This window comes from Apium graveolens, chromosome 5 (genome assembly GCF_009905375.1).
Source record: "Apium graveolens cultivar Ventura chromosome 5, ASM990537v1, whole genome shotgun sequence".
NCBI classification, from domain to species: Eukaryota; Viridiplantae; Streptophyta; class Magnoliopsida; order Apiales; family Apiaceae; genus Apium; species Apium graveolens.
In genome coordinates this window covers 266,806,929-266,879,017 of record NC_133651.1, presented here as the reverse complement: position 1 = coordinate 266,879,017, position 72,089 = coordinate 266,806,929, and positions in this window count along the sequence as shown.

Genomic DNA, 72,089 nt, shown 5'->3' with positions numbered 1-72,089 from the left:
CAGTTAGAAAGAATGGTACAGTTTTCCAAGGGTGAGGAAAATGAGTTAGTAGCAGAATATGATCCTCCTACTACAAATCAATCAAGTGATGATTTTTATTCCTTGGAAGAGCTGGAGCAATTGGAAGATGAATCAATGGCCCAAATTGTCAAGAGATTCTCCCATGTCAGATTCAGGAGGAATCCCAAGCTTAAGTACAAGTCCAACTACAACAAATTCCAGAAAGGTGGATCTTCATCCTCTAACACCAGCAGTGGTGGGTACAAAACAGGGATGGTTGATCGAAGCACCATTAGATGCTATAACTACAATGAGTTGGGACACTTTGCCACAGAATGTAGGAAGCCAAAGCAAGTAAGAAAGAACTCTGAAAGGGCTTATCTGGCAAAGGGAAGAAGCTGGGATGATACTGACAGTGAAGATGAAGATGAAGGAAATCTTGCTCTGATGGCTATTGATGGAAAAGCTTCATCGTCAAGAATAGAGGTAAAACTTTCTGATGCTGAAATGGTTTATCATCTAAGAGGTAACTTAGATTGTGCACGTCGTGATAATGAACTGTTAAGTTTACAGATCACAGACCTTGAGAAAGAGGTCAATGAATTAAGACTTGTGCACATTAATCAAGACAAATTAAAAGAACAAGTATCTTTTCTAGAGAATAGAGTTGACTGTTATAGAAAACTCGAAACTATTCTCAAAGACAAGATCACCGGTCTTGAGACTAAGGTTAGAGCCTACTTCAATTCTTGTTCGAAGGCTAAAGAGTTCTACAGTAAGCAAGCTGTTAATCAAACATCTGGAATAGGATATGATTACAATGCTGCTATTAGAGAATTAGGCATAAACTCCCCTCCTCGTGTATGTGCTAAAGGGAGGGAAGTACCACATGTGCTTAAGGGTGTTGATGAACCCCTCTATAAAGCATCAATTGCTGAACCATTTGATGCGACCTCTTCTGTTATTCAAGAGGAAATACGTGCTGAGGATCATGCTAATGAGAAGATTGTTTCCAAGTCAAGTGAGTCGAAAGTTCCAGTCAAAGTTGTGAAAGCAACTGAGACTAACTCAGACACACATGAGTTGGATAACAATAATGCCATGTCTACCATGCATAAATTGCCTGCTGTTAATCACTCTCATAAAGCATGTGGTGTTGCTAATTGTATGTCTTGTGCTTTTAATATGATGTATGCTTATTTTAATGGTAAGCATGTGTCTAATGATAAGACTACTCCTCGTTAGCATGTGAATAACAAGAAGCATGATAGGTCTAAGACTGCTAGTCCTTCTAAGGCTAGAAAGGAGACATTTGTGCCTAAGCTTAAACAGAAATTTGTTAACGCTGTTTACAAGGTCAAATGTTCAGTCATTGAGAAAGTTGAGGCAATTAAAATTAAAAATGTTGTTTTGCCTGACAAAGGACAGTTCTACAAGTATGCCGGGCCCAACCAAGTTTGGGTTCCGAAGAAGGTCTAATCCATTTGTAGTGCAGGGCATTAAACAAGTATAACCGGTAGTGTGGATTCTTGACAGTGGATCATCAAGACATATGACCGGAGATAGAGCCCTGCTATCAAATGTGGTTGAGAAAGCTGGCCCCATGGTTACCTTTGGAGATAACAGCAAAGGTGTATCCGAGGGATATGGCTGTTTACAAGCTGGGAATGTTATCATTGTAATTTTGTATATTGTGCTAGGTTATTATCAGGAAGCAGTATCTAACATATAGCACCAGTGACGAGACTTGAGAATATTACGACATATCAGGCACCTGCTGCACATTACACTTGGAATTGTACTCTAGTAAGATGTGTACAAGTGTACTCCTGATTGGTGAGTTAAAAGAGGAATCAGTGCACCACAGTTCATGGACTTTGAAGCTGCAGATCTATTGGACTATGCAATCTCTTCTTCACAATCTCACTTCAGGTTGGTATGAACTAGTATACTGCTCAAGCAATCGTCAAGGACATGGTATGACACTCTAACAGAAGTTATAATTTTATATGAATAAGTAGAGTCGTCATATTAATAACTATCTTATCACTAAGCACAATCATATTGTTTTATATGTGCAGTGGTATATTGTTTATGCAACATAACAATTAGTATCTAAAGTACTTGACAAGTATCGGTCAATGATATGTTGTTAACATTATGTTGCAGATATTTTTAAGCTTTTGACATGAATGAGAATTACTTAGACTTTACCCTAAGTGATCAATGTTTTATCAAAAACTCATTCATATTGAAAAACAAAATCAAACTTCTTTCTACATTAGTGATTTCTTATTTCATGTAAAATCTTTTAAAATCACTATTTTAAATCATTTTCTCTCTATTACCATATGTTCTATGATACAGGTTCAGTCTCCAATGACTTTCTTTCATTGACAGTCATGAGGTTGAAAACCCACAACGTCTATCCCAGACTGTAAAGACAAACACAAAAACAGAACCAACCAACACTCTTTTACCACTAAAAGTAGTATGAATGAGCGTGAGGGAGATAGTGCCTTAGTGCACCACATAAGGAAGGTTCTGTAGTCAACCCAGTAGCTCTGTCTCCTACATAGATGAGTAGTATTTAAACCGAGGCAACTGCTAGCCCCCATACATCTTCTCAAAAAGATGTAATGGCTGAAAAGGCACAAAAACAGTTACTAGATTCATTCTCTCAACAGGGTGAGTCTATTGAATTTTGCCTGTCGGCCAAGGTATCCGATGTAGTGTCACCACTTCAAACATAATCAATTCTTGATGCACAAGGAGAGGTTACACACACAAAGGATGAGTTGACGGAAATAAGAGTTTCGACCATTTTAAGGTCAGATTCGATTGTTCAAGGTTCGTTAGTGGACCAATTGCCTTTACAGGTGTTAGGAGAGGATACTGATCCAAAAGCCATATGTCAGTGGTCAGTGTCTACCTCCCCAGGCTTAAATCCCCTGGATGCATCTGCGGATAGTGGATCTGACATAGGTGCAGATCGGCAACTTGTTGACAATGATTCAGATATTACCTGATAAGTCACAAGGAAGTGTCTTCACAGACATTAGAAGGGAACTTTGATCTTTATGCTAAAATCGTTGGATCATTGTTTACCTTCCCAGAATTCAAATCTGGAACCCTAAAAGGAAAACTAGCAACTTGTAGATTATGACTCAGATTTATCTGACGAGTTTAACAAGGATGGGGATTTGTGAACTCCCATTGCACCACCTGTGACCTCCTTTAAGGATGGCTAAGGTGACTTTCCTTGCAGGTACAGCTGGATTATGGAGCTATGAGAGAAGAGTGATACACTTGTGAGAATGAGTGTAAACACGAGTGGAGAGAAGAGTGAAACACATGTGAGGTACACTAAACAGAATCACACACTCACAGTGAGGTAGAAAGAGAAACTACTTGTTATTTCTTTTCCAACAAAGTGAAATATGAGAACTCCTTCAGACGACGGCATACATTCCTTCTTTAAGGGGGAGATAAAAGCTTAAGAAATAGTTTGGAGGATTCCTCAACAAAGGGGGAGAAATAGCAGGGAGGAAGAAAAAGATCCTAAAAATGTACACTACACCACACCATTGTTGTTTCTAACTACGGATCCTATTGTACGGGAGAGGTGGTAAACACAAGGTGATTTCCTAGTAAGGGAAGAAGCTGTTAGGGGAGTACCATTGGTTTTTATCTGCGGATCCTATTGTACGGGAGAGGTGGTAAAACGAAGGTGATCTTCTTTAATCAGTTGATTCTCATAGGGGGAGAAGCAAGAGATATGGGCTTCTCAACAGGAAATGTGGTTGTACAAATGAAGATGGAACTACTTGGAATCTGGAAAATGTTAAATCTCATCCAGAACTTTTCTGCTATTTACTTTGCATGTATGTTTATATCTTTTTCTTATTTGTTAGTTGAGTTATCCTCTAGGTATTTGTGTGTTATTGTCTAACAAACAAATAGGGGGAGATTGTAAGTCATATGTCATAGCCTATTTGTATATTCGAGGATTCAACTCAACTCAAATAAGAATGTAATAAGTAAATAGTGGATCGACCGTCAGAGAGATCTCGCAAAGTAATATCTGTCAAAGGATTCAGAAACAAGGTTCATCTACAGACTTGAGGAGTTAATTCACTGGAAGAAGTTCAAGAAGTTGATCATGCCTCAGTGATATAAATCAAGATCGTGGATTTAATCAAATGACAGAGATCTCGTCAGAGTATCATTAATTACAAGGATTTAATCTGAAGAAAATCAAAGCGTCAAAGTCAAGACATGGAGAAACGTCACGGAAGTTAGTCACTCATGAACCAGACAGTACATCGAGTGTCAACATTGAAGTGATGGAATTGATTCATAATTTCAATCATTTTCAGAAGATATTCAGAAGATTGGTTGCTGCTCAGGATTAGTATTAATTATCTATTAATTAATTAAGTCATATAATTTAATTAAGAAAATAAATTATATCTGCAAAAATTAATTTATTGATTAATTAAATTAATTGATTAATTAATTCTGAATTAATATTTAGAATTTTCAGAATTTTTAATTGGTTAAAATCTGTTTTAATTCCAAAAAGACAACTGATTGTATTAGTATGACAATCGGTAAGACAATCAATAGTCATACCGAAAGTCATGCTAATTCAGTTGATTGTCTTACCAGAATTATTATTAGATTAAAATCACTTATTAATTCAGCAAAAACAATTTGCTTGAACTACTATGACAATCGGTATGACAATTGATTGTCATACCGAAAGTCTTGCTAGTTCATTCTGATTGTCTTGCTAGTTCTAAGGATAGTCCTACCGATTGTCTTGCTGAGCTCAGGATTGTCTTGCCAGGTCAATTCTATTCTGTTGATTAAAAAGAAGCAGACAAGCAGCAGTCAGTACACTACAACTCAATCATCCAACAAACAAAAAAAAACAAGAACACAGCAGCCGCAGCAAATATTTCATTTTTCATCTGCTTATTTCAAAGATCAATTTCTAGATTGCAAAGTTAAATCCAATCAACTAGAAATCTTTATCTTGTTCTTGTGTAACAATCTAGCGGATCAAAATCCCTAGAACTTAATCTCAAATCGCGTTTAGCATTTGATTCTAATTATTGCAAAAATAGAAAAAGTTCATGTCGAATTTATTCTAGATTTGTGATAATTGATTTGAGATTAATACCTTGTAATCGATACAGTTGTTGTAACACCTTTCAAATTAATAATATTTTTATTTAACTTGAATTTTGTTTCACATTTTTTATTCCGCATTTATTCGATTATTTGGTACTGTTTGTATTCAACCCCCCCTTCTACAAACAAATTGGGACCTAACAAACACATATTTCTTCTTTGCAATAGACATGACATTCACTGGACCAAATAGATCAACATGTAGTAGATGATAAGGCTCAAGAATTGATGATTCAGTCTTGCTCTTAAATGAAGATTTTCTTTGTTTGGCCTTCTGACAAGAATCACAAAGGCCATTAGGAGCAAATACTGACTTTGGCAGTCCTCTCACAAGATCTTTCTTGACCAGCTCATTTATATTGTTGAAATTTAAATGAGAGAGTTTATTGTGCCAATTCCAGCTTTCTTCAATTGATGCTCTACTCATCAGACAGATTGCAGAACCATCAGTACTAGTTGAAAGCTTAGCTTCATAAATGTTACCACGCCTGTATCCTTTCAGAACAGCTTTGCCTTTAGATTTACTCACAACTTCATAGTGTTCTTCATAGAAATCAACATGATAACCTCTGTCACAGATTTGACTTATACTCAGCAGATTGTGTTTAAGTCCTGAGACCAGAGCTACTTCTTTAATGATGACATTCCCAAGATTGATATTGCCATATCCCAATGTTTTTCCATTGTTGTCATCTCCATAAGAAACACTTGGGCCAGCTTTCTCCACAAAGTCTGATAGCAGGGCCTTATTTCCAGTCATATGTCCTGAACATCCACTGTCCAGAACTAGAATATTTTTCATGTTGCCCTGCAATCATAAAGACCACTAATGATTAGTTTTAAGGACCCAGACTTGCTTGGATCCTTTGGCCTTATCAAGTTTGTTAACATTTGCAGCGGATTTAGCATCAGAGTTTATGTTAACATTTTTCTTATCAGAACTTACACTATCAGACTTTGAATCAGAATTTACACTAGAAGGAACAATGAAAACTTTCTTCAAAGAAGGTTTTATTTGATAATAATCATAGTACAAACTATGATATTCCTTATAAGTATAAATGGAATGCCATAGACTACCACAATGAAAACAAGGATTTTGTGGTTTATATCTAACAGACTGACTCTTAACTCCTGATTTTGAAGGTAAGGAGTTTATGTTCTTATTCTTCCTGTAAAAAGAAGCCGGATGGTTAGAACTTCCACAGTTATGACACGTTTTCCTAGGAGCATCAGGAACAGGCTTATAATCATTGCTTTTATTCACACCTTCCTTTCCATTCCTATTTTTCCTAGGTGATTTTACCTTGTTTGCATTCTTAACATCTTTCAGCTTATGCTTAAGCTACTTCTTAGTCATTAAGCCTATGTTTACTTCAGCTGTCTTTTCCTGTTTTAGTTTGTCAGAAGTTAATTCCTCTTTAACTTCTGATTTCTCATTATTAGACTTTATAGTTACAAACTTAACAGGTTTTAACTTTGGCTTTTGCTTAACAACAGGCTTAATTTCTACAGTACCTTTATCATTCATATCCTCTCCATAACCTAAGCCCTCTTTCCAATTTTCACTACTTAGCAAATTTTGAGTTGTTCTGCCAGAGTTAGTTCAAGTCCTGATAATCTCTCTTTCCTTTTCTAACTCAGTTTTTAGAGATTCATTCATTTTTAGCACTTCATCATTAACATAAAAAGCATCATCTCTATCCTTCTGAGTTTGATGGAACATAACTAACTCTTTTTCTAAGAAATCATTTCTTTTCTTAAAAGCAAGATTTTCAGAAGTTAATCTTTCACATGTTAAAGTTTGATCTCTATAGCTAACAAACATGGTTTTAAGATATCTTCTCAACTCATTAATATCATCAGTATGAAAAGCATAAGTAGTCTGAGGTACCTTTGTTTCAGCAGCTTCAGAACTGCTCTCAGCACTTTCTTTATCAGCATTTGCCATTAAAGCATAGTTCTCCTCACTTTCAGAGTGTGAGGTGTCTGTCCAGCTTTTCTTCTTTGTGACAAGAGCCTTGCCTTTGTCACCCTTCACTTTCTTACAATCAGGAGATATGTGGCCTTTCTCACCACAGTTATAGCATTTGACATTGGTATAATCTCCTCTATCAGACTTTCCTCCTCTGCCCTCAGATCTTCTGAAATTCTTCTTATCAGAACTTGTGCCTTTCCTGGAAAACTTTTTTCCCTTCCTGAACTTCCTGTATGCAATCTTTGTGATCCCTTTTATCATAAGAGCACACAGCTTCATCATCTCCTCATCAGCATCAGTCTCAGGCAAGGTTTCAGAATCTGAGTCATCATCACTTTCAGAACTTGATGACTCGATATCAGACTTTGTGAAAAGAGTTGTACCCTTGTCTTTCCTTGAGGTAGCTGCCTTGGGGGATTCTTCTTCAGCCTTAAGAGCAACTGTCCTTGACTTTCCTCCTTTCCTCTTACTTCTTTGTTCCATCTCAAGTTCATGAGTCTTGAGCATTCCATAAATTTCATCAAGAGTTGTTTCATCAAGATTGTAATTGTCTCTTATTGTTGTTGCCTTCAAATCCCAACATTCAGGAAGAGCTAACAGGAATTTAAGGTTTGAATCTTCAAGATCATACTCCTTATCAACCAATGACAAATCATTCAAGAGTTTGACAAATCTATCATATAAATCAGTCAATGACTCATTTGCCTTTGAGTCAAAGTGTTCATACTCTTGAGTGAGTATTATCTTCCTGTTCTTCTTAATTATATCAGTTCCCTGACACCTTGTTTCCAGAGCATCCCATATCTCCTTAGCAGTCTTGCAGTTAATTACCCTGTTTGACATTACATTATCAATGGCACTATGCAGTAAGTGTCGTACCTTAGCATCCTTAGCAATTGATGCGATATCTTCAGCAGTATAATCACTCTTCTCCTTTGGTACGGTCTTTGCTGCTTCACCTGCAACTATAACAGCGAGCTTGGTTGGTTTGTGAGGCCCTTCCTTGATTCTATCAAGATATTCTGGATCTGTTGCTTCCAGGAACATGGTCATCCTTACCTTCCATATGGGATATTCAGATGGTCTCAGTATGGGAACTCTGATGGTCTCATACCGACTTTGAATTTGTGTCTTTGGTGGTTCTTCAGTTTTGGTTGGCTTAGTTGGAGTTTCTGTGCCAGACATGATTGTGTTTGGATCTTAAACTGTATGTGCGTTAACAGATAGGCTCTGATACCACTTGTTAGGTCACACACACTGTAGAGGGGGTGAATATAGTGTAAAGTACAATCAAATCGAACTTTAATATCTTAAGTAACAGAAAACAAACTTTATTGAAACAATAAACTCTGTTACAGTATGGAACTGTTACCTCTCAGTGATGAACAAATATCACGAGAGCTGCTAGGGTTAAAATATATAATCTTCTCGAATATAATAACACTTATAGTGTAAACCCTATGTCTGTGTTTATATACTACACAGTTACAAGATAATCGCTAATTGATATGGAATATAATTTTGCTTTCTAAAATATATCAATCAGATATCTTTTCTTCCAAGTATTCTATTCTTCATAGAATTCCTTCTTCATGCATATCTCTTCTTATGTTTATCTCGATCTTCTTTCCTTTAATCAGCTACTGTCCTTATCTGAACATCCTTCAGCACTTAAGTTCTGATATCCATCTTCTGATGATTATCTCCTGATAATATAAGTACTGATATCCTTAAGTCCTGACTTCCAGTAAGTACTGATTTATCCTGTTTAAGTAAGATCTGAAAACTAAACATAAATCATATTAACCATGAAATTATCAAATATATCTAACACTAAGCATAAGCAATAGATTAACCTAAAAAATTATCAAATCATGACAACAATCTAGTCCTTAAGCATACTCTAAGACTTAGTGAAATTACAAGTGTTTCTAGCATGCATGCCAACCTAACAAGATTCAACATTACTCTAATGCTATCACTACGCTCGCATCAATATCACATATTAATCGGTAAATCAACACAAAAGGGACCATGGTATGTACATGAGCTATATGACATGATAAATAAAGCTATAAAATAAAAAAAACTATAAAAAAACTATATGGCAAAAATATGCAACTATATGAATTAAACTAACATGAAAATGCAACTACATGACACACACACAAATATGTTCCTTAACTACCACCCCCAAACTTAAAATCTTCACTGTCCCCAGTGAAGGTAATAGAAAGGAACACAGGGTATACCTACTCAGAAGAATCATCATCATCATCACCCTCAGAGGGTGGAGTGTCAGGAGGTGGATAAGCAGAATCCTCACCATAAACGGGCCACTGGATGTCAGCTCCAAGGCCTCTAAATGCAGTCCCAAGTGCTTGGGTGAGCTCATGTGCAAACCTACTCTGCGACTCATACATCGAATCCATCCTCCTGGAAAGCCTCATGTACTGGACATCAGCCAATCCCGAACCATCTTCTCCCTGGGCTTTCAAAGGACCTGCCTCTCCCTGAGCCTGACTGGGCCTAGCCATGGTAGCACCAGCTGCTGGAACCCCTCCTGGAAGGTGATAACCTAAACCATGTGACTCGGGCTCTCCACCCGTCCACTCATGCATCGCATTCAACATCGATGAATCAATAGAAGCGGCCGACATATGCAACTGCTCATAAGAAAGCCATTGGACTCCACATGCCTTGCAAAGCTTCGTGACAATAGAGGCATACGGGATAGAGTAATGCGACTTCCCCCTCAAAAACTTTAAAATCCCTTGGTAGATGTACTCACCAAGGTCCACATAATACTCATCATTCAAAATCCCCCACAACAACCTCGCCCTCTCCACTATAACCTCATGTGCATGTACAGAAGGAAGAATATTAGCACGAGCATACCTGTTCATCGCGACAGCATGGAAATTATGATACCCGTTGGTTCCCCTTTTGAACTTCCATACTGTGCCCGGCCTACAGAAAGTAGCAATAATCAAGTCCATATCAAAATCCTCAGGGGCCTTTTCATTCCAATTCTCCTCCTGTGCTTTCTTTTATCACTGTCTAATTACCCGGCAAATCACCTCGGGCTGATAATCAACAGTAAGCCCACGAACAACAGAAAACCCATTCTTGTCAGCCTTGGCATTCACATAGAACTCGCGAACAATACTCATCAGAACCGCCTCAGGTGACTCGCAAAATATAATCCATCCCTTCTCAGCAATCATTGGTAACAAATCCCCATCCCTCCCTGATGGAAAGAACCCCCTCTCCCTCAAAATAGGCTTAGTCAGAAGCTTGGTGTACTCTTCTTCAGTAGCCCCATCCAACAATCGGGGCCTCGCAACAGTGTTCCTCGAAGAACCAGAAGTTAGAATGGTGCTGCTGCTCCCTATAATTCGTGATCTCTTTGGGGCCATGGAATCTGAGAATAAGGGTTAGAGAGTTGTGTTTGGTGTGTAGGAGAGATTTTGTAGAGTTGAAAGTGTGTGTGATGTATATGTAGAGGTTGTATGTATATATAGGGCAAATTTGGGTTAGAATTCGATTAGGAATGGGGATTGTGGTTAATTATGGGGAAGAAATTATGGGTTAATGGGGATTGTGGGCTGTGGTTTTTGTTTTTTGTTTTTCTGTTTTTTTATATAGGTTGAAAACTATTTTTTCAAAAATCAGGTCCGCAGGCGGTCGCCTGGCACCAGCAGGCGAGCGCCTGCTAGCGCGCGACCGCCTGGTCCTAGCAGGCGGGCGCCTGCAAGGTTTCTGGAAAAAAAATTCTGCCAACATTTTTCTGATTTTACTGGGTTTTTGGATAAAGTACTAAATTCTAAGGGTTCCTATGCTCTCATATCTTGGGTTGCCTCCCAAGAAGCGCTTCTTTTACGTCATTAGCTTGACGTAGAGCAATGCGATCAAGTTGACAATAAAACGGCACTAACCACTTGACAGTTTGCCGTATCCCCATAATAGTGCTTCAATTTATGACCATTTACTTTGAATGCTTGGCCCAAATCGTTCTCAAAAATCTCCACCGCTCCATGTGGAAACACAGTTTTGACGATAAATGGTCCAGACCACCTTATTTTCAACTTTCCAGGAAAAATTCGGAGACGGGAGTTGAATAGAAGAACTTGTTGCCCCAGCACGAATGACTTAGGCGATAGCTTCCTGTCATGCCACCTTTTTACCTTTTCCTTGTACATTTTGTTGTTTTCGTACGCTTGAAGTCGAAATTCATCATGTTCATTTAACTGTAGCATTCGCTTCTTCCCAGCTGCATCTAGATCAAGGTTTAACTTCTTCAATGCCCAATAAACCTTATGCTCAAGCTCCACAGGTAAATGACATCCCTTACCATAAACAAGTTGAAATAGGGACATCCCAAGTGGAGTCTTGTATGTTATTCTATAAGCCCAAACAGCTTCATCGAGCCCAAACAGGAACATCCCAAGTGGAGTCTTGTATGCTCAAGCTCCGCAGGTAAATGAGATCCCTTACCATAGACAAGTTGAAACAGGGACATCCCAAGTAGAGTCTTGTATGCTGTTCTATAAGCCCAAACAGCTTCATCGAGCTTCAAAGACCAATCTTTTCTTGACGGACAAACGAATTTCTCTAGAATGCGCTTGATCTCTCTATTAGAAACTTCAGCTTGACCATTAGTCTTTGGATGATAGGCAGTAGCGATGCGACGATTTATATTGTAGCGTTGTATCATAGAAGTGAACTTACGATTGCAGAAATGCGACCCTTCATCACTTATGATAACTCGTGGCATTCCAAACCTTGTGAATATCTGCTTATGAAGAAAACTCAACACTACCTTTGCATAGTCGGTAGAGCCTTGACTTCTACCCATTTCAAGACATAATCGACTGCCAGCAAGATGTACTGATTATTGCATGACGAGATAAATGGTCTCATGAAATTGATTCCCCAAACATCGAAGACCTCAACTTCAAGCATCACATCCTTTCTGGTAAGATTCCCAACTCTTTGGCAACGATCACACCTTAAAATGAACTGAGAAAGTGCATCTTTAAACAATATAGGCCAGAAAAAACCTGCTTGAAAAATATGAGTTGCTGTCTTTTCACCACCATAATGTCCACCATAAACTGTGGAATGACAGTCTCGTAATATCCCCTCCGTCTCACAGAATGGGATACATCTCCTAATGATCTGGTCAGCTCCTTGTCTCAACAAATATGGTTCATCCCATATGTACCACTTCACCTCATGCAGAAACTTCTTCTTTTGAGCCGAATTCATATTAGGAGGCATTATATTGCTAAAAAGATAGTTCACAATGTCTGCGAACCATGGCTCTTCCTCTTGAATTGCGAACAACTGCTCATCCGAAAAAAATTCGTTGATCAATGTCTTATCATGTGAAGTAGAATTGGGATTATCCAATCTAGAGAGATGGTCAGCTACTTGATTTTCAGTACCTTTTCGATCCTTGATCTCTAACTCAAATTCTTATAGCAAGAGAACCCAACGAAAAAGTCTAGGCTTCGAATCCTTCTTTGAGACCAGATAGCGGATGGCAGTGTGATCAGTGAAGACTGTCACCTTTGTCCCAAGTAGATAATATCAAAAATTTTTGAAACCAAAAACTATTGCCAAGAGCTCCTTCTCAGTAGTGGTGTAGTTCAGTTGGGCTCCATTAAGCGTCTTACTAGCATAGTAGACCACATAAAAGATATTAGACTTTCGCTGCCCAAGAACTGCTCCTACTGCATAATCACTTACATCACACATCATCTCAAAAGGTTCTCTCCAATCAGGTGCCGTAATAACTGGTGCGGTGATTAAACTCTTCTTGAGAGTATCGAATGCTGCCAAGCATTCATCATCAAATTTGAAAGGCATATCCTTTTCGAGCAAGTTGCACAACGGCTTAGATATCTTAGAGAAGTCCTTAATGAAATGCCGATAAAAACCCGCATGACCAAGAAAGCTACGGATTCCTTTCACAGAAATAGGTGACGGAAGATTTTCAATAACGCCCACCTTGGCTTTATCCACCTCAAGACCTTTATTGAAGACCTTGTGCCCAAGAATGATGCCTTGCTGTACCAAAAAGTGACATTTTTCCCAATTGAGCACTAGATTGGTTTCCACACACCTTTTGAGCACCAAACAGAGATTATTCAATCATTCATCATACGAATGTCCAAAGACGGAGAAGTCGTCCATGAACACTTCGACATTATTTCCAATCATATTAGAGAATATGGCCATGATGCATCTCTGAAAAGTGGCAGGTGCACCACTTAAGCCAAAAGAAACTCTGCGAAAAGCAAACGTGCGGAATGGACAAGTGAAAGTAGTCTTCTCTTGATCTTCTGGTACAATGCAAATCTGATTGTAGCCTGAATAGCCATCCAGAAGACAATAGTACTCATGACCAGCCAACCTGTCAAGCATCTGATCAATAAATGGAAGAGGGAAGTGATCCTTCCTTGTGGCTTTATTCAACTTTCTATAGTCCATGCATACCCTCCATCCTGTGACTGTTCGAGTGGGGATGAGCTCGTTCTTCTCATTTGCTACCACAGTAATACCTCATTTCTTAGGTACATATTGCACGGGGCTCACCCAAGAACTGTTAGAAATAGGATATATGATTCCTGAATCAGCCACTTTAGAATTTCTTTCTTCACCACTTCTTTCATGATAGGATTAAGCCTTCGCTATTGCTCAACCGTTGGTTTGCTACCTTCCTCTAGCAGAATTTTATGCATGCAGTACGAAGGGCTGATCCCTTTTATATCGGCTATAGTCCATCTGATGGCCGATTTGACTTCTCTCAGAATCCTCAAGAGCTTGTCCTCATCACTACCTGAAAGGTCAGATGCAATAATAATAGTAAAAGTAGATGCATCACCTAAAAAAGCATACCTCAAGTGTTCAGTAGAGGTTTAAGCTCCAAAGTAGGTGCTTCCTCAATAGATGGTTTGAGCTTTCCCTCAGCATTCTTGAGATCAGTATTACCAAGAGATTCAAATGGCATGTCTAGCTTTCATTTCCAAGGAGAAGCATTCAGATATTGTAATTGTTCATTGCCTTCCTAGTCATCACTATCAAATTCCCCCAATAAGGCTTTTTCTAAGGCATCAAACCTTAGCACATGATCAAGTTCTGAAGTAACTACAGAATCAATCAAATCCACCTTGAAGTACTCATCATCTTCCGTAGGGAATTTTATCGCATTGAACACATTGAACGTTACATCTTGATCCTGCACCCTCATAGTGAGTTCACCTTTTTGCACATCTATCAAGGTACGACATGTAGCCAAGAAGGGTCTTCCCAAGATTATGAGAATCTTCTTATCTTCCTCGAAATCCAGAATGACAAAATCTGCAGGAAAGATGAGCTTGTCCACCCTTACTAGCACGTCCTCCATGATGCCTCGTGGGTATGTAATCGAACGATCAGCCAATTGTAGAGACATGTAGGTGGGCTTTGGATTAGGCAAATTCAAATTTTTGAAGATAGAGAACGGCATCAAATTAATGCTTGCTCCCAAATCGTAAAGGCACTTGTCGAATGAAAACTTGCCAATGGTGCAAGGAATGGTGAAGCTACCTGGATCCTTAAGCTTTGGAGGTAACTTTTGTTGTGGCACGGAACTGCACTCTTCCATCAGAGCAACGGTATCAAGATCATCCAGTTTCACCTTCCTTGAAAGAATACCTTTCATGAAATTCACATAACTAGGCATTTTCTCCAGAGCCTCAGCGAAAGGTATGTTGATGTGAAGTTTCTTGTGAAGAAATTTACGGACGAGCGGAAGCATGAGATAATAATTATTCCGTAAAAACCATATACCGCACATATAGAAAAACATATAAAAGGGAAAAACTGAGGAATCGAAACCATACCTCGTGAATCGAAGCTTTATAAAATTGGAGTGCTAGCAGTTGCTCCTTAGTGTGTGAAGCACTCTACCGGTATCCACCAAGAACGATCCGCTTCGATGAACCTTTTTATAAAACTAAGCTTTTATAAAATGGATTTTTTGGGGGAGAGAGAGAGAGAGGAAGAAGATGGAGGCTAGGGTTTTCACAAAACCAAAGTTGTGTGTCTTATTTTTTTTGAGCCATCCATCTCATTCTATTTATAGGACTCTCCTAGGGTTTTATAATATATCTTTATATATATTAACCCACACATTTTATCTTCATAAAATGCTTTAATAATAATTAAAACTATTTTAATCATTATTTCTTTTTCTTAACTATTTAGAAAAATAATTCTCTCTCTCATTATTCATCAAAGGAAACATTCTTTTATGGTGTGACCCTGTAGGTTCAATATTATGCCGGTAGTAGAAATAAATAATAATAAACTTTTTATTAATTATTTATATGAATATTAAAATTCACTAAATATAATTAACTGATTAATTATATTTAATCTACATCGTGAGTGATGTTTCTCAACATATCGCGACTATCCGGATAATATGAATTCACTGCTTAGAATACCAAGAACCTGTCAGTGAATAGTTACCGTACAATTAACTCCTTCTACCCTCCAATGTCCTGATTAAATACAAGGCATGGAACTTGTGTCAAGCCTATCTAATTTAATCATTTGCTTTTCCATTCACTATGCTCAGTTCTATGTAAATTAGAAACTTCTTTCTAATTTCATTCACTCTGGCCAGAGATTCCTGAACTAGCATAAGTGGATCAACTTAGAACATTCTCTTCCTTCACTGGAAGGGGTAGATCCTTTATTAATCATACACTATCTTCGTGTACAAATTCCTATACCCAGTAGAGCCCTAATAATTGTCCCAGGAGACTAAGAACTAAACCAAAGCATAGTTCAGTGTACAAAAGATGACTATGATGACCTCAAGTCTAAGGATACTTGTACAACTATCACTATGTGAACAACTGCTGACACGTGAGTGAACTCCATCAGTTGTTCAGCTGTGCGAGTCATGTTCAGTGAACTTCTTCTATAATAAGCACCTACATACTAGCTATAGTGTCACCACACAAATACCTATGAGAACAGACATCCTCCTGAAGGGAGCAAGCATAGTATGTACCAATCTTTGCGGATTATTAATTACCAGTTAGTAATCCTATGACCAGGAACTATTTAAGTTTAGAGTTATCATCTTTTAGGTCTCACTATTATGATCTCATCATAATCCATAAAAAGCTTTACTCTAAACTATGGTATATCTTATTTAAACACTTAAATAGATAGAGCCCGTAATAAAAACAAAACAAGTCTTTTATTAATATAAATGAAATCAAAACAGATTACATAATAGTTATTCTAAATCCTCATACGTGATTGGACTTAGGACATATCGCTTTCAATCTCCCACTTGTACTAAAGCCAATCACTCTGGTATCTAATACCCATCTTATCTTTATGACGATCAAAGTGACTTTCAGAAAGTGGCTTTGTGAGTGGGTCTGCTATGTTGTTATGTGTGTCAACTCTCTTTTAATACAATACAAGAAATGTTACCGCGCTCCCACTAACCCTTTTGTAGACACATGGTTCATCTACGTTTTTGATAAAACCAAACTCTTTGATTGTCTCATCAAAACGGATGTTCCATCTACGAGAAGCTTGCTTTAAACCACATATGGTTCACAGCAGCTTACACACACTAGGTTTTCATTTCCCTTGGAAAGAAAACCATCTGGCAATCTGCCAGATCTCATAGTCGTAGTAAGCAGCAATCGCAAGCAAAATCCGAACTGATTTTAACAGGGCTACAGGTAAAAGGTTTCATTAAAGTCAATCCATTGCCTTTATTTGAATCCTTTTGCCACAAGCCTGGCTTTAAAGGTCTCCACCTGGCCATCTGCTCTAATCTTTCTTTTGTATACCGTATACATATATTCCATTTCGGATTTCATGGCACTTTGCCATTTCTCTGAGTCAACACTACTCATAGCCTCATTATATGTCATAGGGTTATCATCATCAATGATTGAAAACTCATTGTCATTCTCAATGACAAGGCCATAATACCTCTCAGATTGGCGAGACACTCTCTCTGACCTACAAACGGGCTGTTCCACAGAAGGTTGTTCAGTCTAAACAGGTGTTTCCACTTGATCCGTAGTAGTTTGTGCTTCTTGAACTTCATCAAGTTCAATTTTTCTCCCACTGTTTCCTTCAGGGATAAACTCCTTTTCCAAGAAGGTAGCATGTCTGGAGACAAACACCCAATGATCGGTGTAAAAGTAATACCCTAAAGTCTCTTTAGGATATCCCACAAAACTACATTTTACGGATCGAGATTCCAGCTTATCTGGGTCAACTTTCTTGACATAAGCTGGACATCCCCAAATCTTAACGTGTTTAAGACTCGGTTTCCTTTCTTTCTATATCTCATATAGAGTTTAAGGAACAGATTTGGAAGGCACCTTATTCAGTAAATATGATGAGGTTTCCAATGCATAACCCCATAAGAATACTGGAAGATTCGCATAGCTCATCATGGACCGAACCATGTCTAACAAAGTTCGATTTCTCCTTTCAGATACCAATCTGGAGGAGTCCACTGGGTGACTATACCCTTTTCTTTGAGATAATCCAGAAACTCTCCATTCAAGTATTCACCACCTCGATCTGATCGAAGAGTTATAATACCATTTTTGGTTTGTTTCTCCACTTCATACTTATACTCTTTGAACTTTTCAAAGCCTTCAGACTTGTGTTTCATCAAATATACATATCTGAATCTAGATCTATCATCTATGAAAGTAATGAAGTACGAAAATCCACCCATGGCTTGCGTAGACATTGGTCCACATACATCTGTGTGTACCAATCCTAGCAAATATGCAGCCCTCTCTCCATGTCCACTAAATGGAGATTTAGTCATTTTACCCAATAGACAAGACTCGCATGTAGGATATGATTCAAAATCAAAAGGGGTCAAGTAACCCTTCCTTATGCAATGTCCGCAGTCTATTTTCACTAATATGACCAAGTCTGCAGTGCCAAAAGAAAGTGAGATTTTCATCATCCCTTTTCTTTTATTAGTTTGTTCAATCTGAAGTAAATTATGTCACAAACATATAGACCATTATTTTAAAATACCACGTCAATAAAGAATATTATCTCTAAGGATAGAACATTCATTATTCTTAATAATAAAATGAAAAACCATCCAAATCCAACATAGGAATTGAAACAATATTCCTTACAATCGAGGAAACAAAATAACAATTATTTCAAACAATAGTCTTGCCCATAGGCATATGTAAATGAAATGATCCTACATCTTCAGTAGCAAGTCTTGCTCCATTTCCCATCAGTAGAATCACCTCCTCTTCCTCAAGAGTCCTACTTCTCCTTAGTCCCTGCAACGAATTGCAGATGTAAGAACCACAGGCGGTATCTAATACCCAAGTAGAAATTTAACTTAATGACATATTCATTTATATCATGAACATACCTGAATCAGAAGCGGTAGTCTCACTCCCCTTCTTCTTCTTCAACTCTGCAAGGTAAACCTTGCAGTTCCTCTTCCAGTGCCCCACCTTGTTACAGTGAAAGCAAACAACTTTGCTCTTGGGGTCTTCAGCTTTTGGTGGAACCGGCTTTTCTTCACCTACTTTCTTCTTCTTGGAAGAGTTCCTCTTCCTTTTCTTAGGATTGGAACCTTCACCAATTAGAAAAAAAGAACTCTTCTTAGGGGGAAAATTCAATTCCGCAGTCTTCAACATGTTGTGGAGTTCAGCCAGGCTGACATCCAGCTTATTCATGTGAAAGTTCACAATAAACTGTGAAAACGAACCCGGAAGTGATTGCAAGACCAAGTCTTGGCTCAGCTCCCCATCCATGGCAAAACCAAGTTGTCCAAGATGTTCAATCAAATTGATCATCTTAAGTACATGGTCATTCACGGATGATCCCTCAGACATCCTACAACCGAACAGTTCCTTCTATATCTCATATCGAGCTGTCCTCCCTGCCACATCATACAACTCTTGTAGATGCATAAGGATAGTGTGAGCATCCATATGCTCATGCTGCTTCGGTAGCTCAATGTTCATGGAAGCTAGCATGATGCATTGAGCAACATTTGCATCATCTCTCCACTTACGATACACAACATGTTCATCATTATGTGAATCGTTAGCAGGTTCAGTAGGCTTAGGTGAGTCAAGCACATATTCCAGCATCTCCACCCTGAGAACAATTCTCAAGTTTCGAAGCCAGTCAGCAAAATTAGGACCAGTCAACTTGTGAGCATCTAGTATACTCCGGAGTGATAGTGCAGAAGACATAACGAATATAGTAAATCTGTAAATGATAAACACATAACAACACTTAGCAAATATTCAATTTCATTTCAAAACACTATATGAATCGGGTCTTTATTCATAAGTGGCTCCCACTAGTTTATCTAATTTATTCAACCCCCTACGTGAACAATAAGCATTCATAATGCTAGTGGGAATAGGGATCCTATATTCCATCACACAACCTCGGCTGTGGCACGAACCGCCATGTAATGTTCAATAGGCAGACAACTCTTGTCAATTACATCTTATGTTATTCCCTAATCAAACTTTAGCCTCTTGAATACTTGAGTCACGGCTGTGGCATGACAAACTCAATATTCTAAGTCAAGTCTAACCCAACATTCCGTACAATTGAATCAGTCTCCAACGGCCCACGGCTGTGGCACGTAACGACCTTTAGATTCTAATTCAATGTACACATCTCTATGTAATAGATAAGTATTTCTTATTTCGAAATCAAAGCCCTCGGCTGTAGCACGAAACGACAATGATTTAAAATATAAGAACCACTTTCTATCATGTTGGAAGGCTATGACCGACACAAGCCCGTTGTGTCATTGGCCAATTACTACTTGATATTATTTAATTTTAGAGGGATTATATTACGTTATAATCATAATCATATTATAAAGAGATTTTTCCTTTTAAATTAAATATTTCAAATCAATAATCGATAATCAGATGATTCCCAGATCGAGTGGAGCATTGTCAAGAGGCGTCACTTAATAACCCTTTCTTATAGATAGAAATTTGTTGTTGACAGAATCATCCTTTCTCTCAAAATTGAAAATTAATATTTAATTACGTGTTTCATAAACATAAGAATCTCATGATTGTATTCATAATATTATTGTCAAGGCAAGAAACGATTCATATTCTAGATTTTCTAGAGCACGCCTTATATTGATTTAAGTTCACCTAAATCTATCATCGCATGGTAAATACAGGCATATATCTCATATATAAAATTAAATAAACAAGTAAGCATGCAAGTAATATCATGTCACACATTGATATAATGATGTATGGATTTATTATAGCATTTAAAAGCAATTAAAATAATTAAAACGTGCTTTAAAACACTTTCAGGAATATAAACAGTTCAAAACTTTTATATAAAAAATATTTGACCACTCCATTAGATCCGTCTCGGAAAAACGAATCCAACGATATATTGCACGCCCAAAACGGAGTTACGAAACTCCCAAAAAATTAAATTTAATGTGGACATACAGGTTGTAACACATGTACGTAATGCGTTACAACACTGTTGAGCCATTTACGTGTGTAACGCATTCTGTAAATGCGCAACAGTGTGTAACGCATTCACGGAATGCGCAACACACCCTGCGCGTGCGACTCACGCGCCCGCATAGCCGCAGCAGGTTTTTGCCTCCTTTTTTTTTCTGCCTGCTACCAGCCATGTCTGTTTGCTTCCATCCGGCTGTTACAAAAAAAAATTGTAACCCCTTTCCTTTTACTCCCTCCCTTAATAACTCCTTATTAATTTATTGTTTTAATTTTATTATTAATAAATTAATTAACATTTAATTAATAAATTAACAAAAATCAAAATAATATGATTTCTCAAATCAGGGAGTAGCAGAAAAATACCAGATCAGCCATGGGTCCTTGTGCAAATTTTAATCATAATTATTCACATGCATAATTATTTCATGAATTTTAATTAAAACGATTTTAAAAAATTCATAACAAATAATCTACACATCACAAAATTATGAAAAAAATACCTAGATGATCTACAACACTTGTAGAACCCAGATCAGTAGTCAAAATCTCATGCAAAAATTATTTCGCATTAATTCATAATTAAATCCAAATAAACTTGCAAAAATCATAACAAATCCATACATGCATTAAAAAATCTAAAATTTTTTATATAAATCTCTATATGCAGAACCTAGCTCCGATGCCAATGAAGGAATTTACGGATGAGCGGAAGCGTGAGATAACAATAACTCCGTAAAAACCATATACCGCACATATAGAAAAACATATAAAAGGGAAAAACTGAGGAATCAAAACCATACCTCGTGAATCGAAGCTTTATAAAATTAGAGTGCTAGCAGTTGCTCCTCAGTGTGTGAAGCACTCTACCGGTATCCACCAAGAACGATCCGCTTCGATGAACCTTTTTATAAAACTAAGCTTTTATAAAATGGAGTTTTTGGGAGAGAGAGAGAGGAAGAAGATGGAGGCTAGGGTTTTCACAAAACCAAAGTTGTGTGTCTTATTTTTTTTTTAGCCATCCATCTCATTCTATTTATAGGACTCTTCTAGGGTTTTATAATATATCTTTATATATATTAACCCCCACATTTTATCTTCATAAAATGCTTTAATAATAATTAAAACTATTTTAATCATTATTTCTTTTTCTTAACTATTTAGAAAAATAATTCTCTCTCTCATTATTCATCAAAGGAAACATTCTTTTATGGTGTGACCCTGTAGGTTCAATATTATGCCGGTAGTAGAAATAAATAATAATAAACTTTTTATTAATTATTTATATGAATATTAAAATTCACTAAATATAATTAACTGATTAATTATATTTAATCTACATCGTGAGTGATGCTTCTCAACATATCGCGATTATCCGGATAATATGAATTCACTGCTTAGAATACCAAGAACCTGTCAGTGAATAGTTACCGTACAATTAACTCCTTCTACCCTCCAATGTCCTGATTAAATACAAGGCATGGAACTTGTGTCAAGCCTATCTAATTTAATCATTTGCTTTTCCATTCACTATGCTCAGTTCTATGTAAATTAGAAACTCATTTCTAATTTCATTCACTCTGGCCAGAGATTCCTGAACTAGCATAAGTGGATCAACTTAGAACATTCTCTTCCTTCACTGGAAGGGGTAGATCCTTTATTGATCATACACTATCTTCGTGTACAAATTCTTATACCCAGTAGAGCCCTAATAAATGTCCCTGGAGACTAAGAACTAAACCAAAGCATAGTTCAGTGTACAAAAGATGACTATGATGACCTCAAGTCTAAGGATACTTGTACAACTATCACTATGTGAACAACTGCTGACACGTGAGTGAACTCCATCAGTTGTTCAGCTGTGCGAGTCATGTTCAGTGAACTTATTCTATAATAAGCACCTACATACTAGCTATAGTGTCACCACACAAATGCCTATGAGAACAGACATCCTCCTGAAGGGAGCAAGCATAGTATGTACCAATCTTTGCGGATTATTAATTACCAGTTAGTAATCCTATGACCAGGAACTATTTAAGTTTAGAGTTATCATCTTTTAGGTCTCACTATTATGATCTCATCATAATCCATAAAAAGCTTTACTCTAAACTATGGTATATCTTATTTAAACACTTAAATAGATAGAGCCCGTAATAAAAACAAAATAAGTCTTTTATTAATATCAATGAAATCAAAATAGATTACATAAAAGTTATTCCTAAATCCTCATACGTGATTGGACTTAGGACATATCTCTTTCATCTTGAACACCTCCAGAAACTTACCAAATTGCTTGTCCAGCTTTTGTTTTTGCAATCGCTTAGGAAAAGGTGGTGGAGGATAGAGCTGTTTCTCCCCTATATTACCCTCAGATAGAGTGTGTTCAACAGTAGTCTTCCTTGGTTCCCCCTCTTTCTCCTTTTGCTTTTCTTCTTCATCTACAACTTCAACTTCTCCATCTTTTGCTTTTTAAGCATCACCAACTTTTCCAGACCTTAAGGTGACAGCTTTGACTTGCTCTTTAGCTTCCTTCCTACCTGGCACTTCAGTATCGCTTGGAAGTGTGCCAGGTTGATGATTGAGCAAGGCATTGGCTATTTGTCCAATTTGATTTTCCAAGGTCTTGATAGAAACAGCCTGACTTTTGCACAACAGCTTTAACTCCTCAAAATCAGCACTAGAAGGTTGAACAGCACCTCCTGGTTGAGGATATGATTGGCTTTGAGTATATTGCTGAAATTGCTGGAATCCAGGTGGATTAAACTGTTTACTTGCAGCTTGCTGATATGGTTGCTGAACAACATTCTGATTATTGCTCCAACTGAAATTGGGATGATTTCTGTTATTAGGATGATAAGTAGCGGGCACAGGATGCCGCGGTCACTGATAATTGTTCACATACTGAACAGATTCATTAACCATAGAACACTGATCCGTAGCATAAGAGCATGCACAAAGCTCACAGACACTAGCTATTTGATTTACTCCATAGTTGGCTAAAGAATCGACCTTCATAGACAGCGCATGTAGCTGTGCTGCAATAGCTGTAGCTGCATCAACTTCCAGAATACCTGCTACCTTCCCAGGCATCATCCTTTGAGTTGGGTTTTTGATACTCATTTACAGTCATAGTTTCAATGAGATTATAGGCCTCAATATAGCTTTTGGCCCACAAGGCGCCTCCAGAAGCTACATCGAGCATGGGCCTAGATTGGGCCCCCAAACTATTGTAGAAACCAGTGATCACCATCCAGTCAGGCATACCATGATGTGGACACTTTCTCAACATCTCCTTGTAGCACTCCCAAGCTTTGCACATAGATTCTCCTTATTACTGCGCAAACTGAGTAAGAGCACTCCTCATAGCTACAGTCTTGGCCATTGGATAGAACTTCACCAGAAACTTTTGCGCAAGATCTTCTCAAGTAGTGATGGACCCAGCTGGTAAAGAATGTAACCAGTCCTTAGCTTTATCCCTCAGAGAGAATGGGAAAAGCCTCAGCTATATAGCCTCATCAGTAACACCATTATATTTGAAAGTACTACAGATCTTGACAAAATTCCAAATATACATGTTGGGATCTTCAGTCGTAGCACCTCCGAAAGAAACAGAAGGCTACACCATCTGAATAGTGTCCGGCTTGATTTCAAAAATATTGGCCTGAATAGCCGGAGGAATGATGCTTGACTAAATGTCATCAATTTTAGGCCGAGAAAAGTCCATAAGAGCTGAATCAGCTTGAACTATATGATCACCCATTGTTACAGGTTCTTTCTTTTCACTCTCTTTATTCGAATCTTCAAAAACTATCTTTTTCGGAAAGTCATGAGCTGAATCTGTCTCCTCAGCTGTATCTAGATTTCTCTTGCGGGTGCGAGAACGTGTTTGCATAAACGCTCGCTAGAGTACCTGAAACACAACCGGAAGCAGTAAGTAACAAGTCTTAATCAATGAATCCTAATGACCACCAATGGCAAGTACATAAACTAAACAAATTAACACCGAGTCCCCGGCAGTGGCGCCAAAAACTTGTTAGACACAAAGCATGCACTAAATAAATCATGCAAGTATACGCGTTCACAAGTAATATAGAATAATTTCTAGTTCGTTCCCATAGAGACTCTGATTAATTCTATTTAATTAACACTTACTCACCAATGTATGATTACTCTTCAATATCAAGACAATAGCAATTAAAGTTGATTGACTAATATTAACTACGAGAATTAAACACTTGAATTAATAATATTAAACATACATGAGATCATAACTTCATTACTACTTCATTCTATAGTTACTGTTATTACCCTTAGCATGTAATGGTGATGATATTAATCGAACAACAAGAAACTGATAGACGCCAACTTTCATTGTACGAATACCATTCTACCAAGCATCCACAATTAAGATAGAAGTTGAATATGCATCAATTATGTTGAGACCCTATATGTCTACAGAATTTGACAATATAACGATTTAAGCGCAAGTTATTCATTATGATTACACAGGGCAAGTAAAACGGTTAGAGTTACCCACTAATCATGCATACAATACACGAACCTATACTAGCATGGCAAGTTCTAAATCTCAAGATTCACTGTCGCTTCACAAGAGATTAACAGGCTATCTTACATGTTCGCGATGCATATAAGACAAATAAGCACAACCTATGCTATATATCATACAATCACCACATACCAAGGTATTAAACAATTAACTAAAGAAATCTATAGTAAATTCGCTATGATCCCATGATCACGATTAGCCCATAATGGAACTCATCATCACCATGGGTTCATATGAAAACATGAAAAAACACAATAATATAAACTAATAAAAATACTTAATAAATAATGAAGTACATCACAAGAGTATTAAGGTTTAAAGAATAAAGAAAACTAGCATCCACTGTTACAGCGAATTAAAAGAATCACAAGACAAACGTATGCTTCCTCTTCTTCGTTGTTGCGTGCTAAAATGGTCTTCTTGATCTTCTTGCCTTCACTCCTTTTTACTTGTTGTCGAAAACGTCTTCCAAGATTGTTTATATAATAGCCCAAAAGAACCAGCGCTAACAGAAGCCCAATAGAACTTGAATTCTAAAAATCAGATTCTGAAAATCCGCACCCAGGCGGCCGCCTCCTCCTTCCAGGCGGTCGCCTGCTCTCATCAGGCAGGCTCCTGCAACCCTTCTGGAAAAATTATTATTTTGCTTCTGCTTTTGCTGAATTTTTGGCACATCAACCTGGGACTGACTCCAAGCACTTCCTTAAGCTTATTTTGATGAAATCCACCTATCCAGGCAAGTTATACCCTGAAATGAAAAAACACACGAAAACGCGTTAAATACAAAAAATACTCGAGTTCAAGACACCAATTCAAGCCGTTATGAAACGCTCTAAGTGGTATAAAATGCCACTTATTAACAAACTTTAAGTCACAGGGAGCCTTGCAATGAGCAAGTTCCTAGAAACCAATGACAACCTCAAAGGAACTAAATCCTCTTTATTTTCATCTTGTGAGATGATATCATAGAAAGCCGTTTTTGTAAGATTAAATAACGATACAATTTGATTAGTGGGGATAGGGATATCAAGGAAACAGATATTAAAAATCAACTGACATAATCTAGTATAATAAATAGTATTCTTATCAGTTGTTAATCTATCACCTTTAAGATAAAAATACTCTACCAAAATCATAATTTGTAGCATGAATTCGAGAGTACCCTATTTGTTGTGTCATGATAGGAAGAGCATCAAAGTTGGAAGATTTTTTATTGAAAGCCTTTGTGATGCAATCGAAAAAGAAATTATATTCCCTCATGAGCCTATTTATCTTCAATTGACCAAGGTTCTTCAAGTCCTTATTATATTCTATCTCATTGAAAACCCTCCTCATTTCAGCATCTCCCACAAAAGTAGAGTAGGAGTCGTGAGTAGGCAACGGTAATGCATCCCTTACAGTTTGAGGAGTTATAATCTTTTTCTTATTGTCAAACTCAAACACCAGATTTGGAGTCCCATTGGCACCTCCATCATTATAAACACCTGTTTTCCAAATAGCTAGTACCTGCTCACCTGAAATTGTGGGTGGAGCTGTGAGAGCAAACCCAATCTCACTGGATCTCAAATAGTCCTGAAATATATGAAAATTAATATGAACACTTTTGTTGTCCAGTATAGCTGAGTAATTGTTAGTAACAAACTTTGCTCCACCATAATTAAAAGGTTTAGAAGTAGCTGGTGAAGTCATTGTGAATTTGCAAGAAAAATGTTTCGAGAAGAATTTAGGGTTTCAGAGTTTACGGGTGAGAGAGAGGGAGAGAGAGAGTGAATTAGCAAAGAAAAAGATAATAAAGATTAGATAAAGTGTTAATTTGAAATCAAAAATTGATTTTGTTGCACTTCACTCCACTAATTTAGAAACATTTCAGTTTAGCGGGACACGTGGCAACCTGCTATTGATTATAAAAATAATTATGTAACGTGTAGTAAAGGTAGTTACTGTGCATACAGTTTCCCAGAATAATGTTTTGTATATACTTAAACATTTTTACATATCCTCATGCCATCAGTAAACAACTTTAATCATGCATACATTACCCACTCCATATTACTTCACCATTGTAATTAAAATACTGATTAAAACAATAATTGAATAAATTCAAAAATTATCGTCAAAATATAATGGTCAATCAGATTTTGGCCAATATCAGTATTTAATTAACTACTATCAGGATATATCAGTCAACACAAGTTTAACAAATATTAGAGCTTACACAAATCAGATTTTAACATGCAGCTACTAGCTGGGATTAGTAGAAGCTAATTACATGCTTTCATGGTATCAGAGTTTAACACTATAATCAGTATTTAACAAGTACTGATACATAATAAGAAGACACCACACTCTAATTATCAGTGGTTATTCCAAATTATCAGAGTTTGAGAAATGTCCAGATATCATTCCCAATTCATTCACCAATATTGTAAAGGTAGCTTCACAGAGAGGCTTGATGAATATATCATCTAATTGCTGATCTGTTGGTACAAAAATCAATTCCACTGTACCTTCCAACACATGCTCCCTTATGAAATGGTACCTAATACTGATGTGCTTAGTCATTGAATGTTGTACTGGATTTCATGTCACTGTAATAGCACTTTGATTATCACAATATATAGGAATTGCAGAATACTCTAACCCATAATCCAGTATCAGATTCTCCATCCATAGAATTTGAGCACAATAGCTTCCTGCAGCAATATATTCAGCTTCTGCAGTTGATGTGGAAATTGACTTTTGTTTTTTGCTAAACCAAGAAACCAACATGCCACAAAGAAATTGGCAGCTTCCAAAAGTACTTTTCCTGTCTATTTTATATCCTGCAAAATCAACATTTGAGTATCCAATTAGCTTAAAGTCAGAATCTCTAGGATACCATAATCCAAGATTTATGGTGCCTTTGAGATATTTAAAAATTCTTTTCACGGCTAATAGATGTGGTTCCCATGGATCAGCTTGGAACCTTACACAGAGACAGGTAGCATATATGATATCAGATCTATTAGCAGTCAATTATAGGAGTGAGCCAATCATACCTCTGTAGTTAGTTATATCTATTAAGGAACCGGTATTTAAATCTAACTTGGTTATAATGGCCATTAGAGTTGTTGCAATTGAACTGTCTTGCATTCCAAATCTTTTGAGCAAATTCCTGGTGTATTAGGATTGATTTATGAAGATCCCTTCATCAGTCTGTTTTACTCGTAAACCCAGAAAATAAGTCAATTCTCCTATCATACTCATTTGATATCTTGACTGCATTAGCTTTGCAAACCTCTCACAAAGTCTTTTATTAGTAGAACCAAAATGATATCATCTACATATATCTGTACTAATAACAAGTTCTTACCATAGTATTTATAAAATAAAGTTTTATCAATTGTCCCTTTTGTGAAACCATTTTCTAATAAAAATAGAGCAAGTGTTTCATACCAGGCGCTTGGAGCTTGTTTTAGTGCATAGAGTCCTGATCAACCCTAAAGGTTGTTCAATATAAACTTTCTCTTCAAGTTCACCATTCAGAAATGCACTCTTCACATCCATTTGGAACACTTTAAACTTCATGTGAGAAATATAGGCTAGGAAAATTCTGATTGCCTCAAGCCTTGCAACTGAAGCAAAAGTCTCATCATAATCAATGCCTTTTTGCTGTGAATAGCCCTTTACAACCAGTCTTGCTTTATTTCTTATAATGATGCCCTCACTATCAGTTTTGTTTCTGAACACCAACTTTGTACCAACAACTGATCTGTTCTTCGGTCTTGGCACAAGAGTCCATACTTTGTTCCTTTCAAGTTCATTAAGCTCTTCTTGCATTGCTGTAACCAAGTCAGCATCTTGAAGAGCTTCTTCCATTTTCTTTGGTTCAATTTGAGATAGAAAAGAATGGTAGAGACATTCATTTTGAGTGGTTTTTCTAGTTTTTACACCATTATCAGGATTTCCAATGATTAAGTCATGTGTGTGTGACTTAGACCATTTTCTTGCAGATGGGAGTTGACTCCTTGAAGCAGAACCTCCCCTTTATCCATGAACTCTCTAGTATCTCTTTGACTTGTACCACTATCATTTTCCTGATGCTCCCCCTGAATCAGTATTTCCAGTACTATCAGTATTTGATCCATCAGTATTTGAGGAATCCGAGTCTGATGAATTATTTACTGATGTTCCTTGAGTTGAATTACTTGTAGAAGATTCCTGATCTGAATCATGTTGCTCCCCTTCAACATGTGCTTCAGTATTTGCAGAATTTCCACTGACATGTGGATCATAAGAGTTTAGAGCTATATTAGGATTTACTGTACCAGGATTTATCAGTATATCAGGATTTAACTGTTCAGCAGATGGTACTTTATTTTCAAATCTCAACTCATCATGGTCATCTGCATCTTCTAGACCTGTGATTTTTTTTGTCATCAAAAGATACATGTATAGATTCCATGAATGTTTTTGTTCTCAGATAATACAATATGAAAGCTTTTATTGACAAGGCTTAACCAACAAAAAAGCCTTCATCAGCTTTTAGATCAAATTTAGTATGTTGTTCGGGATGAATTTTGAGAACAAAAAAGTTGCAGCCAAAATATGAAAGTACTTCAAATTTGGCTTCTTTCTCTTCACCATCTCAAATGGTGTTTTTCCATGATTGTTGATCAATGTTGCATTTTGTGTGAAGCAAGCACTTTGCACAGCCTCAACCCAGAAGTATATAGGCAATCTTGCTTCCTCTAGCATGGTTCTTGCAGCTTCTAAGAGAGTTCTATTCTTTCTTTAAACAACTTCATTTTGTTGTGGAGTTCCAGGGGTAGAAAATTCGTATTTTATCCCCTTGTATATGCAGAACTCTTCCATAATACTGTTCTTGAATTCAGTTCCATTATCACTTCTAATGATCTTCACTCTGTATGTTGATCCTTTTTCCAGTTCTCTCACATGATCAAGAAGAATGGATGGAGATTCATCCTTGGTGTGCAGAAAATATACCCATGTGTATTTTGTATATTCATCAACAATTACAAGTGCATACCTCTTCTTCGAAATTGACATTACATTGACTGGACCAAAGAGATCAATATGAAGTAGATGATATGGTTCAAGAATAGAGGATTCAGTTTTACTCTTGAAAGATGTTTTCCTTTGTTTGGCTTTCTGGCATGAGTCACATAAGCCATCGGGAGTAAATACTGCATTGGGCAATCCTCTTACAAGATCTTTGCTCACAAGTTCATTGATTTCGTTGAAATTGAGATGAGAAAATATTTTATGCCAGTTTGAGCTGTCTTCCACAGATGCTCTACTAAGTAAAAAAACTTCTGATCCATCAGTATTTGTGGAAACCCTGGATTCCTATAAGTTACCATGTCTTACACCAGTCATTGCAATCTTGCCATCAGACTTACTGACAATTTCACAATATTCCTCATAAAAAATCACACGGTAACCTCTGTCACAGATCTGACTCACACCGATCAAATTATGCTTGAGTCCTGCAACCAGAGCTACATCTTCAATGATGACAATCCCAATTTTGATTTTTCCATATATCAAGATTTTTCCTAAGTTGCCATCTACATAAGAAACACTTAGGCCAGCCTTCTCCTTAAACTGTGATAGCAGGGAATTATAACCAACCATGTGTCCTGAGCATCCACTGTCCAAGATTAGAGAATTTCTCCTGTTACCCTGCAATCAGTTTTTAAATCACTTAGTGTTTTTAAGGACCCAGACTTACTTGGATCCTTTGGCCTTTTTAAGTATGTTAACATATGCAGCAGAAGACTTCATATAAGAATTTATGTTAACATTCTTACTATCTGTATTTACACATAAAGAAACAGATTTTACTTTATTTAAAAAGGGTTTCAGTTCATAATAATCGTAATATAAACTGTGATACTCTTTACATGTATAAATAGAGTGTCACACACTACCACAGTGAAAATAAGGATTATGTGGTTTATATTTAACTGTTCTATTCCTAAACTCTAATTTTGGAGGAACAATATTTATCTCTTTATTCTTTCTGCAAGAATTAGCTAGATGATTAATACTTTACCATTCCTGTTTTTCCTAGGCTTTTTCTCCTTGTCTTTCATGTATAATTTCTTCAGCTTTTGCTTAAGCTGTATTTGAGTCATTAAACCAATATTTACTGATCTTATGTGAACTTGTTCATCCTTATCAGTATTTAAGTTTGCTTTAGGTGCTGAGGTTGTACCTATCTCATGAGTCGAATTAACAGTATCAGCACTTGAATTAAACTTAATGGGCTTCAACTGAACTTTGTTCTTTATTACCTTATGATCAGTATTTGTTGGTTTAACCTTCTCAGTTTCTTTTCTATTTTTCTTATCAGAATAAGATCTATTTGCATATCCTAATCCTGATCCCCAACAGCCATTTTCTAAAATTTTCTGAGTTGTTTTTCCCGAGTTAGTCCAAAGCTTAATAACCTATCTTTCTTTAGCTAACTCTTTTTCTAGATAAGCATGCTTTTCAAATAGTCATTATTTAACATAAACAACATTATCTCTTTCTTTTTGAATTTCTAGTATGGAAAGTTACTCAATTTCTAGGTGATCATTCCTTTTCTTTAACTCGGAGTTTTCACTCTTGATTCTATTATTATCTAAAGTTTGATCCCTGTAACTAACATACAGAGATTTAAGAAACAATCTTAATTCACAGGTTTCATCAGTATCTGTTAGGAATATGTGTATTAGTTTGATGATAAGTTCAGCAAAACACTTAAATAGAAATCTAGTATTTGTAGCCTCAACGGATAAGACCATCTTGGCTATCCGTTGAAGGAGTAGCCTTACTTAGCAATAAGTTTGGTATTGTAACACATCTCACTCTCTGGTTTCAAGCTGTAATTCTTAGATGTTGTTAGGAGATAATCAGTCATGTTGACTACTAATGGATGTACAAGTAGGAGGGCTAATTGTAAATATTTCATGCCTTGTAATTTTGTATAAGTGAAGAAGTATCAACTGATATTGAAGATCTTCAACGGATAAGAAACTAAGCTTCAACGGATGTCTCTAACGCTTCAACGGATAAGTGCTTCAACGGATAAGTGCTTCAACGGATAAGTGCTTCAACGGATAAAGCTTCAACTGCTAGAGCATCAACGGATAAAGCCATCAATGGATGAAAGCTTCAACGGATGCACTGCTAGAGCATCAACGGATAAAGCCATCAACGGATGAAAGCTTCAACGGATGCTTAGTCTCATAGCAGTTGATAGTGACAGTTAACAAAGCTGACAGAGGCACATGGATTGACAGAGATGTGGTAGCCTATTTCAGGAACAGCAGAAAAAGCAGCCATTTTTAGTCTGGTTCAAAATGGAAAGTCAACAGATAATTCCATATTACACTGGATAAAAATGGAACAGAAACAAGTGGAGAACTATTGTCTTATTGTACTTTATCTTTGTCTTCACTTGTAAACTTGGGATATATAAACCAAGTAGTAGCTAGTAATTAGATATGAATTTTCCCTGAGCTGTTTAGAAATATCAAGAGAGAAAATCATCTAGTTTGTACTAGGAAGCAGCTGTGATTTAATTTTAAATCACAGATTTTCTGAAATAACACATCTCTGGTGGAACAACAAATCCACCAGAAAAGTTTTTAAGTTCTTTGTGTTCATTTCATTTGTGTTTAAATATATATCTGTCTGCATCAGCTCCAAGCAATTCACACACATTTGATCACTCAAACACTTAGTCTTACAAATTGCTCAAAACTTGAAAAAGTTTTAAGATTTACATTCAACCCCCCCTTCTGTAAATCTCATTGTTAGTCCACTGGGAATAACAATTGGTATCAGAGCAAGCTCTTAACATACAGAGAGTTTAAAGATCTATTCTGCTAACATCATGAGTAAGAAGGATATTGGTATAAAGATTCCAATCCTGGAAAGAGATAACTATCATCACTGGAAGGTGAAGATGCATTTACATCTTCTCTCTCAAGATGAAAGCTACATCAACTGCATTGAGAATGGTCCTCACATCCCACACAAGGTGGCCACAGCTGCTACTGCTACAGTTGCTGTTGGACAGTCTATTCCCAAGCAAAGGCAGAATGGACTGTTGAAGATATTGAAGAGGTCCACAAGGACAAGAAAGCCATGAACATTTTGTTTAATGGCCTGGATCAAGATATGTTTGACAATGTCATCAATAGCCAAACTGCTAAGGAAATTTGGGATACTGTGCAACTTATCTGTGAAGGCACGGAGCAAGTTAGAGAAAACAAAATGCAGCTTCTCATTCAACAATATGAATATTTCCACTTTGAAGAAGGAGAATCATTGAATGACACATTCAACATATTTCAGAAACTATTGAATGGATTAAAGCTGTATGGGAGAATGTACCAAGTCAAGGACTCCAATCTAAAATTTCTAAGGTCTCTACCAAAGGAATGGAAGCCTATGACTGTTTCTCTAAGAAATTCTCAAGATTATAAGGACTTCACACTTGAAAGATTATATGGAATTTTGAAGACTTATGAACTTGAGATGGAGCAAGATGAGCTGTTGGAAAAGGGAAAGAGAAAAGGAGGATCAGTTGCACTTATAGCTGACAGTGAAAAAGTTGAAGCCAGAAATGAGGAAAAGACAATGCCAAGTCTCAAAATTGGCACAAGCAAATCAGAATCAAGCAAGGGTAAAGAGCAAGTTGCTGAGGATGAAGACAATTCCAGTCAGGATGAATCTGATGATATTGATGAACATCTGGCATTTCTGTCCAGGAGGTTTGCAAAGATGAAGTTCAGGAAAAACACAAAGTTCACTAAGCCAAACAAAAACATGGTGGACAAATCAAAGTTCAAATGTTACAACTGTGGCATGAGTGGACACTTTGCAAGTGAGTGTAGGAAGCCAAATTCTGAGAAAAAGAAATTTGAGCAACTTGATTACAAAAGGAAGTATTTTGATTTGCTCAAACAAAAGGAAAGAGCTTTTCTCACTCAAGATGATTGGGCAGCAGATGGGGTAAATGAAGATGATGATGTGGAATATGTCAACCTAGCCCTGATGGCTAATTCTGATGAAAATGAAACTAGTTCATCAAGTAACCAGGTAATTACTACTGATCTCTCTCAGCTTTCTAAACATGAATGCAATGAAGCCATAAATGATATGTCCAATGAATTATATCATTTGCGTGTTTCTCTTAAATCACTAGCTAAAGAAAACACTAGGATCAAAGAAAATAATGTGTTTTTAAGTGATAGGAATGCTGTGTTAGAGAGTCAGGTAATTGAGCTTGAAAAGATTAAACTTAAATGCTTGACTGTCGAGAGTGAACTAGAAGAAGCTGTTAAGAAATTAGAAATTCTTTCTAAACAGTTAGAAAGTGAGCAAGAGGTAATCAAGGCCTGGAAAACATCTAGGGATGTTGGTGTTCAAATTGCCAAGGTTCAGGGAATTGAATCATTCTGTGAGGATGCCTGGAAGAAAAACAAAAAGAAATTATAATTAATTGATGGATTGTCAACGGATGTGGAATCAACGGATGATGAAAGTTATCCGTTGAAGGAAGAAAAGGAGCATCCATTGAAGGCTCATCAATTAAAACAGGCAAGTTCTTTTAAAAATAAAAAGAATGATTCAACTCTCAAGAACTTTGTCAGAGAAGGAGCTAGTACATCCAGAGATGTCAGTAAGGTGAATATAGGACACATGACTTTAGATCAGTTGAAAGATAGGCTTAAGTTGGTTGAGGATAAGAAGGAAACTAAAAGAAAATCTAAAAGAAATGGGAAGGTAGGGATTAATAAACATAACAATTACACACCTGATAGGTATGCTCCTAGAAAAAGCTGTGTACATTGTAAAAGTGTTAATCACCTATCTGATAATTGCAAATCTGTTAAAAATGCTCCCATGCCTTCAAATCCCTCCATGCCTAACATGTCTATGTCACCTTTGCATGCTATGCCTGTTATGTCTCACCAGAATCCCCATGCATATTTTGCAAACATGCCATACATTAACAATCCTTACTTTACTGCATTTAGTATGCCTCAAATACCATACAATATGCCAATATGGAATAACATGTTTGCACAACCTATGCCTTATCAAATTCAATCAAATGTGTTAAATGATTCTGTGACTAACCCTACACTTCAACCAACCACATCTGAGACCAAGGTTGACCCAAAGTTACCTAGGTCAAAAGATGCAGGAGGAATGAAGTCTAGGAAAAAGACTAACAAGGCTGGACCCAAGGAAACTTGGGTACCAAAATCAACTTGATTGATTTTGTTGTGTGCAGGGACAAAGAAGGAATCTATGGTACTTGGACAGTGGTTGTTCAAGACACATGACAGGAGATTTCACCCTGCTCACAGAATTTAAGGAGAGAGCTGGCCCTAGCATAACCTTTGGAGATGACAGCAAAGGATTCACTATGGGATATGGCTTGATTTCAAAAGAAAATGTCATCATTGATGAAGTTGCATTGGTTGATGGTCTCAAACATAATTTATTGAGCATCAGTCAACTATGTGACAGAGGGAATACTGTTTCCTTCAATTCTGAAGCCTGTATTGTCACAAGTAAAAAGGACAATAAAGTGGTTCTAACTGGAGTTAGAAAAGGAAATGTGTACTTAGATGATTTCAACTCTACAGATGTAGAATCCATTACTTGTCTTCTCAGCAAAGCAAGTCCAGTTGAAAGTTGGCTATGGCATAAGAAGCTGTCCCATTTGAATTTCAAGACAATGAATGATCTGGTCAAAAAGGACTTAGTTAGAGGAATGCCTCTAGTGGAATTCACAAGGGATGGACTGTGTGATGCTTGTCAGAAAGGAAAGCAAAAGAAAGTATCATTCAGTAAGAAGCTTGAATCTGCAATTGATGAACCACTGCAACTTCTACACATGGATCTCTTTGGACCAGTCAATGTATTGTCAATTTCAAGGAAAAGATACTGCCTAGTGATTGTAGATGATTTCTCAAAGTTTTCATGGGTTTATTTTCTTGGATCAAAGGATGAAGCTAGTGAAATCATCATCAATCATATCAAGCAAGTCAACAATCATCCTGATTTCAAAGTAAGGAATATTAGGAGTGACAATGGAACTGGGTTCAAGAATTCAACCATGAAGATGTTCTGTGGAGTAAATGGGATCATGCATGAGTTCTCAGCTCCAAGAACTCCACAACAAAATGGTGTGGTGGAAAGGAAGAACAGATCACTAATTGAAGCTGCAAGGACAATGCTTGAGGAGTCAAAGCTCCCAACTTATTTTTGGGCTGAGGCTGTTAACTGTGCATGTTACACTCAGAATATTTCTCTAATCAATCAAGCAAAATGCATGACTCCCTATCAATTATTCAAGAGAAGAAAACCAACTTTAAACTTTCTATATGTCTTTGGTTGCAAATGTTACATCTTAAGGAATCAATCTGATCACAAAGGAAAGTTTGATGCAAAGGCTGATGAAGGAATATTTGTTGGTTATTCTGCTGGAAAATCTTATAGGGTCTACAATCTAAGAACCAACATTGTCATGGAATCTGTACATGTTGTGTTTGATGATAAGAAGATTAATGGACTAACAGATGAGGGACATCATGAAGGACTCAAATTTGAAAATATTGAGATATATTGTGATGATAGTGAAGATGAGAATGATGAAGAAGACATCTCAAGAAGAAACCAGAGTCTGTCTTTGGATAATGCACAGAATGCTGCATCCGTTGAAAGTCAAAATTCAGCTTCCGTTGAAAGAAGCAATGCAGCATCCGTTGAAAGACAAAGTGCATCATCCGTTGAAGTTCATAACGAAGCATCCGTTGATCACAGTCTGTCAACGGATAATCACTTCACCTCATCAGTTGATAGAACTCCTATTTCCTTTCAAAGGATCAGCAACTCAGGGGGAGTTTCAACAAATCAACATTCTATCTCACATCATGACAATACTGAGGCAACCTCATTAAGGGCTAATCTACCACCTCAAAGGAAATGGACCAAGAATCACCCTTTTGAACTGATCATTGGTAGTGCTATATCAAAAGTACAAACTAGAAGGGCTACTCAAGATGAATGTCTGTATAGTAGCTTTCTATCACAGGAGGAACCTAAGAGAGTGGAAGAAGCTCTATTGGATCCAGATTGGATTTTAGCAATGCAAGAGGAGCTAAACCAATTTGAGAGGAACAAAGTATGGAAGCTGGTGCCCAAGCCAAAGAACAAGAGTTCTATTGACACAAAATGGGTATTCAGAAACAAGATGGATGAAAATGGCATTGTCATAAGGAATAAAGCCAGATTGGTTGCCAAAGGCTATTCTCAACAAGAGGGAATAGATTTTGATGAAATATTTGCTCCAGTTGCAAGACTTGAAGCTATCAGAATCTTTCTAGCCTATCCAGCTAATGCCAATTTCAAAGTCTATCAGATGGATGTCAAGAGTGCATTTCTAAATGGGGAATTGAAGGAAGAAGTTTATGTAACCCAACCTCCTGGTTTTGAAGATCCAAATTTTCCAGACAATGTGTATTATTTATTGAAAGCACTTTATGGACTAAAGCAAGCACCTAGAGCCTGGTATGAGACTTTATCAAAGTTCCTTCTAGATAATCACTTCACAAGAGGTACTGTTGACAAAACTCTCTTCTTTAGAAATGTTAATGGCTCTAAGATACTTGTACAAATTTATGTAGATGATATTATATTTGGATCTACAGATGATAAACTTTGTAAAAAGTTTGCTAAATTAATGCAAAGTAAATATGAAATGAGCATGATGGGAGAGCTAACTTACTTTCTTGGTTTACAAGTTAAACAAGTTAGTGGTGGAATTTTCATTAGTCAAACTATATATATTTATGATCTTTTAAAGAAGTTTGACTTAATGGATTGTTCACCTGCAAAAACTCCCATGGCCACTGCCACCAAGCTTGAATTAAACAAGGCTGAAAAGTCTGTGGATATTACAAGTTATAGAGGCATGGTTGGCTCACTTTTATATTTAACTGCCAGTAGACCTGATATTATGTTTTCTACATGTCTTTGTGCTAGATTTCAAGCTGACCCTAAAGAATCTCACTTAGTGGCTATTAAAAGAATTTTCAGATATCTCAAAGGGACTCCAAATCTAGGAATTTGGTACCCTAGAGAGTCTGGTTTTGATCTAATTGGCTACTCAGATGCAGATTATGCAGGTTGCAAATTAGACAAGAAAAGCACAACAGGCACCTGTCAATTTCTAGGAAACAAGCTTGTATCATGGTTCAGCAAGAAGCAGAATTATGTTTCCACATCAACAGCTGAAGCTGAATACATTGCAGCTGGTAGTTGCTGTGCACAAATACTGTGGATGAGGAATCAGTTATTTGACTATGGTATAACTGTTGACAAAATTCCAATATTTTGTGACAACACAAATGCCATTGCCATTACTGAAAATCCAGTGCAGCACTCAAGAACCAAGCACATTGATATCAAGTACCACTTCATTAGGGAACATGTGATGAAAGGTACAGTGGAACTTCATTTTGTTCCAAGTGAAAAGCAGATTGCAGACATATTTACCAAGCCACTTGATGAATCAACATTCACAAGATTAGTAAGTGAGTTAGGTATGCTTAACTATTCATAATCTATGTCATCTATGTAATCTGTCTTGTAGCCTGAAATGAATTTGCTGCAAGAACAAAGTTGGCTTTAATCAAGACTTATCCTATCAATGGATATTCCCTATCCGTTGAAAGCCAAAATTGTTCTATCAACGGATATTCATTATCCGTTAAAAGATAAATACATTTCTGGTAATTTTATCCTTCAACGGATAAAATAGTGTTGTTCATCAACGGATAACTATTTACCTTATCCGTTGATGTGTCATGTTAGTGAGTCACAGCCGTTGATTCTTTTACTCAACCGTTGATACAGATATACAGTGTTGTATGTATTTGTATTTACGGTAGTTTTCAGAATTTCTACAGTTTCTTTTATTCCTGAACGGCTTTCACTTACTTAAAAGTATCATTTAATTATTTTAATTTGTGTTTTAATTCAAGAAAGTATAAAAGCCCAATTGAATTCTTATTTTCACTTTACGCTTTCTTGCAATTATCATTCTCTTTTTCTCTCAATTCTCAAGTTCTTCTCTGCAACCTCTACTCACAAAAATGGCACCAGTAGTCAAAATTATGTCTCAAACAGGATTTGTTTATGAAAAGAATAATTTCATAGTCTTGGTTGAAAAGAAGGAAGCCCATTCTGATTATCACAAGATGATGGACTTCATCAAGAACTGCAAACTGAGCTATGCAATGCTGGAAGCCCCAACCATCTACTGTGAAGTGATTGAGGAGATTTGGACAACTGCAGAGTTCAACTCCACTGATATGACTATTGCCTTCTCTCTCAAAGGTAAGGACTATTGCATTAATTGTGATGATTTACAATCTTGCTTTAAGTTGCCTGAGAATAATGCCATGACACCACACACTGATAAAGATGTCTCTGCTATGCTAGATTCCATAGGCTATGCTTTTGATTCTACTAGTTTAGGTAGTATTAGAAGGAAAGGCCTTAGGAAAGAATGGAGTTTTCTTGGAGATGCCTTTATTAAGGTTTTCTCTGGGAAGATTAGCAATTTTGATGTTATCACTTCATCTCTTGTTAATATGCTCTATATGCTAGTTTCTGATAGGTACTTTAATTTTAGCAACTGTGTTATGCTAGAATTAGGTTCCAGATTAGGTAACAAAGCTAATAGACCACATAACATCTACTTTGCTAGATTCTTTATGTTATTGGCTAACCATGTTGCTGAAGGTTTGGTTATATCCAATGAGAATAATAAACTCAAATGCTGGGCACAAGAGAAAAGGGTCCTTGCAGACCTTTTGAGAATGAACCTCAACAGCCAGGTGCCATTGGTATACTTGCCAATCATGAATACACCACAGGTAAGTGAGGTAAATATTTCTATAACTCCTACTATTTCTAACCCCAATGTTTCTTTGCCTTCTAGTGTGGCTATAGAACCTGTGTCATTGTCCGAACAGGCTCCTACCAAAGCCACCAAATCTAAAATCTCCAAAGTCAAGTCAAAGAAACCTACCTCTGTTATTTCTCAAAAGACAACAGTTGTAACAACTACCATAAACCCTGAAGGGAGTGAACAGGGTGTGAGTGGTGAGGGGAGGGGTGAACATCAAAAAGCCCCCCAGGATAAGATGGGAGCGGTGAGTGGTACCCATTCCAGCCAAGCCACAGTCTCTCAAAAGACTGTAGTGGTTCAAAAGGAGTCCAGCACATCCCTAGTTGCATCCTCCCAAAAGGATGTAACTATTGAAAATAGTCCCCATCCAGGGACACAGAACAAAAGAGGGAGGGACACTGAAGCTACACATTCACCAATTCAAGCCTTTTCAAGGAAGAAGAAGGCCAAAACCCTAGTTTCCACACAAGGGGCACACACAACACAGATACACCAACCAGTATCTGTGCCTTCTCAAATTCAGCTTGATGTGATTCCTTCCACCCCCATTCTCTCAATATAGACACACACCATTCCTCAAACTCTCCTACACCCTCTCTGGATGTGGATATGATATTCACATCAATTCCTGATTCTCCCTCATTAAAACTCAGGGAGGAGCCCCACTCAAAACCTGGTGATCATCATCTTTTAGATGATTTGTTGGATCATCAGCCAATTCTTTCAGATGTAGTTGCAGAATCTGTGTCACCTCACTTAAAATCAATCAACACAGATTCAACAATTATATCACTTTCTATCTCTACATCATTTCCTTCTTCAACGGATATCTCTCATCCGTTGACAAGTGGTTGTTCTTCAACGGATAAGCTTAACAGCAGTTATCCGTTGATACCATCAGTTTCCACTTCAACGGATACTTCCTATCCGTTGATGGCCTCTACACACTTAACAGAAACAACTCCAACTGTAGAGGACATGGCAACTGTATAATCACTTTTAGGCTTGAGGGAAGGGAGTGATTTTTTGAGTGAGAGGCTGGGTTGCTCCCAGGCAAAAGGAGAGGTTGAGAGTCACCAAATGCATGCTATTTCTTCCAGCATGGCAAAAGTAAGTGAGAGGAGTGCCACCTTAGAAGGTGAAGGTGAGGGTGTGTGTGAGCCAGGGGGAGCCCCTGATGCAAGAAAAGAGAGAAATTGAGAGAAAGGCAGGTACAGAAGCTATAAGGGTGGATCCAGCCATTGCTAGTGAGTTAATGAAAGTGGATGATGCAGATAAGGGAAGACAATTTCAGCAAGACTACAAAGCTGTCATTGATAACATTTCCTTGGATGCTGACACTTTTACTCACCCTGTTTCAGCCTATCAATTATTGGTTGCACAGAGCAATGTGGAGGCAGAACAGACACTACATATTGTACACACTTCAGAATCTCTTCTAAGAGACAAAGCTGCTGTCAACAGGCTGCCTTCTCAAGCTGGTGAGCCATCTGAAGAATTTGGAGTAAATTCTAATGATGATGACTCTAATTCTTTGAATGAGAGCATGAACTTAGGGGGAGTAGCAGGCCCAAGTTCTGTTCCTAATCTTCCTGCATGGGCATGGGCCAAACCATCAACACCAGGAGAGTTTGGTGTCACTTTGGTCAAACAAGTCATGATAATTCAGCAAGCCATTCAGGAGAATCAGGATGCGGGCACCAAGGCAATTCTTCAAGCTCATCTGGAATCTCTGCATCTCTTGCAATTGCAGCATTACCAGCACAATCTAAGTGTGGATGAGCTCAAGCTGGACATTGCTGATCTGAAATCCTACAATGCTGAGAAATTGGATTCAGTTATACCCTATGGTACTATGCAAGATTTGTTGGGGAGACTAAGGAAGGCCTCTGATGCTGATAAGAGGTTGGCCAGATTGGAAGATAGGGTTCAAATAATTGAAGACTCTATGGTCACCATTCTTCAGAATCAACAAACTCAAACAAATCTCCTCATGCAGCTGGCACAAGCACAAGGCTTGACCCCTACCCTTGATGATAACAAAAAGGGGGAGAATAAAGGGGAAGGGGAAGGAGAGCCATCTACAACAGTTCAGATTTCTCAAGTGCTAGTTCCTGTCATCACAACTTCTCCACCAATTCAAGTCAAAGGAAAGCTAGATGGCATTGATCTAATCCAAATAGCAGCAGCTGAATTGTAAGTCAAAGAGCAAAGGAAGAAGATTGATGAAAAGATGCAACTAATATTTGGTTCTACAACTTCTCAATCACAATCTGTGAAGCATAGCACAAAAGTGGAATCAATTATTATGGAACTCAAGCCAGTAGGGAGGCATAAGGATGGAGAAACTTCTTCCAAAGATCTGCAACCTATGGTTCTCAAGCCCAACAACAGATCCAATAAGGACTCTACAAAGAATCCTCTAAAAGAGGTGGATTTTCCTCTTCCAAAAGCAGATGAGGACAAGCTTTTAGGAAGAAGTATTGCATATCTCAAAGAGACCATGGATGAGGCTGTAAGGAGAAACATGGCTATTATTTTTAGAGAGGGAAAGAGCATATGTGTGATGCAAGGACATCCCAAATTCTCAATAGCCAAGAAGGAAGAAACCAAAAGGTTGAAGGAAGAAGCCAAACAGCTAAAGGCTGAAAAAAGAGCACAAGCAAAGCTTGAAAAACAGCTAGAGTCAAGTCAGGCTGAAGATCAGAAAGTAATTGAAGACAAAGGTGAAGATGAAGCTATGGGGGACATGGTTGGTACTGAGATGGAGGAAAGAAGTAAGGAAGAATGGCAGAAAGGGAAAAGAAAGAAGGTCAATGCAAAGAGAAAGAAGGTAGATAAGACTGAAAAAACCCAATCAATATCCAAACCACTACCCTCCATTCCTGAACCCATTGTACCTGACCCCTTCATGAACATTCATGGTGAAACAATCATTCCCAAGAAGGAACCAATTGATTGGGACACCATCAAATTGTCCACCTTCCTAACCTCTTCTCCATCATCAAAGAAGCAGAAAAGAAGAATCAAATCAACACCCTCTAAAGCCTCAATCAAATTCACACAGAAGCCTAAGTCCAAACCTCAAAACTCTAAAGATGATTATGTTCACATCTGTGACATAAAAGAATTTTCAGACATTGAACTCTATCTGGATGAGCTGGAGGATGTAAGGGGAATAGCTACCTACAAACAGCTACCAGAAAGACTAGTGTTCAAATACAAAGGAGCTGGGGAAAGAATATGGCCTCTTCACAGAATTCTGAATGAAGGCTACACTACCTTGATTAGAGTCTACTCAGCCATACATAAGGATTCTGGCTTTACCAGAACTGCCAGGACTGAGATTCTCAACAAGATTGCCAACATAAGGAAAACTTGGAGGGAGCCCAATGCTTTGCCTAGAACTTTACTCATTCAAGAGAGAGGTATTACAATTCACAAATAACCTCATTGGTTGATGGAGTTCAGAGACAACAAAGGAGTCAGAAGATTTTTCAGAATTGAAGATCAGCTAAAGATTGCCAGTAATGAAACTCTCAAGGATATGCAATCTAAGTTAGATATCAATGAAGAAGATGAAGCTGAATTCTACAGACAACTTTAACTTCAAATGGAGGAAAATGACAGAAGGCTAGGAAAGAAAACCAGGGATCAAAGGAAAAGAAAGTAATTTGCTCAAGCTAAAGGAGCACCCTTGGAAATAATGTATTTCTTCAATTTCATCTCAGCATATACACTTTTGCAGCACTTTTGAATTTCTGCTTAGTTATAGTTTATATATTTGTTAAGTGTTTTGTTATCATCAAGCTAAACCCAAATTTATGCCTACAGTTATAGTAGACATAAATAGGGGGAGATTGTTAGGAATATGTGTATTAGTTTGATGATAAGTTCAGCAAAACACTTAAGTAGAAATCTAGTGTTTGTAGCCTCAACGGATAAGACCATCTTGGCTATCCGTTGAAGGAGTAGCCTTACTTAGCAATAAGTTTGGTATTGTAGCACATCTCACTCTCTGGTTTCAAGCTGTAATTCTTAGATGTTGTTAGGAGATAATCAGTCATGTTGACTACTAATGGATGTACAAGTAGGAGGGCTAATTGTAAATATTTCATGCCTTGTAATTTTGTATAAGTGAAGAAGTATCAACTGATATTGAAGATCTTCAACGGATAAGAAACTAAGCTTCAACGGATGTCTCTAACACTTCAACGGATAAGTGCTTCAACGGATAAAGCTTCAACTGCTAGAGCATCAACGGATAAAGCCATCAATGGATGAAAGCTTCAACGGATGCACTGCTAGAGCATCAACGGATAAAGCCATCAACGGATGAAAGCTTCAACGGATGCTCAGTCTCATAGCAGTTGATAGTGACAGTTAACAAAGCTGACAGAGGCACATGGATTGACAGAGATGTGGTAGCCTATTTCAGGAACAGCAGAAAAAGCAGCCGTTTTTAGTCTGGTTCAAAATGGAAAGTCAACAGATAATTCCATATTACACTGGATAAAAATGGAACAGAAACAAGTGGAGAACTATTGTCTTATTGTACTTTATCTTTGTCTTCACTTGTAAACTTGGGATATATAAACCAAGTAGTAGCTAGTAATTAGATATGAATTTTCCCTGAGCTGTTTAGAAATATCAAGAGAGAAAATCATCTAGTTTGTACTATGAAGCAGCTGTGATTTAATTTTGAATCACAGATTTTCTGAAATAACACATCTCTGGTGGAAAAACAAATCCACCAGAAAAGTTTTTAAGTTCTTTGTGTTCATTTCATTTGTGTTTAAATATATATCTGTCTGCATCAGCTCCAAGCAATTCACACACATTTGATCACTCAAACACTTAGTCTTACAAATTGCTCAAAACTTGAAAAAGTTTTGAGATTTACATTCAACCCCCCCTTCTGTAAATCTCATTGTTAGTCCACTGGGAATAACAGTATCAAAAGCAAGTATGGTTTGAGGTACCTTTCATTCAGTAGTGTCAGCCTCAGTTTCAACATTTGCCATGAGGGGATAGATAACTCCATCATCTAAATCTGATGAATCATCCCAGTTTTTCTTCTTTGTGATCAAGGCTTGTTTCTTCTCAGTCTTTGGTTTTCTGCAGTCGGCTGCAAAGTGTCCAATTCCATCATAGTTATAGCACATCTCCTTTGACTTGTCAAATTTTCCAGTCTTTGATTAATCGGTAATTCTTCTGTCATTCCTCTTATCAGAGTTTGAGGAACTGGAATCCTTTATTGAAATTTTTTTCCCTTTCTTGAAGTTATTGTAGACCATCTTCTTGAAGCCTTTAACCAATAGAGTAGCCATTTTTTTAATGTCTTCATTATTGTCATGATCACTATCAGTATCTGACTAACTATTAGTGTTTGGATCATCATCAGAGTTTGATGACTCGGTATCAGACTTTACAATCATAACTTTTCCTTTGGAGTGACCTTTTCTCCTAACTTTCTCATTTGGCTTCTCTTCAACTTTAAGTGTAATTGGTCTAGACTTTGATATTTTTCTCTTATTTCTTTACTCCATCTCTAGTTCATGAGTCTTCAACATTTCATAGATCTCTTGTAGAGATATTTTTTCAGGTTCATAATTATCCCTTATTGATGTGACCTTAAAGTCTCACTTTTTAGGGAGTGCAAGCAGAAACCTCAAGTTTGAGTCCTCTAAGTCATATTCCTTGTTGACAAGAGATAAGTCATTCAACAGCTTTTGGAATCTATCATAGATCTCAGTTAAGGACTCATTGTTTATTGAGTCAAAATGCTCATATTTCTGAGTAAGTATTATTCTCATATTTTTCTTGATAGCAGAAGTACCTTGACACTTTACTTCTAAAGCATTCCAAATTTTCTTTGTTGTTTTACATCCAATAACACTATTGGACATAATAATATCAAGACTGCTAAGCAAGATATGTCTTATTTTTGTATCTTTCATGATTGATGATAGATCCTCCGCAGTATAGTCCTTCTTTGGTTTATCAACCATCTTTTCATTGTGACCAGCAACTGCTACTACCAACTTCATTGGCCTATGAGTACCATCATAAATCCTGCTTAGATATTCAGGATCTGTAGCTTCCAAACACATGGTCATCTTAACCTTCCATATTGGATATTCATGTACCTTTAGGATTGGAACCTTGATAGCCTCATACCTACTCATATTATTGTTAATCTGTGGTGTAGATGGGGGTGGTGGTGGATTCGTTCGTGGTTCTTTATCTTCCATTAAAGATTGATTTTTAGATCTTAAACTGTTTGTATATCAACAACAAGCTCTGATACCAATTATTAGGCCCGTAAGACAACTGTAGAGGAGAGGGGGTGAATATAGTTTATGAAAACAATTTGATAAAGCTTAACATAATCAACAATTTTTATATTAATCAGATAAAAATTGTTACAAAAGTACTCTCTCAAAAGGATGAATAATTATCCTTGAGAGCTGGTAGGTTATCTAAAAGATATAACAATTCGTTACATCTATAGTGTAAACCTAATATGTGCTTATATAGTGCACAGTTACACAATTAATAAGGAATCCTATTATATTATAATAAGGAATCCTAATACATATCCATATATGATTGCTTCTATAAGTGACGTCCTTCACCGCCTTGAATTCTACAATCCCTTTCTTTCTTTGATATCTACTGATGTGACTAAGTACTGATCATCAAACGCTGATCATCAGATACTGATAGACTTATACTGATGACATCACCTTCAGTAAATCCTAATATCAAATACTAATAATAAACTCTGATAGTTTATATACTGATATCATCAATTTCTTCTAACAGTATCCAATATTACTAATAAAATTAAAAAAAAAGTTGCATATTCATAAATTAATTCATATAAATTGCATCAAATCATATAGTTGTATTATATATTAGTTGCATATCATTGCATAACATTGCATGACCTTGAATTAGTAGTATTCTAAGTCAGTGACCTATGATGATATTATGTGTAGCTTGTTTTAACTAAGTCTTGCTATGATTACTTGATGTTACAATGCGTAGTATCACTAGTACATAACTTATTTCCTTATGCTCTTTGTTAGATATTGAGTACAATACATGGGGGTGAATGTGTTTTCTTGATTTTTAGTGGTGAACAAAGTAGTTTAATTATAGAGATACTATGTTCAGTAGAATACAAAAAACATGCACAATAAACACAGTATTTCAAAACTCACTCTACAATTTATGGGTTATTAAGAATATAAGAACTCATCTTCTTCCTTGAGAGAGTCCAAGAAAATTTAAATCTGTTTGTTACTTCTAAAAATAAAAGGCCAGTGTTTAATTTATAGATTAGTAGACACGGGTTTACACAATATGCAATAAGATGTACCAAACCCTACTTTAAGTTATCTATACAGCTTTCCATTTCTGGCTTAGTGAATCCTTGCAAATATTGTAGGCATGTGACCTTCCTTTGTCAGTTAATCTTGGCCCTTGATCTTGCACTCTTCAAGCTGCTTTTATAGACTTTTCAATCTAAGTGATTAGATTATTTTTTTATTGATAATCTTGAATGTTTAACTTGTCTGCATTCTGTACTTGAGGTTCCTATCGAGATCTCCAGTTTGTTCTATAGAGAACTGACATCTCAATAAGTATAATGCCTTATCGAGATCTCTGAGTTCTCTATAAGAGTCTTTGACTTGTCGAGGTCTCTGACTTCTCTATGAGTGAACTTGGCTTGTCGAGGTCTCCAAAACTCTATATGTAGAAATGACTTGTCGATATCTCTGAGATCTCTATATGTATTTTGACTTGTCGATATCTCTGAGATCTCTAATGAGAAATTGACTTGTCGATATCTCCAATCTACATATCTTCATTTTGACTTGTCGATACCTCTGAGTTCTCTATATGCAGAAATGACTTGTCGATAGCTTAGAGATCTCTATATACATTTTGACTAGATATCTCTGAGATCTCTAATGATAATTTGACTTGTCGACATCTCCAATCTTCATATCTTCATTTGACTTGTCGATATCTCTGAGACTTCTCTATAAGCCATTTTGAACTTCTCGATAAGTCATTCTAGAGTCCTCGAATGACTTCTCTATATGACTTGATCTATGACTTGTAGATATCTTGACTTAGAACATTTTTCCTAAAACAGATTTATTCAACTAAGCTTCTTCACATTTTCTCTACGGCATAATCTTGTTGATCTTCTTCCAGAGTTTATTCTTAGGTTGGAGAATGTTCATTGAAAAATACTCCAGTTTGATCTTTAACGTTTTTACAGCCTCAAGTAATACAATACAAAATACAGATTTAGACTATCATACAACTAAATCTTAGGGTTGTCAATATGACTTAGTCTTGTTATAATACAGGCATGTCTTGCACAACACTCTTGAACTAAGACTTTGATATCCTTATTTTTTGAGGAATATCCATTTGTTGGTAATTAGAATTTTGACTATTCATTTTTTAGCTTAGTACGTAAATGCTAAAGTTTGAGGAAAGCTGTGGGATGTAAATGTATTTCAAAAAAAATTAATTAAAAAGAGAAAAAAAATTATGAATAGTAGCAATAAATTACACGTACAAAAAAATTGGTATAATTGACTAGGTTGGGCTCATTAATACTCGAGTAATTAAGTCTAAGGGGACTTTATTCCTAGCAACCTAAATCCTTTTATGGTTTTGAATTGCTGACCCAACACTCGTTATATGGGTATTAGTGCATAAATCTTTAGGGATCTTGACCATTGCACAGTTAAAATAAACCACTTAATACATATGCGTGTATAATAAGATTGGCGAAGTCCGAGAGTGGTCGTAACTCACTTACCTTGAGAAGCCACCCGACCTTGGACCTAGCTTGTGAAGTCTTATAGTGGTCATAACTCACTTACCCTGAGGAGCTTCCTGACCTTAGACCAAGCATATAAAAAATCATATGTGTATAGTTAGTAGTATTTTAACAATAAAAGAAGACATAATAAATCTCTTACTAAACTCGAATGATGGCTAGTCTTAAGTAATGAAGTGTTTAAAATCTATTCTAGTGATTAACTTGGGAGCTATAAACTCGCGTGACTTGTCATGTTAAAGCTTATGTGTCTTTATTCTTGGTTTAGTAGAGAGCATTTTGTGAATCAAAACACATATGCACACTCTACACTTGTGTTTACTATGTGGCGATGTTTTAGTGTGAGATTGATGTGTTGAACTTGTTGCATTCAGGAGATTATTGCTGACCTATCATACTCTATTATGTTTGAGATCATTTGTAATCATCTAGTTTCATTCATGTAGGTAGTTGCAGTCCTCCATTTCTTGGGGACCATTGTATTGCATGGGCTGGGTACATTTTGTGGGTATATTATCTATAAACCCTCAGGAGATATAACTCGTCTTACTAGGGTTGTCTAGGGGTTTAATGGCTTGTTCATATGTTCAATGCAATCGTGTCATCTACGAAAGTGAAGTTAGATAGTTAGATAGAATTATTTTATTTCTCTTATTTGCCCGAGGACGTGCAAAATGCTAAGTGTGGGGGATATTTGATATAATTTACATATATATATTGGATGATTTTTGTTCCCATATTAATTATATTTTTTATTTAATTGGACCTTTATTAATTAGTTTGTAATATTTTATTATAGGAAGCAAAGAATTCTAAATTGGAAAGTATTGGAGCTAAATTAGAAGAAAATTTGGATTTGTTGGACTATTTGCGCGAGACTCGGTTTTTGGATTGTATCTTGAGTTTTTTATATTGGATTAGGGAGATTCAACAGCCCACGCGAAGATAATGAGATTCTATTTCGTTAGAGAATGGTCCAGACTTAAAAATCCAGTTGGATCAGCCCAGTAACAACAGAGAAAAGTTAACCACAAATTTTGACCTTGGAAACCTTTTTGATTTGGGAAACTCTTGTTTATTCCTAAAAACATCAAAAATACTTTTTATATATTAGGTTTATATTACTAGAGATACGTATCCATAGCCACCAAGAGGAGAAGTCAAGAAGAGGAGAAGAACGAATTTATGCTTGGAGATTTCAACATTAACAATATAAAGATAATTTTTCGTTCTCTACACTTTTTATTGTATTTTAATCTCCTCATGAACCTTGTAAATTTTAATATAATTATGGTTGGCTAGATTATTATTATTGGATAGTTATTTTGAAGCCCTAAAATTAATGACAATTATGCAGTTTTGATTTTCTGAGATGTGTTTTTGATTGTGCCTATATATACATCAATGCTTATAAAGATGCATGAATTAACTATGCTATGTGGTCATCCAAATATGTTTTGTGATTTCTATCTCTATAAAGTCAGTTAATCTTTCTATTTGGTCATGAGATTAGTTGTATAAGTGTGTAATTCGTTTTAACCTTTTTATGTGGTCATGGGTTTATACGGATATCAGGACTTGTTTCTACGTGGTCATGTCAGGTTCTCTATAGGTATCTTTCGGAACATATATGACGAATTTTAGAATTGTGTCATGAGTTTAGGGTGGATTTACAAGCTTTCCAACATGTTTATTTAATTTTTTACAAACAAAACTTTTCCTTGCGTACTAGTTAATTTAGTTGTTAGACAACTCTAAACCAAATTCATTTTTCATAATATTAGCGAAATAAAATAGAAGTAAGCCCCTGATCCTTTGCGTAAAATGATACCCTACTTATTCTAAATTACAAACGACACAAAAATGGTGTAAGTCGAGTCACATCAGTCGATAGCTCAAACGACAGCTCAATCGGAACATGACGAAAATGACACTAGTAATTCAACAAAAATGCATGAGGTGGATACTTGTACATGTATATACACTATCTTTAAAATATCATTTCACTGTCTATTCATGAGAATGCACGATTATAATTTAATGTTTATTCGACTCGATTATTAGTGTAAATATCGTATGACTTTTTTACTATTGTTCTAAGAAATTAAGCCTTTTATTTTTGTTAAGTCTCTTTTGGTTATATTTGTATATTCTACGAAATCATGATATTCTTCTAAGAAATGAATCATAACAAAAATCTCAATTAAATTTTTATTAGCTAATACTCCTTCATTTTCAAATTACATGTCTACTTTGAAAAAAAAGTGAACGTTGATAAGAAAAAATTGAATTAATTGCATTAAATGAATTTAATATGTGATATATGGTTAACCTTGGAAATATAAATTTGAGATATGTGGAATAGAGTTAATTTTGGACTCATAAGCTTATCTTGATAGCTGAAGTGGTCAACTAATTTGAAATTACATTTTTACATTTTTTTTATTTTTTTATTTTTTTTTCATATGGAACCCGCAGCCGCTACGGGTAAACCCACGGGCTCACGCAATAGCATGCAAAACACGTGAACCAAGATAAACCGTATTTAAACATTTTTACATTTTTTTCTCCAAAAATGGACATATAATTTAAAACGGATTGAGTATTTTATATTTTATTATGAGATGTATGATCAAACATAATCAAGAGTTTTAATCGTGACTAAACTAAACAGAAAGTTAATTATTAATGATAACGAATGATTGTGCTAATGTTGTCGCAAAAAACAACAAACTGCCCTGCTAAACCTAATTTTGTATATGTATATTGATCGTGATGATATAGAGTCAATAATCAAACCACCCATCAGAATCACAGGTCGGCATATGTTATTTAAGCATGATTATGACATTCATTATATATTTTATTTAGCTACTGATATTTGTCTTGAGTTTAAACTTTAATTCACTTACATTTTATAATGTTGAGTACATCCAAGGGGTAATATCTATCCCTTTGACATTAAAATTGCAAATTTGAATTCTACGTTGTCCTCTTATTCTTCCTCCACTCTTTGAAAATATAATTGTCCTTTACGACAACGATTTATAATAAAGATAGGCAAAGAAATCCGATAATAAGAATATTTATTAGTATAAAAAAAGAAAAATCAAAATTCATGGGATCTCTTAAGTAGAAAACAGTGGTTCTATACTTTCATCCTTTTTTTTGTGGCCGTTGATTAACTTTGTTCAAATTTATTTCATACTAAATCTTTCTCAGCGATTGTGTTTTGTTTTTGTTCTTTAATTAGTTGGGCTGCTTTAGTTGGCGTTCAATACTTTTTCAATTATTCTCTCTTTCCCGATATATTTTTATCCCTAAATATCTTTTTTATTTTGATCTCTTGACAGGACAGCTTTGGGAACTCTAACTATGTATTCGGAAACGAATAAAAATAAATTAAGCAAAGAATATATAAAGTTCGTCGGAGTTCTCTTAACTTTTCTAGTACTGATACCCTTGTACTCACTCACTTTGTATGTATTGAAGACAAGAAGAACGTAAAACTCAGAAACTTATTATTCATGCAAACATTACAGACTATTTAAAACTGAAAATACAAAGCAACCTAAAAGCCAGGAACTACTTGAAACAGACTCCCTCCTCTACTCCACTACTGTTATTGCCTCCTAAAGACACGTTCCTACTAGCTGACTAAATCCAATAATAACTAACAACTATATTTATTTAAACATGTTTATATTAAATAATTCAACAAATTCCCCCCTAATCTAAACATGGACCAACTCATGCCTGCTTGTTCTCTACTACTGCAACATCCTCAACTCCAATCAGTTTCTTCATTTCATCGAATTTAGTTTTTCCCAACGCCTTGGTCAAGATGTCTGCCCTTTACTCCTGCGTGGTCACGTACTTAACAACCAGTTCCCCGCATTCAATACATTCTCGAATGAAATGGAACCTAACGTCGATATGTTTGCTCCTCCCGTGCAGAACAGGATTTTTTATCAACTCAATGGCTGATCGATTGTCCACAGATAAAACCACTGCTCCAATCTGTTGTCCCACTATTTCACTTAACAATCCATGAAGCCAAATACTTTGACATGCTGCAATGGTTGTTGCCATATATTCAGCCTCACAAGATGACAATTATATAACTCTCTGCTTCTGAGATGCCCATGACACCAAATTACCATTCAAGTAGAAACACATCCCCCCTGTGCTACGCATGTCTATTACGTCCCTAGCCAGATCACTATCTGAGAACCCAATTATCGATTTCTTGCTCTCATCTCTAGTGTATACCAGTCCGTGATCTACTGTACCACTTATGTATCTTAATATATGCTTCACATCCTGTTGATGTTTGATTGTTGGACGCTCCATAAATCTACTCACAACACCTACAGCGTATGAGATATCAGGTCTTGTGTGTGTTATATATCTTAAAATCCCAACAATGTACCTGTACTCGGTAGCATTTACAGTCTTCCCGGTCTCATCCCTGTCCAGATGCAATTTCTGCTCCATTGGAAACCTTGACAAGTTGCAATTCTGCATACCCGATTTCTCTAGTAATTTTTTAACATAAGCTGACTGTTTCAGAGTTGTGTGCATTTTACCTTGCTTTACTTCAATTCCGTGATAATACGACAACAACCCAAGATCACTCATCTCAAAATACACCTTCATTTGTTTCTTAAACTTGTTGATTTTATCAATATTAGACTTAGCCACTAGCAAATCATCAACATACACCCCGACTATCAAAGCACTCTCCTTCGTACTCTTGGTATACACGGCCTGCTCGTGTAGGTACTTTTTGAAACCCAGGCCTTTGAGACACTTATCCAATTTAGCATTTCATGCTCTAGGGGCTTGGCGTAAACCATATAATGCCTTCAATAATTTATACATCTTGTGCTCTTGTCCCTCCTTTGTGAAACCTTCAGATTGAATTATGTACACCTCTTCGAGTAAGTCTCCATTCAAAAATGCTGACTTAACATCGAGATGATGTGCTTCCCAATTTTCTTTTGCTGAAAGTACTAACAATAGTCTTATAGTCTCAATACGTGCTACTGGTGCGAAAACTTCATTGTAGTCTATCCATTTTCTTTGTACATACCCCTTTGCCACTAAGCGAGCTTTGTGCTGCACAATATTGCCATCCGAATCCTTCTTTAATTTATATACCCATTTTAAACCTATGGGTTTTTGTCTTGCTGGAAAATCAGTAAGTACCAAGGTCTGATTTTTCTCAATAGTTTCAAACTCCACATGCATTGTTTCTCGCTACTTTAATTCCTTATATGCTTCGCTGTACGATGCAGGTTCTTCTACCTTCAATATCATAAGTTCGTCTAACATTTCTATGACCTCAGTCTCGTTATACAACTCCCCCAATGATCTGAACTTCCGTGGTGGGCTGTCTGTTGTCTCACCGCTGTTTATTTTCGTTAACATTGGATAGCTGAATCCAATCGAGTTTTCTTTCGGTTTAGGATTCTCCATCGTGAATTTTTAGACCCAGTGCTTTGAATGATCATTGTCGCTCTGATACCAAATATAATACCGATACCCCTGTACTCACTCACTTTGTATGTATTGAAGACAAGAAGAACGTACAACTCAGAAACTTATTATTCATGCAAACATTACAGACTATTTAAAACTGAAAATACAAAGCAACCTAAAAATCAGGAACTGCTTGAAACAGACTCCCTCCTCTACTCCACTACTGTTATTGCCTCCTAAAGACACGCTCCTACTAACTAACTGACTAAATCCAATAATAACTAACAACTATATTTATTTAAACATGTTTAGATTAAATAATTCAACAACTTTTGGCTCTTAATTAAAAGAGAAAGACTATGAATGGTATTAAAATTAATAAACCTTACATAGTGGTTAACTTGAATCTATTAATAATTCCTTTAACTTTTTATGTGTATTAAGGAAATAGACTATAATTTTAAATTTATTTTTTTATTTTTCCTTTTATTTAGAGGATAAGGTTTGTTCTTTTAAAATTTTATTTAAAATGAAAATCTTAAAAGTTGAAATATCATTTTTTTTCTTTAAATAATAAATTTGTTAATTATAGATTTTAAAACAACCTTAAAACAAAGAAATGACTATTTCGAATGGATTACTAGGTTTTTCCGTCATATATAATTTGTTTTCTTACACAGTTACTAAGTGAAAATGATATATATAGAAATTAATTCTGATAAATATAAATATTATACATATATTCAAATAGTCTATTAATTGATGGCTATATATCCCAAATTTTTTATTTGACTATAAACTCTTACTTTGACTTAATTTTATTTCATGTTTGATAGATCTCTCTTTAGTAAAAGCATTTTCATCTGATAATTAGATTTTTTTCCTTCCATTTACAATATAATGATTTGTGAAAATTTTGATATGGTTAAATGTACATGTGTAATTATCACTTTTTTTTTGTATAAAGATGACGTATTGATAAACGTTAAATGAAAGAGTAAACGTTAATTGAAAAAGTAATACTAGGTAAACTAGTTAAATGTAATCATCAGACTTTAAACAAGAAGCAAACAAGTGATCTGCATTTCTAGTACCTCCCTGCCCTAGCTAGATAGATTTGAAGCAAGCGCATACACATGTTAAGTAATTTGCAGTTTTGACGAATAAAAGTGCGAAATACGTTAAAGGAGGCAAAAATTATATACATCTCAACTAATTAAATAATTTGTACAGTTTTATATAATTACAGTTCTGTTGAGTACATCTCAAGTAGTGAACCGCGCGGGTTTAATATTTAATTTGAAAATCTGCATTAATAACTAGCGCTTAATCTCTCGTTCATATCCGACGTAGTTCTAAATTAATCTACAAATATATCTTTTGAGGAAAATAAAAGAGTAGATTCAAACAAATCCCCAGGTATTGATAAATTTGAACCAACTTTGAGCACACTCGGTGACTTGACATTACTTTCAAGTAGAGAAAAAATGAGAGTTCCGTAACTTGGGATGATACAGTATGTAGTTTACGCTTGCTCGGTTCTTGTTTGCAATTATATGCGTTTGTTTCTCAACTTGCTTGAACAAATCTTGAATATAATTGCTGTTGGCTAACGTACTAGCAACTAAATTAGTGATTAAGAAAACCAAAACAAAAAGGTCGTGTGTCTCACTAAAGTTTAATATGAGAAGGGCTGTGTAAGTATCTACATTTTAATCGAGTAAAAAATAGATCATAGTTATCATGTAATATAAATTGCTAAGTTAAAATATTGTATTTTCAAAATACAGCTATTATTTGGAATTAACTTGTGAGGGACAATGGTCGAGGAAACAAGAAACACGCGGCACGGCAGGGAAGGTGGAGGGTCGGCCGCAACCATCTTGGCTACCGTGAGCTACTTCAGTGGCTAGCAACTCTTGTCCCCCATTCATGTTGTCACTATTATTTTCTTTGCATTTCTTCTAAATTAGTTTACATGTACATGTAAATAGTCATAACTATATATTCAGTATGAAAGTATTACAATTAGTTTACCACTTTTAGACAAAATAAATTAACAACAACAATAATAATAATAATAATAATTTTATGGGAAAAATTTTGAATTTAGATTGTTTTAAAAATTAATTTTCAAATCTTCAAATTCACTAAAATTAAATATATAAATCGCCCCAACCTGGTCGTCCCTCCCTCCTTGTTTAATTATCTATAAAAATGAAGTATATGAGCCGCTCTTTATAACATGACTTACAAAAAAAATTGTTTGTGAATTTTTTTACGAATAGATAAAATTCTATATATAAATAATTAAGTGTTATAGAATAAAATATTATTATTTATTTTAAATATTGGCAATTATTACATAAATATTGATGGTCATGTATGTATCAGACCTTTGACATAAAACCCAGTTTCCCACTCAAAATATGTAAACAAATAAAAAGTTACATTTTCGTTTTCCACTACAACAAAAAAGGCTAAATTCGGATGAATTTAACTAAATTCGACCGATTTCGAATCGGTTGTAATAAAGGGAGTCGAATTTAGGAATTCGGTCGTATTTAACAAAATTCGACTAGCTAATTACGACCGGATATTTACGACCGCATAAATTCAACCGAAGAAATTCGACCGAGAACTGTCAAATTTAATTTTTCATCTAAAATTTGAAAATCCCGCCAAATAATTAGAAAAATTGAAAAAATTTAAAAACCCCGCCCAAACAATTAAAATTTTTGCTGAAAATTCAAAAAGGCCGCAAAAAAATTCAAAATAAAAATAAAATCCAACCCAAAAATTCAAAATCCCGCTTAAATTCTTAATTCAACCGAATCTGGTCCAAATAACTATTCTGAATTTGAACAAATCAAACACTTTCCTCAATTCGACTGAATTCTATCAATTTTAACAAACACCAATTTCAAAAAAACAGCAGAAACTATTGTTGCTAATTTCATTTTACAATTTGTAACTAATTTTTAGGTCTGACTTGGTATTTGTTAAAGCTGATGCAAATACCACATGAATCGAACTCCGAAACTCACTTCTTCTATTTCCAGACAACAGTTCTTAACAGAAGCTAAAGAAACAGCCTTACAACAGGTCAATTCTGCACTGCAATTCATCAAATCACTTGAGCCTAAGGTCGATCTGCATTGTCAACCTGTTTAGTATTTTATGATCTCACAGCTTATAAGCTCAACAAAACTCTTGATACAACCATATCAAGTACACCCGTTGATATTCAAACATGGCTGAGTGTTGTTACCACAAATATACGTACGTGCAATGACAGATTCATTGATCTAAACGTGACTAATAATATAGAAAGCTTCTTAATCGAATTCATAGGCTTTCTCCTGCCTCTCTCCGAAACCTATCATATATTTAACAAAAAAATACATTATCATCCGCAACTTGAGCAACAAAAATGTTTAAAATATAAATAAAAAAGCGCAACATCAACACAACCAGCTCCATTGGCTCAAACAATACGATGATTACTATTATAATACACTAAAGTCATTTATTTTTTCAGCTAGGCATTTCAACAAACATGTTGTGTGTGATGATGAAAATTTGTATTGTGGACGATGTTATTACCGACGCTGCTATTATGACGTCTTCTTCCACATCCTCCACTATCAACACACCTATATACACATTATTCGGACAAAAATGGTTTATCTCGGGGTGCAGGGTTTACCTCGGAGGAGAGAGAGAGACGGGGGGTCGCAACAAATACAGAGAATCGATAACTATAGAAACTGAATCGCTCAAAAGATAAGTAGGAGAGACTTGCAGCCATGTGAGGGTGGAGACGCAGGCACAGAGCACGTTAAATAGGAATGAAGTATAGGGTTTTGAACTTTTGATTTACTGGGCTTTAAAATTGGTCTGTGAATCGGACTTGAAATTTGGCCTATTTAAATTAATTTAAAAAATGAATGAATTGATTTGATTTTAGTCATTGATTTTCTAAAAAAATGTCATTAGATTAAATTGTTAAATTGGTGAGGGGATAAGATTATGAAAAGAGTTAAATTTGGGAAGTTGAATTGTTTCAATTACACATAATTAGTAGATGTAATTTTAAAATAAATTAAATTTTATTTAACTTTTGGAAAAGTATCAAACAAAATAAATTACCTTAAATTAATTAATAATTTTTTTAAAAAATTTTCTTCAATTCAAAAAAAAATTCTTACTTTACAATTACTTTATATTCAAGTAAAAAAAACTTCAAAAAAATTATTAATAGAAAAAAAGTAAAAAGTCTATTTTAAAAATTGCTATGAATTGGTGCTTCAATTTTTTGAAATTTATTTTTCATCGATCCAACCATATGGATGTCAATAAATATATATTAATGATATAACCAAAATTTCATATCAAAATAATTTCATTTGATTTGTCATTTTAACAGTCAACATCACTTTCACCAGTACAACTACATAGTGTTTAGTCCTGAATGGGTATTTCGATTTTTTTAAAAATATTTTTCATTGATCCAACCGTATGGATGTCAATAAATATATATATTAGTGATATAACCAAAGTTTTAGATCAAATTAATTTTATTTGGTTTACCATTTTAACAGTTAGACATCAGTTTTACTAGCATAGCTAACTAGTTTTAGTCCTGCATTGGTAATTTGATTTTTTTAAAAAATATTTTCATCGATCCAACCGTATGGATGTCAATTGATATATATATTAGTGATGTAACCAAAGTTTCAGATCAAAATAATTTTATTTGGTTTGCCATTTTAAAAGTCAAACATCAGTTTGACTAGTACAACTACATAGTGTTTAGTCATGAATTGGTGTTTCAATTTTTTTAAAAATATTTTTTATCGATCCAATTGTATGGATGTCAATATATATATATATATATATATATATATATTAGTGATATAACTAAATTTTCAAATCAAACTAATTTTATTTGGTTTGTCATTTTAAAAGTCAAACATCAGTTTACTAGCTAGTACAACTATATAGTGTTTAGTCCTGAATTGGTGTTTTGATTTTTTTTAAAAATATTTTTCATCGATCCAACCATATGGATATCAATAGATATATATTATTAATATAACCAAATTTTCAGATCAAAATAATTTTATTTAGTTTGCCATTTTAAAAATCAAATATCAGTTTGACTAGTACAACTACATAGTGTTTAGTCCTGAATTGGTGTTTTGATTTTTTTTTAAAATATTTTTCATCGATCCAACCGTATGGATGTCAACCGATATATATTAGTGATATAACCAAATTTTCAAATCAAAATAATTTTATTTTATTCATTATTTTAAAAGTCAAAGTCAAGCATCAGTTTGACTATTACAACTAACTAGCATCAGTTTTATTTTTTAACAAATAAAGAAATTTGAAAATTCTTATAGCGCATAATTTATTTTTTCAAGAACTAAATCTTTTTATTTGTATAACTTTTATTCTCTCACATATTCATAATTTCAAAATATTCACTAACATTTAAGTAATTTTTTTAATAAAAATTAAAATTCTGAAAAATCATAAATACTATTGAATTTCATTGAAATAAAACTTCGAAAAGGGTTGGAAATTTCCCGCCATTTTTAAATATAAAATTTGATCGAAATCGGTTGAATTTAGGAGTACCAAATAAATCATTTGCGGGAAAATTCTCTTCAATTTTTTATTAGGGCTCAATTCGACCATTTTAATTTTGACAATTTTCGGTTAAAATTGTTTGTAAATATGACTATTTAAATACGACCATTTGAATTCGACCGAGGCCAGTCGAATTTAAATCAGTTGTATTTAATCTTATTTTCTTGTACTATTCTTTAAAATAAAATATTGAATGTATGTAAACTGTAACCCCAGTCGAATTTAAATCAGTTGTCACTAGTGCGGACTAGACTTTTAGCGTCGGTTAAAAGAACACTAAGGCATCGGTCAAGTGGCGAAGTAAGTGTGGGAGACGCTATAGGTATGGACCTACAGCGTCAGGTAAACGAGTGACACAGAAACATTAATTGCGTCGGTTAAATGACACATGTCATAGGTTAATCAACCGACGCTGTAGGTTGACTTATAGCGTCGGTGTGATAGATATAACCGATGTTGTTTGTCGCCTTGCAATGCGTCGGTTAGACAAAATGCCGACGTTTTTGGTTTGATTAATTGCGTCGGTTATATCCAATGCCGACGCTATTGGTTCTCACCTATTACGTCGGTTCACTATAATGCCGATGCACTTGCTTGTCACTTATTGCGCTGGTTCACCTGTTTGTTAACCGATGCTATTGCTTCTCACCAAATGCATCAGTTAGCAGAAATGTCGACACACTTGCTTCTCATCAATAACGTCGGTTAGCTAGAATGCCGATGCTTTTTATCACTAAAAATTAATTTTTTTCCTGTTTTCTAGTGATATTTTATATATTTTCTATAAACCTGTTTCATTATACAATTAATACTAAAATACCAAAAATACTATAAAACAAAAAATTAAATTGTATAACTTTAAAATTATATATTACAGTAAATTTAGAAAATTTAAATATACCAATCTTGGAAGAAAAGTATATATTGCACCTTTGTCCCGGCATTCCCAAGTGTAGACAACATTTACGAAAAAGATAACAGATACCTCTTAAACGCAAATTCAAATAACATAGTAAAACACACAACTCAACAAAAGACTAGACAAATCTGAACATTAAGCCATTACAATGGACAACATTAGAACACAACATAGCATACAGCTTCAGCCAATAAGACATTAGTAATATTAGAAAACCAATCGACTACCGTCTAACTGAAATCAAGCACATACTGTAATTTTCCTACATACATACAAGTATACAACATTATCAACTTAGACTCATCAAGTAGATAATTATAATTTAACAACATCTCATACAAATAAGACTCTCAACTTCATCGAAGATGAAAACATAATTACACCTAAATTAAGCTATGCTACTAGCCTTAATCCCAAAAATTAAAGAAGATAATTAAAATTTAATAACATCTCTTACAAATAAGCCTCTCAACTCCATCGAAGTCGTAAACATAATTACACCTAAGACGAGCTAAATAATTTCCTCTGCTCTGCTCATTTTAGCTCATACATAACAACATTTACATGGCTCTAATTTTACATCATTGATTAGTAAAAAGAATTGGTTGCCTCTAAGACTATCCTCACCTTCAACCAATTTCTTGACTTGGACTCATAGTATATTATGAGGATTTTATATTTAAAATAGATTCAATAAAAATAAGCTCTCAATGCATTTAATTCTAATATTTTATAGTGATCCTTCTAATCAGGTGAGGTGTCCTGGTTCTAAGCTGAGGTGCTTAACGACATGAAACCAATTTTAACTTATCTACTTCTACAATGCAATTTGGTGTTGAAATTAGTATTGAAAAGCTCTATTTCCAGTGAAAAGCTATTTGTGATTAATCCTAGATCACATCTTACCAAACAGCGACTACCTCCGCGTGTAGCAGAAAACAATATCAATTTTATGAAGAGATCAACGTTTTCAACTCTTGAGGCTCCCAGAGGTGTTCATGAACATGCTACAGGTGATGGCTCCCCGCCTTTCTTAAGCGAGAAACTTGATGTAAACTCAACTACTGCAATCTCTGCAGCTACACTTAAAGATGCAATACAATAGGTGAGTAATAAAAACCGAAGCCTCATGCTTATAAAGAGGATGAATTCTATGGAGCTAATATATCAAATGCGGAAGGACGACATGTGGCAATTTTAAAGAATTTAGAAGCATTTCATGGACAAAAAAGAAAAATTCACATTATAAATATACAAGATTCACCAAATAATACATACAAGCATATTAGAAGACATATTTCCCACCAGATGCCTAATATTTATAATGGGTAATAAGGTATAAAATCATACTTTTAAGCAATAAACTCAAACAAAATAATGAATTCAAACAGAATAAGAATAAGATTACCAAGAATAAAAAAGCTTAGACTTTTAATTGGATGCTATCATATTAAGAATACAAACCAGTTAATATTGACCATATATATACATACAAACCCCTTAAATATACACAAACAACTTAAGTAAAAAACCAAAGCTTAATTGAACTCCATATACGTACCTGCAATAGATGTGTACCGAGCAACCCAATTAGCAGACCCGGAAAAGAACTGATGCCCGATTTCGGAGACTTAAGTAGAATCAGATTCTCTATCTGCGAGAAGAATTTCGTAATCAAGTTAATCAACTAATTGAGTATCACAAGTTCAAAACCCTATATTATACATACATATACATACAAACATAAGTATGTGTGTGTATTACAGTAATATGTTTAGAGAAGCACGGAGATAAAACAACAGAGTAGAATTTGAACCAGTAATATCTCACAAAGGATCTCTGTCTCGCTCTGTCTCTCTCTCTCAATTAAGTCCGAGAGATAGAGATTAACGGGGAAGAAGACGGCGGGGAAGAACAGGGTAGTCCCTTTCGCTTTGTTAATAAAAAACAAATAATTTTTAAATATTTAAAATACTTATAGACTTACTTTAAAATAATACTTGTTTGTACTAATTATATACCAATATTTTTCAAAAAATTAATTAGATTTTTTCATTTATTTATTAAAGATATCAAATAAATACTAAAATTTAAAATTATTAAATTACATAACTACAAATTATATTTCTAAAAAATTCATAATTTATATTTTAAAACCCGACACTAACTACAGATAAATAAATATACACCCGTAACATATATATATATATGACAATGCTTTTATAAATATTATTTATTAGTTTCTTTGTTATAAGTTAGTTATTTTTAATTTTTGTTTTTCAAAATATTTTTTAAAAAAATACTCCCTTGGAGATTAATTATCGCACAACACTTGTACATATCTATTCTCTACACAATTATATATTATATGATTAATTTTCATTATAATATACAATATAATTAATGTAGGTAAGGATGAAAATTATTATTTATGTTTAAAAAAATTATTATGGAAGATTTTTTTAAAAAAGACATGTATTATGGACCCGGCCGGGGGAGTATTTGCATTTAGTGCATTATCCACTGATTGTTAACATCTGTGTGTTTATTTATATAAAATTAAAATTTCAATTAATTTTCAAAAATTGAAAACAAACATTTTAAATCTACTAATTATTAATATTTAAATTAATTAGTTAATTTATTGTTAGAATTTTTGGTGAAATATCAATTCTTTTGTAATTATAAAATTATTTTATTTAATTTCTTTTATATTTTAAAAGAATTTAGAGTTTAGTATATATTATCATAGATATTTAATTTTTTACTATTTTTAATGATTTTAATAATTTCCCATCCACAATTTTATTAATTTTATTTAATATTTTATAACTATACTTAAAATTTTTATTATTTAAAATTTTTCTAAAAATTATTTAAAAAAAATCACAACCTATAGCGTCGGAATTTAGAAGATGACGCTTTAAACCAAATCTACAGCGTTGGCAATTAAATGCCGACGCTTTAAACCAAATTTGTAGCGTCGGCATTTACAAGCCGATGCTTTAAACCAAACTTACAGCGTCGGCATTTTAAATGTCGATGTTGTACGTAGAAGCTACAACATCGGCATTATAAAGACCGACGCTATATGTGATTTTAGGCGTCGGCGTTTTAAAGCCCGACGCTACAAATTGTCAAAAGGGTCGGTTGTATCAATGACCGACGCAACAGATCATGCACAAATGCCTTAAGGCCACTACCACATAAATGACCTACAGCAACATCAAAAAAAATGTGAAAAATGCTAAAAAAATGTTGCCACAAAGCTTAAGACAACACTTTGGTCAATTTTGAGGGTGTTGGAAATTTGCATGTGGCCTTTGATGTTTTGCCAACACATTTTACAGAACAATGCCAACACCAAAAATGTGTTGTTATAGACCTCTATGGCAACATTATAATGTCAATTGCAACATCTGAACCGGTGTTGGCTTTAAGTTTATGGCAACACTGAGTTTTTAAAGGCAACACAAATTTGATGTTACCTTAATTCTTATGGCAAGATAGTCTCAGTCTATAGCAACACCAATTTTATTAACATTTCTTATCTTTGCCAACACTTACCTGACTATAGCAACATCTTTTGATTTATTTTTGCTTAACATTATTTTAGGCTAAGGCAACATGTTTAGTAAAAAAAATTGACAAGTTCTTGCCTAAATTATAACATCCCAATATAGTTCAAATCCAACCACAACAACACAAAAACCAAAACCCCATATGCAAGCCAAGTCAAAAACTACTTAGAAAACTTGAATACATACTTTCAGTCATACAAGCACTAAATAATGCCAATATTAATTCCAACATTCCGACTTGATTCTACTTAAATAAAACGAAGTACTTCATTTACAGTCTACGACCACTAAAACATTTTTAAAAAGTACCATATATGGTCTAATATCGCAAAAGGCATCATTATAACTACGATATGCAGGATCAAGGACTGGAATTGCTTGCTCCGGTTGCATCACTTGGTGGCTGCTTGCTTGTTCCAGTTGCATCACTTGGTGGCTACTCACTTGGTGGCTGCAGCTTGCTCAGCTCTTCAATATCAATCTGCAGCTCCGGATTCTTTTCCGCCAACTTGGACATCATCACCTTGATACTGTCTCGAAGCTCTCGAACATTCCGATCCATTTGTCCTAAATGATTCCACCTCATGTGTACTGAAAGAATCAATTCTACATGAAGTACTAGGTGACCATTCCATGAACTACAGAACACGGATGGTTGGCCTAAGCACATATGAAGCTGTCTGACATAAAAGATACTAACTGACATAAATGCTTAAACTAGTGAATGGTAAATTGACAGATATTAACGCCATAAATTAGAAATGTGGAGGCAAGAGACCAGAGACAAATACCTGTCAATAATATATTAATGAATCAAATAAGATAATCGTATTTATAACAAACTATACATCATAATTTAAAACCGTCAAATAATCTCCAGTTTAAGAACACTTGATGAACAAAGTAAAAAAACAAAAGCAACACAATGCTGCAAATTATAAGCAGTTGTGGCTTTTCACTAGCTCAGAACCCCTATACGCAGTTTTCAAAGAAGTGGTCTAATCACTTATTATAAGCTTCCAACAAAGCATTGCAGCAAGAAGCAGGAACGGGAGATGAAGGTAATTCACGAAGAACATGCTGCAAAATAAATTCACTTGAGAGTAAATAATAGTATATTTTGAATAATTTACCAGAAGATTTGAATTATTCCTTTTTTAACATCACAGTGATGAAGACAAATTAATTGAAAATGTAGGAATCATCTCTTAATATTCTAAAATGCATGCCTATCAAAGCACCATAATTTACAGGATGGCAAACCCATAATTACAGTTTGCTCCCTTTCAATATATTGCTGGCACTATATTATTCATCTTCATTGGGGTAAGCATGGTCTATCAATCATCAGGAATTATTAAACACAAATTTATTAGATCTGTCCCGATTTCGAAAGATAAAAACTGATACCTTAACACAGTCACCAATCACATGAGCATCCTCGTTTTCACCACAATCGACCGTTCCTAGAAACAAAAACTGCAAGCTTCAGTTTACACACCTTGTATTGTAATTTGTTATGGGCACAAAGGAAAAATTACAGTTACGAAAATAAATATTACTTGGACATGAGAGAGAGAGAGGGGGGGGCCTACAACCAGAGAAGATTACTAGATATTATTGTGGTTGTTTTGATTGTTTATCAACTAATTCCTAACATAATAGGATATGAGCACATACGCAATTCTCAGTTACTGTTATGAAATCAAAATGTGTTATGGTTTTTTATATATGAATGTCAAAGTTCTGCCTCAAAAGTTAACGGATGGACAACTCGGGGTATAGAGAAGCAAATAACAAATTTATAGTGAAGTAGATGATATCTATTTTCAGTTTGAAAACTTAGTCAAAGGGTACATGGTCATACTTTGGTGTTGAGGTGTAAACTGATGGGTAAAGAAAGCAATGCCTGCAACGTATGACTTATTTTTAATTATTTTTTCCTAAATAATCGTTCTAAATATCAAAGATAAAATCCTTACCCTGTTCATATTCTTGAACTCTGTGATCCACTTCCTCAACATCTGCTGCCTGTCGCAAAATTACTTCTACTTTGTTTCCTGTTGCAGAATATAAAAAAATATATCATAAACATTGTTAACTGCACAAACTGAAGCCTGCCTATAAATATTCAGCTTGCTTATAACATATTATCAAAAATAAAAAACAAAATAAAGTACTCAAGTCACTCATTATATGTCAAATAAGATGATTTTTTGATAAAATACTTCATGCAATACAAAAATAGAAATAAAAAGATCAACCAGTTGTAAAAGTACCTCTCTACTAACAACTATGCAAAAAAAACAATCTACTAAACTGATAATGGAGGTTATTGTTAAATATGTAACCATTGAAAGGGCCGCACTTGGGGCTTGTGCAAGAGCAAGTTCCAGAGCTGCATTTCTAATTTACAAGAGACTGATCACCCAGGCAATAATGCAGCAGGGTAAAATGAAGAAAATAGTTTGCAGCAGAATAACTTGTAAATATATGCATTGGCATGATCATTTGAATCATGTAAGTAATGGTTAAAAATGTTGAATCTGTAGCAATCGAAAGAGTACTTACAGTGAAATTTACAGATCCATTATCCTCTTCAGGAAATACAGAAAGATCCCCTGATAACATCCAATTACAAATCAATAGTCACTTTAATATGTATACTCTTACCAGGCTTTTCATAAAGAACAGGATAGGTTACACCGTTACACAATACCTAAATAAACAAACATTGTTTTAATTTAAGTTACTCAGCATCACAAAGGCTTGTATAAGAGTGTACACAAAATTTAAAGGAAGACAGATGACGAAATGTCAAGGAGAAAAGGAAACAATGTAAATCATTGATCATACCAGTAACAATATATTACAGTATCCCATAACTCGAAATCCTCATAAACCTTAACTGCTTCACCTATCAAGCCATAACTCACCAAGAGATCACCAGATGGCTCTCCTTTCTTGCACAACTGAATATAAGAAATAGAAAAAGATACTAATTCTTAGGAAAAAGGTGTGCGGGTGTTGGTAATAAGTTTCGTATAGAATGGATAATTAAAAAAAGGGAAAACAATGACGTCATACCGGAGGTAGGAACATCTTTGGCGCGTTTCCAGAACCACTAGGACCTAATGCAGCTAACATCCCACTCTTCCCTTTCATAATATCCTCTACTATCGGGTTCACCATTTTGTCAAACATATCATCCTACAAAACATTAGACAGTATTCCACAACTAAAATTTACGAAAATTAAACCGTGGAACTTCAATTTTACATTATAAACTCATCGAAAACATATAACAGAAAATAAACCTTAACGAACAATTTAAAAATCAAAACCCTAGAATCTCAATTCGATCAAATTAAGCAACAACCTGAGACGAATCAGCAGAATACACATACGAAAACCCTTTAATGAAAGGGGGGGGGTACCTGAAGAGTGGATGAATGAGAAGAGAAAGCACCATCACAAACAAGAGCAGAAAGAAGACGACGGCCGTGTTTGGGCCTTATTGGTGTCCGATGATGGCGTGAACCCAGGCGGCTACTACTCGAACCCATATTTCACTTCTCAATTTAATCATATACCCACAACATCATATATGTTTTTATGTGTATGGGGGGAGAGAGGATTAAAAAATGAAGAAGAAGACATACACGAGCACATCTGATTCTCACCCCGATTCAATCGAGTCCTAATTAGAAATATAAATTGAAAGGGTTGGCCAGAGAGAGTGATGGAAAAGAAAGAGGGATTAGGCGGAGAGAAGATACGCGAGTGAAATGGGTGGTTGGGTATATTCTGAAAAACTAAAAAATTTAAACAAGTTCTGAAAATTTGGGCGGCGATTTTACCCGCTTAGCTCGAATATGGGCCGATATGAGTCCAGTTAGATACACAGATAAGTTTATGCTTTATATTTTAATAATAAAATTCAAATAAGCATTTAATAAAAGAATTAATTATTTATGTGTATTTTATCACTTCTATAATTCGTATATTTAATTCTTTTTAATATTTTTTTTATTTTTAAAACGCATATATTAATGCACGTATTAAAATGAGGGGAACACATAATATTTTAACTTTTTATTATTTTTGAAATTTATATACTAATTTCTTAAAATTTTAAGACCTTAGAAAATTTCTATTTGAAACTTTTTAAAGTTTACTATTTATAATTTCATAAATCATTAAGTACGTTATTTATTCAATTCGTAAATCATATTAAATTATTATAATTTTAATATTTGATTCCCTGCTTTTTTCAATATTTTAAGTCCCGGGCAACCAAAATTAGAGAGCGGGATGTTTCCCCCACTTATTTTGAGTAATTTTTCATCTGTGCAAGGCAACACCAAGAAAAGTGTTGGCGTAGAAAGGAAATCTAAGGCAACACTTTTAGCAACACTTGATTATGATGTTGCTGTATATCATCATTTTCAGTTTTTGGCCACCTAAGCCAACATTTTTCTTGGCAACACCAGTTTTGGGTGTTGTTGTAGGCCATTTATGTGGTAGTGGGCGTCGGTTAAAGTTACAACCGATGCTTGAAGTGTGTTTAAGCGTTAGTTCTATATTCAATCAAAGCAAAAAGTGTGACGCGGAAAGACCTTTGTGTACTAGCGTGTATTTAATCTTATTTTCTTATAGTGTTCTTTAAAATAAAATATTAAATGTATGTATACTGAAGTCCGACAGACATGTTTCATAAAATTTTGCACATTGCATGCTAGCTCAGAATAAAAGAACAATATCACATTCCTTATTCCTCGTGTAAGAATGTGCAAGGGTCTGGTTCAACTTGGCATAGTTAAATTTGAAGAAAACTTGGTATGGTTGAATGAATTTGGGAGATAGATTAATAGAGACTCAAAAGAGGATGTTGTTGCTTAACGCATTTTCCATTTGTGAGGAACCTCTTAACTGGAGTTAGATACACACGCACGCCTTGGCACGTGATTACTGTTAAATTACACAGCCCACCTTCAATTAAGTGAAACTAGTACGAGTAGTTTACACCACTAATTTTCTGGTTCTACAACGGGGTAATCTTTATTAAATACGTTTACACCGGAGGGGGAATAGGTGTTGATCAATATGGAATAAATGACGTCTGAATGCATCATCATGCGAATAAAAATGATGACGACAAGCGTGGAAATGAAAATAAAGAAAATATGAAAATGAAATAAAAATTCAAGAATTTCATTGCACATACATGTATATTGGTGTCCATTTTCTTAGAAACTGATATTTTAACTTTTGATTTCCTATAAATGGATTTAAGCCGTACAAACGAGTTTTATCACAAAGTTTGTTTTTATAAAAAAAGTGTTAGTGATGGTAAGTATTAGTTGCAAAAAGGTTTACCAAAGTTATTTTCTGGAAAGAAAAATGCACAGTGTTTCAGTTACACCAAGTTGGGGCAGAAAACGTCAAGTGGATAACGTTGACTTTGACTAATGGCTGACCTTACAATCTAATCACTGCGTGCCTTTCGGCAGTGGGAAGCTTATTAACACGCCATCGCCCGCCTTGTAATTATTTATATGTGTTGAGTAATTTATAGCAGTAGTATTTAAACAGTACCCAATATGCATTTTCCACGACAGTTTGAAGCTATTGGTGGTCAAACTGGCGGTTCGGCATGTCCCAGTTCGTCCCGATTCGCTAATTTAACCGTATTAAGTCAGCTCATATTAGACCGAATCAAATTCGACACGGACCGTATAAAATAACGGGACGAGTACGGTTTCAATATTCATGATTCGACAATCAGCGCGGTACGACACGTTAAACTGGAACGACACTGACTCGGATCGGCAAACTGCATCGGCTCGCCAACCCGTTCGAACCGCCAACCGTTTCAACCCTTTCTGCTCAACCATTCTGTTCAGCACAGGCACACATCACGTGATTATTTATATATTAATAAGTAAAACATGCAACTGATTGATTGTTTTATTATTATTATTAATTGTTTTAAAAAAATCAAACTAGCCCGCCTAGCTCACTAACCCGCTAAACAACCCGCCAATTCTTTAACCCCTAACTTGGCAAGCCTATTTCTGCACTTCTTTTATTGACTCGTCTAATTCGTATAACCCACGAGCTAGACACGAGCTTAAATTTGATGACTCAGAACGAACTCGGCACAGCCTGTTTACTAAGACGAGTCAACTCGGCCCGTTGAAAAACCGGCCCGCCGGTTTGGCCAGCTCTAGTTGAAGCATATCAGAACCTCAAATTACGAAAATGTTTCAAAATCGAAGCTAGTGTATGATATGATGATGGAGTACTTTATGTTAGTAACAATTTTGTTAGTAATGATAGTGTGTAACAACAACTTCAAAGATTTGTATAGCTTCATTTCTTTCTCTTCTTCCAAATATATATATATAGGCAAATAAGTGTTCAAATACAAACCAATATTAAAATATAAACTACAAACTAATAATAGCCACTAATAATAGCCACATATTTAATCCCTTTCTCTCTCTTATGTATTCATGTATATAATTATCCCTTCATTTTTAATTTGACTTTTTTCGGTTGGTTGGTTAACTTTTTTAAAAAAATAACTTCACCATATTTTTCTCCATCTCCCACTCATCAATTTGCATAGCATATTCGCTATATTTTGGAGATAAATCAGTATTTAAACTTGCCCGAATCATTAAGTTGATATCAGTACTATTCTAAGCAACAATAGATTTTAGTGATTCTCGTAGGCATAATTAGTGATTTATCGCTGAAATATATCAAATATGCTATTCATACTGATTGTTGGACGATGTAGAAAAATATAATGAAGTTAGATTTTAAAAAAAGAGTTCACCAATTAACGGGAAAAAATCAATTAAAAATGGAGAGAATTAGGTGGAGTTATGTGTGGGAGGATATATTTAAATTGGGTGTGATGTAGTTTGTAGTTTGTATTTTAATTTATTTTGTATTGGAGTAAGAATCTATATATATATATAAATATATATATATATATGCTTGGTCGTCTTTACCTGTATAGTGAGTTTCGTTATGACAAGACATTTGGTACTACTACATTAGTTATTCAAGTGTTGGGATAGATGCTGATAAGCCGACGACGTTTGTATCACAATTTTGTCAAATTGGTCTTCAAGAATTAATATAAATTATAAAAACATGCATCTATACCAAATTAATATTTTATGAAAATCAGTGACGGAATAGGACCAAAACTTAGTAACTTTCCTGGCCCATTGCGGAAAAAGAAAGAAATAAAGTCTTTTTCT